Below are 60,948 nucleotides of genomic sequence, written 5' to 3'. Positions count from 1 at the left end.
GATTCTTTGACCAACTGCTCCAAGAAATGAATACTGCTTACAATTTTGTAAACATCTGCTGCCAGCACGTGTTAGTAAACATAGAAATGACTAATGATTTTCATTGTTATTTGGCTTTCTGCCTTTGCTACACAATAGGACATTCCTGTGTGATGCTAAGGCAACAAATCAATCAATCAGGCAGGTAGGATGGTGACAGTGCCTGCGGATACACTAGTCTATTTTTCTGCAAGGCCTACGTCATCAACCTAAGAGGGTTCTGTGCTTCTTCTTCGTGCGGCCTAGATTTTTTTTTTTATTTTTGTCTTTTTAGGGATATGCCATAACCTCTCCACCAGTAGAACCTACAGCCACTCCTGTAGTAACTGCATGAGGAATTACATGGTCCCATCCATCAAATATTTAAATACATTTTTTTTATAAACACACAAACATCTAAATAAACTAAATATATGAATAAGAAGATATATTTATATATACACACACTATATATAGTATATATGTATACAAATAAATGTATCTTCACTTCATACGACTATATAAAATCTATCTATACTTTCTATTCTTGTATTTCGGTTTAAGGAATATAAATATTTGCTTATTTTATGATCTCATTTTAAAAAAGTATTCTCTTTGTTTGAGCCTATCCTTGGTTGCATACTGCTTGCACATTTTATTCTTCTCTGTCCTAGAACACTACTTTATTCCTAAGTATCATATAGTGATCTTTGGCCTGTGTAAAAGCATTACACCTTGCCTCTGTGATACCGTATGTTCTTACTCTCCCATAAAACACCTCTACAGAATTCTTCATAATCTAGTGGACAGCAATCATCATTGCCTAGGAGAACTCCGTGCATGGCTGTCATCCAAATTTAAAAGTAACAATCCTTATCTTCTTATCAGTAAAGCATAGAACTGAGTACAAGCAGATGCAAATTAAAAAGAGAAAAATTGGATACTCCAATTTAAACAATGTAGAAACATGGTGCTATACATTTTGCCCCAACATTTTAAGAAAAACGCTTAGACTGTATGGATTTCTATACTTCCAAACTATTAACAGTAGATACCTTTCATATTTAATCCAGTTTTATTACAAGTAGATGAAACTATTATTGCAATAAGAAAAAGGTTATATAAAAAAATCCAGTGCAAAATGAAAGCACCCTACGAAATCTGCATTTCTGTTCCCATTGAGAGGCGTTTAAGACCTTGCAAGAACAACTGTGATCTCGGTGACTTCAAAGAAGTTACTTAATAACACAAAGATCAGACAGGATTTGCTGAAGTTGTAACCGTTGACTTCAAAGGAAAAAAAAAAAAGGAGACTTGTTGTTTGACAGGTGCAAAAATTAATACAAAATGTATTAACACAATATGAAACAAACTTACATTAAATAGTTTTGTTTCCCGGTACATACTTCAGATTTTCAAATGAATTTTATAAAATTTACATATTTAATGAAATGATTTATCGTTGTGGAAAACACAGTTCTCTATTTCAAGTTTATATTAACTATAAATATCTAAGGACAGGAAAGATGCTCTTCCAGTTGCCCTGCTTCCCCATCATTTATGTCTTCTGCTCTTTGGCTTTCGGAGAGAACATGACCGCATAAGGTTGCCGCCTTTTCGGACGTTGACAGGGAGCAAGATCCTCTTTAATATATCCTTAGAAGAATAAGAACAAAAATGAGGCAATCAATACAATATAGCAACATGCATAGCTTCAGTTTCATTGTTTGTTTACCCTGAAAAAAAGCTGATTATGCCTCCCCCTACCCTCTCTCGTAACTGGTTCTCACTTGAGAGAAAGTCGGAGATCCCAGGGTGCAGTATCATTAATGAAAACACTCAACTGCTTCCTGGTAGATGGCTGCACGGTAATGCAATACCAACAGGTAAAACTGAAGAGAAGAATGGAGGCTACAAACTGTTCATCTAAGTGCAAAACCACATTTTTAATTTTCTTCTGAAAAAGATTTTATATAATGTAAGAGTAACAAGTATATTGGTACTGCAAATTCAGTTGGCAAAAACAAACAAACAAAAAAAAAACACTTAAAAATGTATTCCCTAGTCACAAAGACGAAACTTTAGGCACATGCATTTCGTGGGTCTGAAGGGTACGTGTGTCTGTTTTGAGAGCATTCTTTTTTATTAGACTTGTCAATCTGGAAGAAGCCAAGCAGTAACCTACAGATCAAACACCCTTTGAACAGCTCTCTGATAAGGGAAGCGTATAGGAAATTTCTGTAACATGCTCGACTTCGCTAACACTGACAGTAAGCAGACACTTCATGCAGATCAGTTACAGCATCTGGCTTTTGTCAAGCCCTTACTGTTTATCAGCAATAGCATCCGTTGAAGCGAGAGGAGTAGATTCTGACTTCATAGTTGGAAAATACTTTCTTTACGACCCTCAGTTATTTTAAAAAATCCAATTGGTTCAAGATACCACTAAGAAAAAACACCCTACATCCCCCCCTACTTCTGAGTGACAACTGCAATTGTTCGGTAGCCTCTCTAGTGTCCTCGCTGCACTCTTGTACAACATGTTTTTTACGAAGAAAGGGCAGATGTAAAGTCTGCCTTTAATATGCTGTCGAGGACCATTAACAACTAAACAGCTCTTATCCTAGCAGAACAAGAAGATTGCTCAGAAGCTCATTTTAACAAGCATGCAAGCAGATTCCAAATGGGTAGTAAAAGACAATTTCCCTAACACGGTGCCTCGATTGCCTGATGTTATAAATGGACACGGCTTCGCATTTAGACCAGCTTCCTCACTGGCTGCAACAGGTACAAGGCAACCAAGATCGGAAGGACTACGATTTGTTCATCTTAAAAAACAGTGATCGAGAACCAAAGAAGGCTCTACAATGAAAACTCTATCTCGTTACCTAAGGCAAAAGAGGAATGGACAAGCCACAGCCAAGCCCTACCTAGCAGGACACAGAGGGAGGAGAGAGACAAGGCACAAAGGAAGCGGTGATTCAGCAGTGTTCCTGCTGGACTGATGGATTCACTCTCCCATATGTGATACCAGAAAAAGATTTATGGGCGAGGGGAAGCTTTCCTGAAGCCTAACCAAGCCCAAGGAAACTTAATGGCCTGCCAATTTGGTAACTCTCTTAACCCTTCACATTGGCAACATTTTCCTTCACCTGACCTGAAACTGTTAAGAGAATGGGTGAAGATAAGTGAAGATTAATGTTTTGCAACCAGTATGAATAACAGCTCACAGACAGTTCCTACAGGACTCCGTATCTCAGGCTTCCACCACTTCTGAAGAAACGTACATATAGTACAGTACAAATTCACCATGTTTTAAAGCCATTAGTGAAAACTAATTTTTATACCAAACTCCAGGATTTAAAAAAAAATATTTAGGAAAGAACAATTTCCCTTGAGAAGTTTAAAAAAAAAAAAGTTAAAAAAACACAAAAAACAGCTTTTGAGTTTCAAAATATATAACCAGGATATATGCATCTAATCACATCTGACCCTCAACTTTTCAGTTTTCATTTTGTGCTAAGGAGCTCTCAAGATACAGAGGAAGGAGACCAGTGGTGCTGCCTGTCTCTCCTCACTAAGTTCAGCCTTTGCCTCTGAAAATGTTGACCTTGTTCTTGCTTTGCTTCAAAGACAAGTAGAACTTTAGTTCAAGTTCCATAACAATTCCAATTATTTCTGCCTTCTCTATCTAGGTTCTGAGAAAGTTTCTCTACGTTCCCTTCTTCCTAGTAGTAAAGGTGCTGCTAAACAGGGACAATATTCTTTCAAAATTATGGTTGCTGGTAAGGAAACAGAGCTCAGAAAGACTGGGTGAGAAAGGCTGCTGTATGAGCTAGAGACAAATCCAGAAAACCATTTAAAAAAAAAAAAATCAGCATTAAGAGTGCTTTATAAGCCATTTTTCACACTAACCTCTTTCCACACAAGTTTGGGTGGAAGGAAATCCAACCTCCCAGAAATTTTCAGGTGTGTTTGGAGGAATGTAGCGAAATCTGTGTCTTGAACAGGCAGCTAGTTTCTTCTCTCTCTCTTCTTCTGGAATGTCTGCATAATACTGTGGGTTAGAAAAAGAAAAATCCAAGTTAACACATTTATACATACACAGCAACTGCTTTACATAATGACACTGTCAATCATTGTTCATCAACACAGTTACCTAAAAATAAGGGTGAGGATAGCCAAGAGTAAAGATTTGTTATCCCCATGACAAACATCTGGCCATTATCCTAAAAGTTTACAGAATTTTCAGGTTAAGCATAACCTTACAGTGGCATGTTTGTTAACTTCATTTAACATACCACATATCATTTAACATACCACAGGTACAAGGTTTTGCAGTGTGTATAGTTGCTTATGTCAACAGTTTGACTGATTTTGTGGAGCTGTGACACAGGTGTTGAATTAGATAGGAATTCTCTAATAAAGTTTCAGTTTACAGTTTCAAATAAAACAGAACAATGAAATACAATGCTAAAAATTCACGCTGCAAGATTATTTGCAGTATCGAAACTTACCGAGCTTATAACAAATCAAAATGCTTCCTGCTTTATTATCCTCAAGTTAGGTGTGCATCAAAAGCCAGTTTAATGTACGGTGATGGACCTCTGGGACTCCAGAAGCTACCTGGACATTCTCTAGAGCATGCAGTAAATTGACTAGCTACTTCTCCCCCAAACACCCCATTTCTTTTTTTAAAAAAAACTGTGTCAGCAGAAAAGAGGAAAAAGTATATATGCCACCCTCCAAGTTTCTTTGCTGTGTGTTCCCTTAAGTAGCATCTTGAAAAAACAGATTTTTTTGGTGCAGTTCTTTAGCTTAGGATTTTAGTTTAGTATCTCCTAAAAGAGCAACCTGACACTTAGATACCACAGGGTACCGTGGTATTTTCAAAGCCGAAAGCATTGTTTGGTTCAAGTGGCAAGCCAACACTCAGTCTGGATTGCACAAGAAACCTGGCCCTCATAGAAGTGGTGAAACGATTCCACCAAAGTGATAACGTTATGATTCAAAAAATGCAGAATTAAAACCTCATTCAGTCAGCTGAAAAGTGATCTAGAGTGGGAAACAGGAAAGGAACAGAATTTCTGTCAACAGAGATTACTTCCTGTCTCCACCTACTGGTAGTATTTCAGAAAAACCTATTTGGAATAGGAAAAACAACAGGAATTTATTAGTGTACTTTACTAACAGATAGCAGGTAAAGTAAAAAATATTATTTTGTGGAGGAGAGCTTTTTATTCCTGAGATGTAAATATTGAAGATCATGTAGATAAGAGAGCAACCACAGGTCTGAAAATGCCAGTGACTACTGTACAAACCAGGAAAAGTAGCCTTGGTTCATCTTAGGATTCTATAGTCTGTGGGAATTGCAGCTTTTCCCCCAGTATCAGTTCAGATTTCTTGCCCTTCTACAAGAAGAGTGACAGCAGAACATATTCTGCTCTAATAGCCCTCATTAGTACAGGAAGCTGATCAGGAAACCCACGTGTTACTAGAAGACAGCTTACTAAAAATCTACAGTGTACTGCATTGGGAAGGGGAGGAGTTAAAAGTTTATGATTACAAGGGAATATTTGTGGATCGAACAATGAAAAATACAGCAGAACTTTTGAGGAAAAGAAAATGAGAAAAACACAATCAAGCTAAGTGTGCATTCAAAATAAATTTGAAAGCAATTTTTTTTTTTTTTTTACTTTAGTTTGTATTGGGGTTGGCAAAGAATGAGTTACATATATGTCTGCTCTACAGAAAAGTCTGCTGTTTTCTAGATTGAGATCACTATTCACAGCATCTGCAGTCATCACAGAACATTTAAGATAGGTTTTTCTACATGTGCGAAGTCTCATCCTGCAGTACCTTCACCATGGAAGAGTTCTTTACAGAGCTCCACCTTTATTTGCAGTCTCAAAAAGAGAGCAAATCCTTCAAACGCTAGTCACTGGTTTAGTAGGTATTTACTCATTTGTGTAATCTACATTTATATAAAAACATCTGACTCATTCTCCTGCTTAAAAGTGTAGCTAGACTTAATCACACTTACCAATGTCACTTTTACAAGCAGCAACTCCTCCATACAATTTTTCTCTGATACCATCACAAAGTCATCATAACAAGGCAAGACATCGTACCACATGTTTTACGCTGCGAAGTGAATGAGATGCTTCCACCACATTTTGTGATGAGGATTTAAAGGACTTAAGTAACTCTTTGCCAAGGCACAAAGAGAAGTGAAATCTCTCATATCAGCTCAGAAGGACAGGTAATCCCACCCACTCTCACACTGCTTGTAGCACAAGCAATTAACTGATTTTTACAAGCTGAAACAATTTACTGATTTTTACCCACTCCCTAAACATTTCCTTAGACTTCACACACTTCTCTAAACCTTATCACTAATAAGCCTAGACTTTTAAAGCATCATTTACGCTTTGTCTAACACTCCTTTTTTTCACAGGCATTTAATTCCAAGGTAGTTTTATTATGGAGCAGTGATATAGCCAAGCATTACGCATGTTCTAAGACGTGCATCTTGACTGGCCTAGACTAAAAAAGTATTTTCTGAAGTTTAAAGTAGCAACCTAATATTGTAAAAATCAAAGCTCTTACTGTTTGCAAAGTCACCATTCTAATTAAGATGCCAGGAAGTAACAAGACCTGGATAGACTGATCTATAGCTTACAGAAGCAGGAAATTGAAACAGTTAACAGGTGTCTCTAAGCCCCCAAAATAGGCTAAAGTTGTTATTGTTGTTTTGTGGGTTTTTATTTTTTCCCCATCCCTTCAGCATCCCAGCATCCTGTTTTCTTTCAAACTTTCTAAATTAAACACTTTTTTTTTTTCCTGAAAATGGTATTTATAAGTTGACTGTAAAACTTTATTTTTATTCAAAGAGTTTTACCACAGATATTTTTCAGGAACATATTTTTGTCCAAAATGCACTCCAATAAATTTCTTCAGCTAAGTAAATACAACTGTAAAGTGAACAGCAGGAGAATCTATGAAAAATGTTGGTTCCATACAGGTGTGGAAATTATATGAAAAGACTCCGGGTATAAGTCACACTTGCAGCATGTTTACTTATTACATCATTGCCTAATTAACTCCAGCCTGAAAGTCTACTGTAACCAAATACATTACCAAATAACCTTACTATACATGGAACTGTGTCAATATTTTATCTTTATACAAAGTATCTGAAAGCAGTTCAGTAATTTTAAAGGAAGGGAAAACTTACAAATGGAAAACCCTAAAATCTCACACTTTTTCCCTGCAGAGGCAAATATTTTTTTTTAAACATTTGTATGTATATTTACATTGGCACCTATGCTGGTTTAACTATCTGAAAACACAGACCCCTCAGAAAACAAGGAACAAAACAGAAATCAAGACACGTGTACAACAGGAAACAGAACATACTTATTCCAGTACCTGTGAATTTCAGTAGATTTTGTTGAACTACAGAAGCTTAAAATCATGCTTTGACTAGCTAATGTATCTTTTAGTAACAAAACCTGGTTCAACAGTATGGAACTATACTGTGAGAAGTTTCTAGCTTCATACAGGCATTTAAAAAAAAGTTATATGCAGTTGCTACAGTTAAAAAAAAACAACGAAACAACTTGATAAACAGCTTTGGTGGACAATTTTTTGCTCACCTATGCACTAAAAATGACAACCAGACTCATAATTTCAATAGCACTTCCTAACTTAGATAGCAGAAGAGCTGGAAGACCAAAATTCAGAGCAGTACTTACTATTTCACATTCCTTACAAGTATGGCCAGGCAGTTTTCTTCTTTCTTCTTTCTTACGAATAACCTCAATATGAGGAAAATCTAACATAGTATTCTTTCTGAAAAGCAAAAATATTTTCATAAGATTGTACATTCATTTCCTCTGTACGTCTGAGGAATTCCCCCCCCCCCTTTTTTTTTTTTTTACAGTACAATAATGGATCGTTTCAAGAATGTATAGTTTCAAGAAAAGAAAAAATCACAAAATATCTACAAAACCCAAACTTACTGCACTTCATACATGAATAACATTATTTCCATAAGGAAAACAGACCAAAGGTTTTTAAAATATACTATGATCCTTAACATACCCCCAGATGTGTCTCAGATTTTTATGGCTTTTCATAATATGAAAGTAAGTAACTTGATCTAAATTACTCAAAAAATACATCTGAAGAAGAATACGTATTTTGTCTGGGACAAAGAAGTTCTTACTCTGATTTCTGAAGGAGGAATATATTGTCTGGTTCAAGCACTGAACAGATTTAATTTTTTTTTTTTTTTTTTTTGCCAGTGTGCTCTTTTTCAAAACCAGAACACACTAAACATATCTTCCTCTGCAAAGAAAACATGCTGAGGTGTTAAAAAAAAAGAAAAAGCAAAGCCAATAACTACTTAACTGAAAGCCATAATATCATTATGAAATGAGGATTCAGACTACCAATGATGATTAGGCAGAAAGGCAACAAAGGAAGCACTACGAGGTACAGTTGCTTACAATTCCTCATTTATTGCCTAGAGGAAGGGGAAGAAAATGCCAGAGATAAGGAAGTTTTTATTTGTACAAGCAACCCCTAGCCTCTTTGATGATAAAGTCATGCATGGCTACTTGCCTGTAAGAAACTGCATGGAGTACAAAATGCTTCATTCAACAGGGTTATAAAAAGCAGAAATACTATTCATTTCATTTCAGCAATTAGGATAGAAATGCCTCTCAATGTGTTCAGTCGTATCCCCCCCTTCATCTTTTATCTAATTTACTGTGTTTTACCTGTGCAACTTCAGCTGCTAGTAAGCTACATACAAACAGCTTTGTTTTATGGAAGAACAAGTTCTCTATAGGGAGGAAATGAAGAGCCTTAAAACCCCTGCTTTAAACAACCTACTTTTATTTCTATTTTTATTAGGCAAATTACCTTTCATCACTTTTGAAATATGGCTCCACAAAAGCTTTCTGTTTGGCTTTATCTTGTTTATCCTCATGTTCTGTAAATATATATGAAGAAAAAAAAATTACACATCACATAAGGTTAACAGACTGCCTAGAGAAATGTCTGCAAAATGATAAGCTGGAAATTATTAAGAACTATAAAAATGCCATGAGCACGCTGCTCTGAGGCAGCAGATTCAAAGAAAAAGTAGAAATAATAGAATTGAACCAGTGATCAAAAAGCATTAGTGGAAGAGAAGGAAAAGAGCAATGGACAAGCAAAGAAGATGAGCAGAATAGCAAAGGAAAGGTTGCTTAAAATACAGAATATTGAGAAATCTCAGTGTAGGCAGGGGAACAAAGGAAGCAAGCAATTACAATCATAATTTACAGCCAAAAACTGGTGATTCCTTTAAAAGTCACCTCACCATACAGCTTCTATGTCAACTTCCATTACATCTCCCATATTTGTGTGCATGCAACGTAAACCAACCAACAAAATAATTTTCAGGTTGGTTTGTTATGCCATTACAATTCATGAACTTACAAAAAATGAACTGAGAGTTTAAGTGGCATATTTGTTCCCACAGAACAAAGCCTGACTTCAAATCAACTCTCGCAGTTTGATCAGTCTAACAAAGACAAAAAAAATTATATCCCACTCTTTAGTTTCTTGCTTGCTACTGTTATTCCTTTATCCTGCTCTTCTTCATGAAGAGTTTCTTTTTCATCACATGCAGAAGGACCATCTTCTGGTAAGCATGATTCATATTCTTCATCATTCGTCCGATCAAACATTTCTGTTATGGTATCATTTATTTTTTTTTCTCCTCCTATTATAAAAAAAAAAAAAAAAAAACACAACAACATAATGAACATCCACATCAGTCTCTCAACAATTTAAGAACGCATATTTTGACTGAATGGATATCAAGAATTAGCATCCACTTCCAACTCCAGGAGTGATTAACTTAACAATACTGATACATCTATTCTTTCTGCAACCTTTCCATGAATCTTTTAAATGTGTACAAAACTCAAATTTTTCATGAAGATATCTTGATTCCATTTCTAAACTTTGATTAGTTGCTGAATCTCTTTCATATACCTTTAACCTTAGAAATACATAGATGAGATTGTTGTTGTTGTAATTCCGGCTTAAGCCAAGCAGAAGGAAATATTTTCTTTAGGTAGGAAATAAACTACATAAATGTGATCAAGCTGCAATGGCTTAAAATAGAAACAAACAAAGAAAAAAAAAAGAAAACCCACCCCAAAAAACAACAATCCAAAACACTGTGGCCCCCCCATGAAAAAATCCACAACCACTGTTGAAAGTCACTGCCATGCAGCCATGATTCACCACTTATCATACACTAAATGTGATATAAATACACCTGGACTTATTTTAAATGCACTAGTTCCACTTGTATACTATTAAAAATGAAACTGGTCTTAGAAATTGGTCACAGAAATCCTGATCTGATTCCATGGCAAACTTTCCAAGCTCTTAGTTGTAAGCATGTTCATTACAGGTCAGAACATGGAAAGTATTTAACGTCTTAAACAATATAAAAGCACGGTACTAGCTTTGTCTCAGAACAAACCTTATTTACACAAGGTAAGTTAAAACAAACAGACACCATTGATTCTATTAGGAAACAGACTTATCTTTGTGAACTGAAAAATAAATACGTGTCTTTTACTGTAAACCACTTCCTATAATCTAACCACACATGGGGAAAAATATCCTTTATTCTTTACTGCTTCACAAGAAGTGAACCAAAGAAGAAAAAAAAGTCTTACTTGGACTGCTTTCCTGGTTTTGCTCTTGATTTTTCATTTTTATTAGTACACTGTCACTAACATACGTATAATCCATATCAACTTCTCCTCCAATTCTTGACTGAGAACCATCCTGAATAAAAAAATAAGGAAACAAGATAATTGGACTCAGAAGCAACTGGTATAGTCATTATCATTGTTGTGTATATAAAATCCTTTCATAACCGTTACTGAAAACTTTTGGACACTGTGGTTATTTTTTTTCCTGCAGTAATGTATTTAAGATAAAGATGTAAAATAATAATAAGAGAATAACTTGTTTTGAAGTTGAAATGGGAAGTATACATTGGGTGAATAACATTATTTGATAGACAATGAATTCCTTAAAGTTTTTATGTTAAAATTCTACAAGGAAAAAAATAAGTAGCAATGAAACACTGACAAATTTCAAAATAGTCGATTCGAAACTCTTTGATAGCTCTCAAGCTAGACAAAGCAAACAAAGTTCAGGAAAATTCTTAGTGAACCCATTAATTCTAATAACCAACGTGCCCCCAAATCAAAGAAGGATAGTAGTCGTGATCTGTACATCTTCCATTAGCTTGAAGACATGTCACCAGGAATGCTTTCAATGGAAAAATTATGAGATTTAGAATATTTTTTGTCTTAACATAAACACCTAAATACTCTTCAGACAATCAATTTCGTACTGAATACCACATGGCAAAGTTTATCAAGTACAAGACGGCTGAAATGTTTTAGGATAACTATACTGTACTATGCATAAACAAACGTTTTAGGAGTGCAAACAAATCTCAAAGGAGCAAAGGATTTTTGTTAGCAAGTGGTTTTGGACTGCCCAGAATAAAGCTCATGATATTACAGAATCCCAGAATGGCTGAGGTTGGAAGGGACCCATCTGCAGAGCTGCTTTCCAGCAGGTCAGCCCCAAGCCTGTACAGGACATGGGGTAATTCCTCCCTAGGTGCAGGGCCCTGCACTTGCCTTTGTTGAACTTCATGGGGTTCCTCACTGCCCAACTCTTCAGGTCCCTCTGAATGGCCCCACAGCATCAGCTACTCTTCCCTGTTTTGTGTCATCATTACTTCTAGAGGCTTTTTTTTCCAATATTATGGAACATGCTGACTTGGTGCAAGAGATAGTTTACCTTTGTATCAATCACAGTAACGTCCATTTTGTACTGCGAAAGGTCAGCTCCCGGGTCTATGCTCCACTGAAGGTTTTCTAAGGAAGTTTTATCTTTCAGGTCTGGACACAGAATATGACAAAAAAGACAAATGATTAGAATTAAACTCTGGATACACCATCTGATAGTATCTAAAACACAAGTTGGCTTTCTCTTCATCGATTCATCTTTGGTTTTAGGGACTGATTTTTCTCAAATAATAAACATACTCATTTGGTATAAATAATTTTATCTGAAGATTCGGAAATACATCTTAAGTTTTTTGTCATATTGAGAGAGGACACCATACCTTTGTGTTTATATGTTGTATATAATATTTAACAAATACTCTTGCAGGTAAAATCTCTGTACTGTGCAAATCAAGTGATATTAAAATTGGATAGAGCATTAGATCAGTAGGACCACAGAAATTAAGTCTTAGACCACAAGTGTAGAGAAGTGTCTGGAACAATGGTTCCAGAGCTGGTTCCTCCTGATTTGTGAACCAGAGGTCTAGATTACAAGATATATGACAATACCAACTGCTTAAAGATTTTTAAGCTTATAATGCAAGTATTTCTACATAAAATATGCAGCATAACATTTTAGCTAAGGAGTACTGAGACAATCCCAGTTATAAAAATACAAATTTTAGGACTGGGATCACTTATGGGAAAGAACATAACTTCTAAATAAAACATCTGTCAGAAATCTGTTCATTACTAAAGGCACTAATAGGTCATTGGGAATCTTGAAACGTTTTCAAACATTTTAAACTCAAACTTCCTGAGATTTAATTTCAGTATGTTATTGACATTTCAGTACGTTATTGACATGCTTCAGTAAGATACTGTGTGCAGCAATAACAATACTAAATAACTGAGGAAAAAAAGGTTTCCTAACTTGTTGAGTTTACAGCTGAATCCCAATGATAAATTCATCATACAGGGGAGGAAGAAGAAAAACTTTATGAAGTATAGTAAATTATGATACAGGTTGAAAAGCTGAAGGTGATCTTGAGAAGCGCTGAATAGAATGAGACTAAACTGAGAAAGTTATTAACGTGGGAGGAAAGAAGATACAAAGAACTGTATTCAGCCACAGCATAGGTTGGCGAGGTTAGGGAATAAAAGGAACATTTTCGTTAAGTTACCTTGTTCGTTTTGCAGTGCTTTGTTTTTTGATAGTCTACAAGGGTTTGGTTGAAGCACAGATGCTGGTTCAGACTCTCCATGTCCTGTTCTTGCTTTTTTTCTGTTTGGTACATGGCCACTGGGAACCTAACAACATATTGCAATTTCACTGTTTCCCAAAACTTAAAAACACCATTTCAAAGGAGAAGGAAAAAAAAAAGTCAGAAAAATATACCTTTACATCATCAAAAAGTTGCTCTGTGTCTACAGTACTCGGCAGCGGTGCAATTTTGAAGGGAGGGATTTCTTCTTTCATTTGGATCTGGTTTTTCTTATCTGGAAATGTTTTTCCCAGCATTGCCTCTTGTACGTAGGGTTCCTCTCGTAAGTCTCTGCCAAACGAAGAGCTCTCATTGTTGGCATTCTGAACAGAGGGTGGACCCTCAGGAAGGGGCTTCCTTAGCTGTGAAAAAACATCATGCAGAGTCACCTGTTTCAGTCTGTTTTTACAGGTCTCCTCACTCCCTTGTTTTTTCTCTTGACAACGAACTGCAGAGAAGCGATCAGACAGATCCAAGGGCTTATCAACCGTGTGTTCCCCATTAACATGCTGAATATCTGATTGAAAGGGTACAGAGTTCTCTTTGTTGAAGGATGTTTTTTCACAGCTAAATGCATGCTCGTCTTCAACTTTCTTTCTCTTAGCACACCTGCCTTCTTGCTGCTTCTGGTGTATGAGAAGGAAATCACTCTTGATCACCTCATTTTTAGCTGCACAAGTGTTTCCAACACAAGTTACAGCCTCATTAGTATTCTTTTTCACAACCATTTGCCTGTTGATAGAGGCCTGGCTGATAACTGAGCTGATTTCAGTTCCAAGATTCAGTGGCGCAACAAAAGCAACATCTTCAGATTTTGATCTGCTTTTATGAGATCTAGAACTGGAAGGATTGTTGAAGAGGTTGGTTTTGACATTAGGCTTCAATCCTGAATCTAAAATACAAGGGGTATGACATGTACTTGAGTTGTTCTTCATGTTGCTAGAAGCTCCAAAAACAGGAGAAGCTACCTGAGAATCCCAGTCAACATGTGGTGGAGTATTCTGAGATGCATCTAAAAAACTGAATACAGTGAGACATTAAATAATTTTCTGGTGTACGCAGGGGGTTGGGGGAAGAAAGAGGGACATATAAAAACTATACATTTCCTATCGATGTTCTGCACTAAAGCTGTTAGAGTATTAACTGAAATTATTAACTAGCATTAACTGAAAACAGAAGGAAAAAGAAAAAGGGAAATTTTTGGTCTAGGAAGTAAATATTGTTGCACTTAATGATGTAAAAGGCAAGTAAAAACAGACCTTGTCCTTCATTTTAGCACAGTGAGAAATTCTATTCCACATTCAGCTGAGAACCAAGGACAGAATTAAGTCTACCCAGGAATCTCTCCTGTCAAAAGGCTGCCTACCTTTCAATGCAGTGAAATGGAGGAAAGTGGGAATGGCTGTGAAAGCAGTCTATCTAGGCTCTTGTACAGATCTTATAACCATGACAACAGATTCTCAAAGCTTCTGCAAGTGAAGGAAAAATCTGCAAGGTATTTTTTTTAAATACTCTTTTTTACTTGTGAACAATAAAACAAAAGAAATCATTCAGGGAGCGACTGCGTACATAGAAAGCCTGTATCAGAAGTTTGAGAGCAAAGTCCACAGTTTTGTATTTTATCAGTTCCAAATTACAACTTATTTACTTGAAAGAAACCCATATAATATGAAAATACTTAGTTCTGTGTCTGTAGCTTTAAAGCAAACTGCTGTTTAGAACAATATTATTAATGAGTGGAAACACACCCTAAACTGTTGTCATCATTTCTTGATTCAGAAGCTGGATGTTGTCTTGAGTCTTCAGACTGCATGCTCTCTGGAGCTTGGTTCACAACAGTACTAGTGCGGGGAGAATTCAGTACAGACTGGGACTCCTTGAGAGTGGTGAAGAAAAACGAAGAACAGAAGCACAAGAAGTTATTTGAGTTAAAATTTACAGGTATGCTAGATTTGTATATAAATATTCCTAAGTCCCATTCAAACAGAACTGTTCGAAACTTTGAAAAATTAACAAATGAAAAGATAAAATTTCTTTAAAAGCCACTGGTGAAAATTTTCTGGAAATTCAAAAGTTCACTTATGCAAATGTGCACACAAAGACATTTTGTCTAAGAAAAAAATTGTCTGTATACCATCATCTTCACTGTACTTACCAAGCAAAAATTATTAAATAATCTCACCCAAGTCACCAGTCTTATCACCAAGTAAACTTTTTTAGTGTGTTAGACGTCACTGCTGCACAGAGGCTGGCAGATCCAAGGATTTACTCCACTGTCCTTGTCAAATTTAAAAGATGCGTACATGGCAGGAACCATGAGCCTCCCATTTCCCTAGCTGCCAGACAGGTGAGCACAGTTACATCTGCTCTTGCTACAGAAATTCTTAAGTAAGCCAAAGCAAACTAGAGTGAACTTACTGGAAACTTTGAATACTTTTTGCAGAATTTTAATGCAAAAGAGAAAACAAAGTGTTTTCAAACAACTGGCAATAGAAGTTGATTACATGAGAAATTTGGGAATATTACTTACAGATTCATCCTGAACAGCAAGTCCAATTGTTTCTGCAACAACTGCAGCCAAGTTAAAAGATGGCTTTGGAACAGGATAGCCTCCCATCCTTGATTTACCTTTATAAGTAGAGAGAAGCTCACGTAATGAGTTAAATACAAGTTATACGATCTTATTCCACTTACACAGGCGGTATAAACTCAGAACTAAAAAGATCACAAATTAAAATCTGATCATTATGGAAATAGTTTGACCTGTATTAGATAAAATCGTACCTGGATGCGGTGAGTGGAGCAGAGGGGTAAAAAATAGAATTTATGCCGAGGGCAAACTGCTGCATTTTTAAGGAGAAATATACTTCCTATTTGGGTGTGGTACCCCAAAATTAAAATACAAAAGACAATTTTATGTAGAGGTTACATTTCAAATTCACAGTCCAGGGCAGGAGCAGTATGAGAGTAGCATGTAGAATACTAAAACTGAATATTTATAGTAAAATGACTGTGCAGTGTATTTCCAAGGTGACACTTATTATTATTCTTATTTTCTTAATAAAAACACAAAAGAGATGAATTTCCATTCTTTCAGGGGTTTAACATTATTCAGTTTACTTAACTGGGGTGAAGTAATAATACAATATGAAATTACAGCAATTAGAGTATGACAACCCTGACCTACATGAGCAATTCCAAAACATTGACTCTCTCTGTCATCTATAGTTAAATACTTCACAGGAAAAAAATAAAATAAGATCAGGGATATAGAAAGACTTTATTAAAGACTATATTAAACACTTATACCAATTTACAATTATAGAAAAGGGAGAAATTAACAGAATCACTTCCAAATTTTATATACTTGCTTCAGACTAAGTGCAATTCTCAGAGTATTTTAATCTTATTGTTGAAAAATCCAATATAAGACAATTGGATGAGTTGACCAAAACAAAAGAAATCAGCAGGAAGAGCCACACTGAGCTTCTTTTTATTTCTTGACTCTAAGCCCTAGCGCGATGCCACCAGATCACATATCTAGTGGCATAGAGACAGGATAGGCATCTCAGAAGCAGTTGTAATTAAACATAACTTCCTTTTAATCTCAGTTGTTGATGACCCCTCAGTTTTACAATATTTTCTCCTCATTTTGAATAGAATTAGTACAAGATCTGTTAATATACTTACTTGGTATAGGGGACAGTTGTGGATCACAGGTGTCTGCCACTAGTATCTCTTCTCCATGGTGACTGTTCACTTGTGTGGAATAGAGAGGAATTTTTCCAAACTCTAGGAAAAGTTGTATAAACATTATCACACGGTGAAATTCGATATTCTGTTCTGACAGTTGTGTGTACACACAGACCATGATCCTGATCTTAACAGCACTTAAAAATGAATTTTGGTATGTAAGTAGGTCCATTCATCTAAGCACATCTGCTTATTTTCATTTTAAGGTGACCCATTTGTCATAGCAACACAAATATTTCATATTAAAACTGTCTCACAGATGTGTCCCCAGTCAGTCAGCTATAACAATGCTGACATAATTACATCACTGTCTACACAAGCTGCATAAGCACTAGGTATTTGATCTATAGTTCACCTGTTAACACAGCATCAAACTACTGAAGAGTAAATTGTCCAAGACGATAAATTTTTGCATCAGCTAAGGTAATGAAAAAGTGAAAAACATGAGATTTGAATCATGAACAATCTTGTTTTTGCCATGTCGTCCTTTCCATCCGGACACCAATAGTTCTCCCTAGCTATTCATTAACTGAGAAAGGTACTTACACCATTTCACACACGTTTTAATTTAGTAGCTCAAGTGTTGTTAGTGTTGGTTTGTGTGTGTGTGTTTTGTTTTTTACTCAAAAAGTACAGAAGTAGGTATGTTTAGAAAGGGTAAACTTCACAGCACCAAACTTAGATCCCTAAAATAAAAGGCACTAATAACTAACCCACCCTTTCTACCCCATAGTTGTACTACTTCTATTCTTGTGAAGCTTTTAGTCAAGGCTTATATTTAGATCTAATCACATATTTTAAAAAATACTTTATTATTATTATTTCAGAAGATAAATTAATGCATTAAAAGCACATGGATTGTTTATTGTATTTCCTGTGTATCATTACAATACAAGCCATTCATTAAAATACTTCTTATGGTTAAAACACATTAAAGCTACTTCTATGACATTAGAGAAGCAAGTCCAGAAATTAAATGTGCACAATACTTCTGGACTTAGACACAAAACAAATGCAAACAGCATATCAGTACTAGAAAAAGAAAGACCACGTAGCTACTAGAATTAAATATCTGTCAGTTTCAGTAATATTTAATTGCAGGATAATTGCTGAATGTGCCAAAACATTTATTTCACTCTCCACTAGGTGGTGATGTAGCTTTGTACACACAAATCAAACCCTAAGAGATTTTTGGGTCAGTTTGGAGTTAAATAAGCATTATGGGCTTAAAAAACTCTGTTGTATTTACATGTGGATGTAGAATAATAAGAGGTTAAGACAAGCTCTGAGCATACTGGTGATAAAACAGATGCTGCTAAAGCCGTTCCTCCATTGTCTCATGTTACTGCATAAATGGGAAAAAAAAACAAACAAACCAAAAGACATGCAAAAGAATTACTGAGACTTTTTTTAAAAAAATGTTTTTACCCTTTGCAATCAAGTGTAGGTGTCTTTTTTCCTTAAAAGTAAATTTTTAAGCAATAAAATGTATTAAAAACCCAGTAATACTCTCTTACCACTGTTGCTCTCCTTAAGTTCCAAATCTGGATGCGTATGTTCTGTGTATCGGATATGCCTGTTCTCTTTTTTCCTTCTCATACGATTAACCATAGAAAATGAAGAAGTCAGAACTGGAGAATCTGGAATGACTCCTTCTTCTAATTCCAACGCTTGCTGTTTTTGCTCCCTGGAGTCCAAAGTAGGAGGTCAAACAAAACCCAAGTCAGAAAAATTAAGAGCTTTAGCAAGCAGGACAAGCATTTCATTTAAGAAAGCACAATTTAGAAGATACAGCCATCCCAATAACATCTGTGCATAAGAAGTAATACTAAAAGAGAACTTTTAACAACAAATCCAAAATTGCTCCATCAAAACCAAGAACGGCCTGCAACCCTAGCTCTTCATAGTTGATACTATGTTGCAGATTCAGTACAGAAAAATTAGCTTAACTGTGTATTCTTTTTCCAAAAACTCTATCTAGACAGCAAGAAAGCAAGAAAAAATAATTTCAGTTTTTATATAAACTTTATAAAGAGAGTTTGTTCAGTATTTAATGAGGGCATCACTCCCAGCCATATGGTGGTGGTAGTGGAGAATGGAAGAGGCAGCAAAAGAAGCATGAGGAAATCCGACTCTGCCTGCTTGGTCATCTTTGGCAGCACTTTTCCCAATGATTCTCAAGAGAAAACATGGGCCAAAGATTATAGTTAGGAAATTAAGAGAAGGATGGAAGTGCAGTTGTGCAGTTCTGGGCACCACAGTATAAAAAGGACATGAAACTGTTGGAAAGTGTCCAGAGGAGGGCTACGAAGATGGTGAAAGGCCTGGAGGGGAAGACGTACGAGGAACGGCTGAGGTCACTGGGCCTGTTCAGCCTGGAGAAGAGGAGGCTGAGGGGAGACCTCATCACAGTCTACAACTTCCTCGTAAGGGGGTGTCGAGAGGCAGGAGACCTTTTCTCCATTAACACTAGTGACAGGACCAGTGGGAACGGGGTTAAGCTGAGGCAGGGGAAATTTAGGCTGGACGTCAGGAGGGGGTTCTTCACAGAGAGGGTGGTTGCACACTGGAACAGGCTCCCCAGGGAAGTGGTCACTGCACCGAGCCTGGCTGAATTTAAGAAGAGATTGGACTGTGCACTTAGGCACATGGTCTGAACTTTTGGGTAGACCTGTGCGGTGTCAAGAGTTGGACTTGATGATCCTTAAGGGTCCCTTCCAACTCAGGATATTCTATGATTCTATTCTATGATTCTATGGAAGGTTTTCATCTAAGGGAAGAGGAGGCAATATGGATATTTCTGTTTGCATTAAAATGAACCATGGTATCTTACATAAAATAAGTTAATCATGTCATGGTTAACTGTCAAAAGGTATCTGGCTTGAGACAAGCAGAATTCTTACAAAGTTCAGCCTTTTACTGAGACTAACTGTGAACGTTAGTCAAACAAACATTGATGCATTTATTTGCTTCTCTGACACTTTGATGTATTCCATTGTGCAATTTTGTAATTCCTCTTTTTTAGCACATTTACACAGAAAACTCCATAACTGGAAGCTGTGCCATCTATTGAAAATATCTTCAGGAACCGATCAAAACATGCAGAAAAACAGTGAATTAATCCAGTTACATCACAAATTTAAGTTAGCTGACAGAGTTCTCTTTAAATTTACTGGCACAGCCTGGTATGACATATTAGCCTGCCTAAAATTTTTCCACGTAAGATGAGACAGTTCTTAAATGCCACCAGAAAAAAAAAAAAAAAAAAAAAAAGAACTTGCCATACATACATCATAAATATGCATTAAATCATTTCTGAATTATGGAAGCATTTATTTGAGATTACAGAAAACGTTTTTGTAGAAGTCTTCTTGCTCTTTCCATCCATAGATAATGAAATTCTGATCTGATAAAGGAGCAGATAATGCAATTCTTCTGAAAGTTCACTTTTATACAGGATTCTTAGATTTTCTATTAAAATATTAAGCCTTGGGAACAGAACACACGGGATTGCAAAATCCTGATTTTGTGTCACACACTAGAAACAACCTGCTACCTTGCACCCATTTCATGCTGTTATCTTACTTTACTTAGACTGAACAACTTAGATCAATAGGCCACAACCAAATGCGGTGGCTCTATTACAAACAGCAGAACCATCCTTGTTAAATCAATTAATCCACACAACTCCGTACCCACGTATCCACTGAACATGCTGACCAAATAATTTGGTGTTATGTTGATCATTCTCAGCTTTCCTACAGTGGCCAGTGATTTTTACTGGAAGCTAAATTGCAAGACTAGGGATCAAACTGGTAAACTTGGACGGATCTGTTTGGCATCAATTAATATTTTTAATGCCAGTTCCTAACTGCTTTTAAGCTACTTAGCAGACCCATTATTGAAAAGGAATTATAAAGTGAAAGATATAGGAATTTGGTACTACTTGGTCTTGAAGAGGAATATTTCCAGTGTTATCAAGTATGTTCTGGAAAGATGAAACGCATACAGAAAAAGAATAGGATGATTAAGGTGCAAGAGATGGGAGACAAACAGAGAAATACAAAAGGAATAGAACCACAGGCCTTTCAAACTGTACAAAAAAGTTGTTTTACTCAGACAACAAGGTTACTTTCTAATGAACATAAGAAGAAATTATATGCCGAAAAAACCTTACATATCAAGCCCATACATCCCATCCCACTGCCTCAGCCCACATGTAACTTCTTCACAGATAGCCAAAATTGAGATAAATTTCACGTCAGACCACAGATAGACAAGAAAAGAATACAACCTCTGCCTTACAGAGTGTACAGTACTTGTTTACTAACTACAGCATTATACAGTACATTCTTGGTAGCATACCAGAGTACAATCTGACAGTCAATTATTTGTAGCTCGCTATTTTTATGACTTTCTTTCAAAGTTTTTTCTTCTTTTTAAAATTTTAAGATTATCAGAAGTTCATTTCAAAAATTTATTGAAAGATCCTGGGACTCTGACTACTAGAGAAACTACTTTTCTAAAGCCTTACCCTAAGAGGAAACATCTGTTAAAGGGTCTACAAAAAAAATAAAAGAACGAGAGGTAAGGTTTTCCTATGCACTGCAAACAAGCAGAATCATTTTGAGAAATTAAGTCAAACAGAATTTGTACAACAGATTTATCCATCTCTTTCCATTTACAGAAAACACCTCTTTGCATTTACACAGTTAAAAAGCAAACAATTCTGCAACACAAAGATGCTAGTTTTACATTGTTAATATCAAGTGGCATTAGGCTATCTTTTCCCAGTCAATTAGAAAAGAGCAAAATAAAGTTTTTAAAGACTTGAAAGCTACTATTTATATCCCCAGACATTACTAGCAAGATTAAAAACAAAATAAAACAATTCTCAATACTTACTCCAATTCCTTCTGCAATTGCTGGAACTGTTCAGCTATCTTCTTATTTTCATCCTGCAAGTTGTTCTTTTCATTCACTGCAATTAATGCATAACAAAATCAATTCACACATGGTAACATCGTATCAGATCTCATTTTCTCAGGTCTTCTAAGGAAATAGAATCAGTTCTAAAACCCTAATAGCACATATCTTCTGTGGCTTACCAAACTGAGTTTTCAAGTTCATCACTAAAAATGTTATAAAATGATTGTTAACAATGGCAAAGGCGTCACAGCTACTAGATCCCAACATTAGTTCCACACAATCATTAATTAATTTTGCCCACGTGCATGCAAGTGTTGTAAAGATGAATGAATTGTTCATTCAGCTCTGTAGACAAAAATTGCCACAGGACACAAGCTTGACGCAGGTAACTTTTGTTTGAATTTGCTATTTTGTCATCACCAGTTACTTCTGAAGCCAGGGTTTCCTTAGGAAACCTAGCTATCAGTCATTTTGTGTCTTGACTCCAGGAATAAACAGAAGCAGCCACATTTTAACTCCAGTAACTACCTTACAATGTAAGATTTTCCACTTCAATATTATTTTCAGTATTAGCACTTTAATCTAAGAAGGTGGTTCAAATGACTAGTAATTGATCTGTGTTAAATTATTTTCAAACTGTAGAATTAAGTACCCCCTGACCGAACTTCTTGGTCTTAGAAAAACATACCATGTATAAATTCTATCAAGTTACAGGAATTCATGAAGGATGCGTTCACAAAACATACTGTTTTGTTTTCAGCCTTGTGGACAGAACTTACTAAGCTCAGTGATGAGTTTAAGATTCTGCTGCCGGATATTTTCAAACTCTTGCTGTTTCTTTCTCATATGTTCTTCAGTTACAGCACAACGATCACATAATCCTGCTCTTAACCTACAATAAAATTAAGAGGGAAAAAAAGCTTTATAAAAATACTGCCATGTGCAAAACAGATATCCACGCTTAACTGGTCTTTTGAACAGTGAAAACTAGAAAATTTCTAACAACTCTGCAGAACACCACTTCGTTGTAAGTACTGCAGATTTATGTGGGGACACAGCTGTATCTACACGCACTCTCATTTGCATAAATGGCTGTAGGTACCAGTTACTTCTAAAACAACACGTTTGTGGTACTTTCATGGAGTGGAGCATCCTGCACCTTGCTGCTGAAAGACTGTCAGGTAAGCTAATACAAATTTGGTCAGATATAAATTAACATTCATTATAGGAAAAGTTATTTCAAGCAAATACAAATAAGCAATTGCTTTAGTAACCCTGATTACTCTTTTGCCTAAGAATTATGCACAAGAAGAATATATCAATGCCGTTAAGCAAAGAAATTAAATAAAAAGGACAAATTCACAGTTCAGTCTGTAACAAATGCCAAGTAAACGTGACCTTTATCTAGACACCAATACTTCGAACTGGATCCAAAAGGCTTCATTGAGACATTGCCTCCACTGTCTCTGCTAGTCTAGATCAGTTGTTTAAGGCTCATCTGTGGTCAGAAAAGGACTCGTAATAATCAGTACATCTTACCTGACACATTCATTCATGCTGTGAAACCTGTGTTCAGTTTAAAGATGTTAATTAAACGGTATTTATTTGTGGTACACAGCAAGAAGTAGTAGTATTGTCTAAGTGAAAGCCAGATTATTTGCCTTCTAAGGCAAGACAACAGTTGGTTAAGAGTTCTGCTTTGCTGCTGTTAGCACATGAAACAAGAAATAGCTAAATTTCCAATTATGCAGTTTTATATTGGAAATAAAAGCCATCTTGGTTTATGAGTATTTTAATATTGTGGAATTTGGGAAAAGGTAAAATACTGAGAAGCCTCTTCACGTTAGCTTTTCTGATTGCATAATAAACACACTATCATCATCTCCCTGAAATAAACAATTTTAAATACAATTTTTTTGTTTTCCAGTATGTATTTCCTCTGCTAAGGGATTAGAAAGTTCCATCCACTGCGCAAATGTCTCTACCTGTTCACTGTGAAAGCTTATTACCTGCCTGGCTACAAGTTTATGCCTACTGCCTTTTACAGACAATCAGAGCTAAAAGCAAGTTTTGAGTATCACAGCTCTGATGTTTGTGGTGATGCAGGAACGTGAGAAAATAATTTCATTTGCAATGATCTCCAGTTCCCAGAAAGCTTCTAAGAGCCTAACAAAGGCAAATTTAACACACATTCAAAAACAAGTATCATTTTTTTAAAAGATGAAAAAATGCACTGTGATTTCATGTCAATTGGTTTTGGTTTGCTATACCAGATTAAACAGAAGCAGATAAGGGAAAGGGAGAACAGGTCAAAAGGTGATCAGAATGGCTGAGTCAGTGGCAAGAGACAGAACCAATGATTAAATTTAATATAAAACAGACAAATGGAATAAGACCCCAAAACTGAAAGTTTTCTTAATGAATTATTTCATTTGTTTCAAAATACGTTGTGTAGTTCACCTTTGGGTTTTGTATTATTTCTTGACTGATATCAAATTTATGTCTAAAAAACTGAATGAAAAAGAATGTGTCTGTCTGCCTTCCAGGTTGATCTGCTTAACTTCCATTTGTCTTTACTGAACTAAATGCTAAGCACTTAGAAAATAGCAAAATAATAATTCAGTCAGAAGAATTCAAATTCTACACTTTTCTTTAAAACACACTATTTGGAGTGTATGCGAAATGGACTGGTTTACAAAAACCAAACATTCAAACCTGCAAAGCATACGGAGCTATTCTGAAAGAACAAAACACAACAAATCCCAGAGCTAAAAAACACTGGTTCACCTGTCTTCTAGAACCTTGATAGTGTCATGAAGCGCCTTTTGCTGTTCTCTGAGCTGTTGGTTCTTGGTGTAAAACTCTTCAAGCCTCTCTGCATCCCTAAAATCAAACAGAGAAAAAGCATTACCTCTAACTTTAGGTTACAGCTTCTATTTTTTCCAATAAAGAATTCTTTCTTTCATGCTCTTGGGTAATTCAATTGACCATCAGCAGAAAATAGTAAGTTGAAGAAAAATGAAGCAAATGTTTCTGATGAATAGTAATTTAGAGAAGTCTGAGCTAGAAAAGTAGCAGCTAGTTTCTAATTCTACAGCTAGAGTTGACCTTCTATAAATCTGATCTTTGCTCAGGACAAAAAAAAAATCAGTTGATGATAGTCAAGGCATAAAAGCTAATAGTATTCAAGTAACAATTTCAGGGAATGTAAGCTCAAGTGCTTCTTAAGGCACTGTCCTGCTGAGCTGCTGGGGAGCTAACTGTGGGCTTTTGCAGCCAGGTCATTTTGCTCTTTTTTCAAGCAGTGAGTGCAACCTGTACCACGGCAAACCACAACAGGTTTGTAAAGCTATAATAAATCTCAAGAGCCATTAAAGGTTTAATTCCTCAGGCAGCAATTGCCAGGCTACAGAACATGAATTCCCAGAACACGAATGGGAAGCAAACTCTCTTCCCAAACATCTCAGAAATAGAAGAACTTTGGTATAATTTCTTCTCTACAAGACAGGAATGTTTAATTAATGAAAAACACCTCCTCCTCAGAATAGTTATTATATATATGGAGTGGTAATTCATGTCGAGAAGACAGTTGATATTAATAAAGAAGGAGGAGATGTGGGAGTGTGGCCATGGGGGTCGGCAAGCCCCATCGTTGATAATAACATTAGACTCTTAACGATGATGCCATCAGGAATGTAAAAGAGTTTAGAGGGAGCAAAGAAGGGTGATTCAGGAGACTCCATGCAGTCTCAGGTTTCTTGTTCTCCAGCCGTTAAGGCATGGAAGTTTCTGGGTGTTTGCCGTTGCTGTTATATGCGAAGTTATTTTGAAAAGAACTGCTGTGGGGAGAAGGGTATAAGAGGGGAGCCTGTCCTCAAGATAATAAAAAAAGGCAACACGATATAACGAAGTTACGTCATCAATAAAGAAGCAGGAAAAAGGAATGAATAGGGACCGGTTAGCAGAATGGAGACCAGGACAGGAACAGGCACGTTGATCACCTCATGAAGATGGGTTTGGCCAAACTCAGCAAACTGCTCAGAGAAGCTCGTACAGAAAGTCGCTGGAAATGGGCGCACCAGAGCTGGAAAGAAGCTCCAGCTGAGATAAGTGGACCCACGCACACACAACTGCCCCTCGCTGGTAAGCAGTTGCGCATTATGGGGAATCATACGTCCTTAGGAACAAAGACTGTCCTGGTAACCTTACAGCTTATTCTCCTTATTAACAGACAGTTTATGATCCTGAAATATGGGACCAAATTGAGGTCAAGGTGTGGGACTCTGCAACTAAAGATGACAAGGTTGCAGCGGGATTGCTCGGCACCTGGCGAGCAGTCTCTGAGGCCTTAAAGAGCCATGTGGGGCCACAGTCAGAAACGTGTGGTTTGCCAGACAGTGAGGGAGCTGCGGGCTCCTTTACCGATCCGACTGCTACGCCATCGGCCCCTCTGCTGCTACAGCCATTGAAGGCTTTTGCTGTTCCGCCCCCTGGTGACCTGGACGTGCCTTTTGACCCAGGCCTATTGGCCATGAAAAGGAGATGGATATGCTTTTCTTCAGTCTGGGAAGATTAGGATACATAAGGCCCGAAGACCGAATTGCTTAGTAACTTAAAGTGAGACATATTGTTCCCACGACTAGCCCTGGAACTCCCCAGTGTTTGTAATCAAGAAAAGGAATGGAAAATGGAGACTGTTATAAGTCATGGAAGATATGGGAGCACTTCAACCAGGCCCACTATGCTCCCCCAGTCATGGACATTAATAGTAATAAACTTAAAGGATTGTTTGTTACCTTTTCTGATTGTACATATGCATAGGCATACTTGGGTTTAGTATGTAAAAGCAACGCTCTGTATATTTAGAATGTTTGATGTTCGTGTGTGTGTGTTGGTGGAGCGTAGACTCCCCGCACACCCAGCGCTGTTTACTTGCCTTTTATAAATATTCCTTTTATAAATATTACTAAATTCAGATTGAGTTGAGACTTCATTTATAACACTCCCCTTGACATTTATCATCTGACCACAATATCCCTTCAGGATGCAAACACAGCATAAGCAACAAGCACATGATATTTTTCTACAAATTAACTTTCAGAAGCTCAGCAGCTGAACCTATGTAACATGACAGTATCTAAGTTCTGAGAATTCATTCCTAGCTCTTCTTTTTACCACGAAAACCTTTGTATATTCCAAGAAAGTTCGTGTTTTCATCATGTCTGAGATGAATTATTTCAGAAAACCATGAAATTGGCTGACAAAAGACAGCCAAGGACAAACACAAGTAAAGAAAACACATTTACTAACTTGTTGATACAATTCTTTTACAAAAGATTTACTTTCAAAACAGCACTCCCTTTAAAATATATTAATCAAACATTTGCATATTGCTGGTATTGCATGATTATTATAGCAATACAGAAAAGTAATAATCATGGGCCATAAAGTGAATGGGACAGCTGGGAGGATCTGCAGCATACAATCCAGATGTATTTTATTAATTCTGAAATTTAAAAGTGGGTATTTTTTCTGCACTACCACCCAGTCCACTATTGTCCTTTTCAACTGCCTATAGAACATATAAAATGGTTAAATGTTAACAGCGTGCCGGACCATTTAAGGCTTACACTCTCACATGAGAACAAAGTGTTGAAGTTCTGTTACCTCAGTTCATTAACCATGTAAAGGCAGGCCGCGGCAAAAGGTTAAGTCTGAAAAAAGCAGTCTATATTTTTCTGATGCTTCTGACAAAAAAAAAAAAAACTCATGTTTTTCAGTTTACTAAATTACAGAAGTCCTAATATTCAATACTAATACTCCTACTCAATTTCAAAATCCTTTCTCAAGCTGCCTTTAAGACGTACCTTATTCGGTGGCATTGATTTATTTATTAAAAATACGTAACATACACTAATACTCCATTCCTTCCACTTAAATCCTGTAAAATATCACCAAGATATTAAAATGACAGGAGAAACAAAGCTTTTTTTTTTTTTTTTTTAAAGCCAGTGCAGCCAATAAACCCAACAGACATATTAGACTATGAGGCACTCTTCTTAATGAAGAGTCTCTGACCTAGCATTTACAAGTCACTAGCTCCAGTGCTGAAGTGGGGTACAATATAAGGCGCTCATTGTCAGCTGGTTACAAAGTCTGAAACTTTAAACCTCAGGTATTCAGATGCATCCAGGAGAACAAGACCTACTACATAAAGAGTATTGTATTGACAGTGTGGTAATTGGAGAAAGATTCCAACAAACAATAATTAAAACATTTGCTATGTGTTTGGTCACATCACTGATAACAGTCAGCATCTAGAAAATTAATCAAGTAATTTAAGATTTTTGGGATACAGAAGCACGTCATGACATAGCAGATCAAGTTAACAGTAACAGCAAGAGATCTTTTCACCCTTTCAGATTAGAAATGTAATAACTACATGATTAGAGAATTGTACATTAAAAATAACAAGATGTTAAACTGACCCATTCTCCCTCAACCCCCCCCCAAATACATGTAACCTGTTAGTATAAAAACACAGCACCAAATATTTGCTATCAAAAAGTAACCTAATAACCATGATGGCTCAGCCATCCATCCACAGTAACAGAGATGGATGTCCTGTGATACTGCATTACCAATCTCAATGTTCAGTAAGCTTCTTTAAAATATAGACAGGTATGCTGCTTGGTCTTTAAGGAAGGATCTGACAAGATGCCATGATACATCCTGACATCTTGGTAAAGCCCATATGAATTAATAGTTCCAATTGACTAAAAATTTGCTGACAGACCAAATAAACAGTTGGACTCTACTACTACATTATTTTTTTTTTTAAATCACAGTTAAAGAGCAACTGCAAAGAACATATACTGTAGTAGTAGCAGTCTAGTGCTCGATTGAACAAGCAATACAAAAGTTGACTAACCTTGATCCGTAGGAGCAGGTACATACTGGGGGTAGCTGGGAGTTAGTAATGCTGGTACCCTCAGGATCTGTAAAACCTGCTGTGGTGAATTGCTACAAAAACGTAGAGGATCCTCATGGTACCACAGTAAGATGGATGCTGTTGTGGAAGTGATTAATCAACACTTCCTTTTGTGATCCTGTCCTGAACTGTTCCTTCAGCTGCCACTGCTATCGCCTAGCAGCTTCTCTGCAACATTTAGCCCCAAGAAAGTGCAGAGAAAACATCGTAGCATCTGCTTAAGGCATCAAATGACACCACGTGGACAAGTCAAAACCATAGGCAGGAAACCTACATCCTTCACAGATTAGATCTTTATGAAAGCAGATGAAATGTGAGAAGATGTGACACTTTGCAGACTCAAAGTACTACTGCGGATTACCAAACACCAGCAGGATTGGCATCATTTTACTGAAGTAAGCAAAACACACAAGCCTTGAGGAGGTCCAAACCTAGGGGAGCCTTATTTGTCACTTACACAATTCAAGAAACCAAAAAAAAAAAAAACAACAACAAACAAAACAGAAAACAGACAACTAAGAAACCTAACAGGAATTAATGACACGATAATATAAATGTTACTTACTTCTGTAAAAGCGCAAATTGAACACAGCAAGACAAGCTTGCTGTCTCAAAACTAGGACTGCACGTCTTACTGCTTCAAATAGCAATGCTGGGAATGTCAATATGTAGTATTTTTTGCTTATTTTAAGAAGGGTTACATTTTATTTCTTCAATATATCTAACACAATGATATTGTTTTCCAAATTGGAAAGAGATGAAGCGATTTATTTTTTATTCCTCTCACACAGCACTTTAAATTGCAACTCATCATACAGGACATTAATCTTGCAATACAGATTTTTTTCCCGAAATTGCTTCTAATGAACAGAACAGGATTAGCAGCAAATATTTACTGCAAAAGAAGTCACATTTGCCTTAAAACTATAAGAAGTGACTGAAAATTAGCGAATTTTATTTTTTTTTTAACCAGAATCCTAACTGAATGACTAAAAGCTGGGTTAAGGCACTTCAGCTGATATTAATGGCAAACATCTAATGAGGAGAAATATATTAAAAAGTTATCTGTAAAGAGATGTAAGTGGCAAGACAAGACTTGACCTCAATTTTAAAATGTTTCCCTAATCATCTTTCGTTTTAGAAATGCCAACAGTGTTGATGGGCATCCTAGAAATAGCATATATAGGAAAACTTTACCAGCCATTTGTTGAAGCAAGACAAACCTAGCGTTCAGGTGACACATCCTACAAAGAGTTATCTACATCTTTAGATGACTTTAGGTGAATTACTAAAATGAGCAGAACTTCCTACTGTCTGAAAGGAGACATCCACAAGACTTTAATTGATCTTACAGGAATTCCCACTCATTAATCGTACTTAGACTCTCCTTTAATAAATCAGATCATAAGTATGAGTACTTACAAGCATCTTTCCTTCTTTAACTTAGATATTTTCAGTTGTAAGCCTGAAAGTGGAAAGAAAAAAGATAATTGTTATACAATTTTGATTTAACAAAATCAGTGGACATAAATAAATTCTCCTTTTGCCAATGGTATCTGCAACAGAGAGAGAATAGTCACTAATTTGGAGAGAAAATGGTTCATTCTGGATTTCTTGGGTATGTTCTGCAGTATCCTGGAAACCAGTAAAGCTATTACAATCCTGAGGAAAAAGGTACTTGTTAAACACTCAGAGTTACACTTAGACAGGTATAAAAACACCCTCTTTGTAAAAAGGAAAAAAACAAATAAACAAAAACCCACACATGCTAATACCAAGTACTATCAATATATTTTCATTGACTACGCATATATAGAGCAAAGTAAGTTGTGCACATAAAAGTTGTGTATATATAAATCCATAATACTACACTTAAAATGAAGCATTAATCTAATAATGTATTAGATATGCATAAAGGAAAGTTATTTAAAATATATTTTAAGGCTTTAAGTACAAAAGGACAACGTGTTCTGTTGGAGGTACGCTACCAGAACCTCTCAGCCAAAGCTTTTTTGGAACCTCTTAAGGTAGACTGAGGAGAGATCATTTCATCTGTGGCCCTTCTCCCACTAAGGAATACAAAATCCAAAATGTATGTTCTGTGCATGAGTAAAAAGGTACCCAAATCCAAATGATGCTCTCAGGCACGAGTGGCCAGCTGACAGGCTGATCTAGAGAGCAGCCCAGCCCATCTGCTTGCACTGTTTTGGGTATTGGATGAATGTGCACAGGCGCAGGAATATAAAGGTGCTTCAAGTAGGGCCTGACTTAGGTGGGATGCAGTGAAATTTATGTGATATTAACCATATGCAAGCTGGACATAATACCTATTCTGAAAAAAAATGGTTGGAAATAATCAGAGTCCTACTGTGTAACATTTCGTTAATTACATATGCAACAGGGATTTTAAGAAATAAAAAGGAAGCGATGTAACATTCCCAACACCGTATTTTCTTCAAACGGTGAAAAGTAGTGAGCAACCTGTGTCTGAACACGAGGTGTCTTGTGCGTTTTTCAAAACCATTAGTCCTTTTTGGAGGATATAAACTTATGGCACCAGAACACTTTTAGACAAACTTCTGACAATTTTAAATTTAAACCAAAACGCATATCCAATACATTTTTTAAATAGAAGATGCTGGCTAAGGCAGCTTGTAGACTTCTTTTACCTTCCACCTACCACACTTAACTGGGATCAGCTCAAAGGGCAAACTAGTTGCTTGAGAAGGTTCATTGCTCAGGACACTTAAAATGCAATGGTCAGATCAGCCAGAGAGTCACTGAAACCATGCCACAGATGGCTACGGGGTGCCAGTGAGATAATGAACTAAGAATGCAACAATTGCTTAAAAAAATGAAAGGGTTATTGGGAAATATAGTAAGACTTCTTTCACGTCTAGGTGTTCAACACCTGTGAGATGTTGTGTTCTATAACGCAAATCAGCGCAGAAAGAGGGTTTATTTATTTTTTTTTAAAGTAGTTGCTATTCATCAAGTCAATTAGGCATCTGCAATTAGAACCCCTATAAAGCATGCTTTAATGCTGCTCCACACCCATCGGAAGGAATGAAGCTGCACAACAATGCATCTCCTGTATGAACAGGTAGTCTGTTCAGCGAGGATTCAGGATTGTAACACTGGCAACCTGAGCCACAAATTGCAGAGGCAGCACTCAAAAGGCGCAGCACTGTGCTGCAGGTAACACTATCTCCCCTCTCACCTGAATGCAGGAGGAACCTAACTGGTTACTTACAGGTTGTGTTTTTTCTTAATTCAAATGACTGCAACGAGAAGGCAGGAATCCAGTTTGTTACATTTATCCAAGAGCACTGGATTACTACATTAGGTGTAATCTCTTCCTGTTGCTTTTCCAGAGCATGGGCAGACTTTAACCAAACTAATTAAGACAACTTTTCGTTTTCTTTTAAACAACGAGTTTTCAGATTTCCCCAGTTAAGGGTCTAGTAAACATATAAACATGGGCAACTACACTGTGTACAGTCCCAAGTCAACTTCCTCTCTTACACAATAATTCTGTGAAATAGGCAAGCTACAGAGTACATGAATCTACATTATGTAAAGCTCATAAGTGTTCTAGTAAATGACACTGTCTCTATTAAGATGATGGAGGCTTTCTTTAAACTATCATTAGGCAGATTAAACACACAACACTATCTTAGGAAAATTGCAAGTTGATTAAATTATGTCCTTGTAATATTTCAGTTAATAGATGTGACAATTACTGTGCTGATGATTTTTCAAATGCAGTAATCTTCTGAAAATCCACAGGGTTTGGGAAAACAGCAGAATCACTGAAGTTTTCTAGGAATTGGTTAGACAAGCTTCTGTCAGCAGTGACACAGACGAAATCCTACCTTGAGGGTACAGAAATGGATCGGATGGCCTCCTCACTTCCCTTCCAGCCTTTTTTTTTTTTTTTTTTTTTTTTTTTTTTTTTTTTTTTTTAACTTTTTGAAGAGTTTCCAACCATTTCCTTTCCTACAGCAATAACGAGATTGCTTTCCTCATGGTTTTCCCAGCTTCTAGGACTACAGTCTTTTACCCTATTTCCCCCAATACCATTTTTAGAATCAAGGAATAATTGAAAAGAATTAAAGCTATTTCTTGTATACAAAATTCTCTTCTTGCATTTCTACACTGAAACACTGAAATATGGTTCTTTTTAGTTCTTTAGATGTGAATTCATCCTCAGGAACCACATTGATAAGAAACATGCAGGAAGTATTCACATAATTATTTTGAGCTAGATTTAAATGTTAGCACCTGCAAAAATTAGTGACTTTATAAAACAGCATTATTAAATTCCTTTCTGATCTGCGTGAGCTATGTAAGTGTTTCACACATTTTACACGTAGGAAAGGGAAACAAGTGTATTTTTAATAATCATTAATCTGAGTTGCTAAGCATGCTTGAATTCCATGAAAAGTCAGCCAACATTGACCATGCCCAATCTCTTTGGAAACTGGGTTGTAGATTGTCACGATGAATTTGAGAGAAATGCTAGGCTAGCTATTTTGTCTAAAGAGATCCAAAATTTGGAGATTCAGCATTTTTTTTGCAAACGATCATGTTAAAAGAATAAAAAGCTTTCACTCTCTAATGAGGTCGCAGGACTGGGCATGTTTAGATAACATGGAGAAAAAAAAAAACAACACTCTTTACAATACAGTAATTTAAAAAATCCAATGCAACCCACTTCAAAATGTGTGAGTTTATATATTTACAGAATATAGACTACAGAACACTTCAACTATTATAACTTGTATAATACATCTGATTGTTTCAAGCTTGCTCTTCATAAATTCTGCTTTTCATGGACTTGTAATGATTAGCAAGAATTCCATGATGGTAGCACCCTGCGCATTGTACTTGCAAAAGACTTTCTCTCCAACTACTAACTTTCCCCTAATCCAACTTCCACCATCTTTAAAATAATTTTTTGCTGACATTTAGATTGGAAACTCATGAGTCAATTTTAATTCTTATTTATAGACTTCAGAAACAAGCAAAGTCCAGGCAAGCCTGTGTTTGATGTTTCTAAAATATCTTCCAGTGCCATTTTCTATAAGAGGATCCCCACCTTTTGAAAAAATTAACTATCCTTCAGGCATGTCTTTGATGTTATCACGGAAGACCTAATTTTACCTAACACGGTGCGGGACATACTGACAAAGGGCTAGGCATGAAAAAGTCTGCCTAGTGGCAAAATTATCTGGCCCCACCCAGCACGCGTTCTGAAGAGTATCTTTACATGCATAAAGAAAACCAAAACGTTAAATCACGTGCTGCACATCCCAAGGAACTAGAGAAGGGGTCACTTAACATTACCCTCTACATTAGAGCTTTTTGGTTTTCAAGTTTTTGTTGTTCAGACATGCCACAGGTTGCCAGATCCCATTCTGTCAGTAATTCTGCATGTTATCTGTAGCTGACATCACGCCCACTCTGAAAAGAAATATCAAGATTAAAAAAATAATCCTAATGAAAATCATGAAAATACTTTTTTTTTTTTGTGTGTGTTTTGAACACAATATAAAATTGTGTATTATATGGCTTAATGTTTCATTTTTAAATGTAACAATATCATACTAACTGGTATATCTCTCCTTTCAGCTACCAAACCAATGGAATTTTTTTTTTAAAAGAAAAAAAATAGCTACTAACACAAAGAATCAAGGCTTGGCATTGCTAATTGTTGAGCTAATACTTCTGTGGCTTTTAGCATGAAGTATGAAGCATCCCTACAGCTCTTAACTCACAAAAAAAAAACACCTGCTTTTACTCCACATGAATAAAAATACTTTTTCATGCATAATAATGTGTTTGTTGAAGATGCTGACAAATATTATTCTAATCCATTCAAAAAAGATGGATCATGTGCCTTAAGAAAACAAAGCAGCTTGCATCCAAAGTATTTTAGCAAAACATTTTATGAATACTACTTCTGAAACAGTATTATAAGAACATAAATATGCAGTGCAATAATTCATCTTTGAGTGTTATTAGTTTCCTATACCGCTGAAGAATGGAAAGACACTAACAGCGAACCATAGTAAAATTAGTAACATGCAGATCATAAAGTGTAGCGTAAAAATAAACAACATTATTATAAATTCTGCTGAGAAATTGTTGACCACTAAAAACCGAAGAAATGTTTTTCACTTCAGTAATACGAATCTGCAATGGGATTTGGCATATGTCAGGGGACATAAAGCAAATGCTTGTCCTGGCCTCCGTTTTAATATATCCCAAGTGACTAAACCCAAAGGAAAAAAAATACATTTAATAACTTGATTTGGAAACTTAACCATAACCATTAAAACTAAGCCAACATTTGAATATTTCCTATGCAAACATAGATTCCATATAACATTGTGTTATTCGCCTCTCAAGTGACCTCGCAAATCATTTTATACCTGTTGGTAGTTTAAATCTGATCCTGTTAAGCCAGGCTTAGGTGGTCAGTCTATAAGGCTCACTTGTAATCATTCAGTCCCTCATCTTGGCATAATATAAAACTTTAAACATGTATTTAGTTCCACACAGACGGAGTGGTATTCTGGTTCAAAGTTCTACTGTGGCAAGAGACAGCTTTCTGTGAAATCAGACTTTACCTTGTACTTCTTTATCGTGACATTCTTTCAGTTTGGACCACAGCTCCTTGAAGAAATCTCCAGAAGATTCTGCAGAATTAGGGCTCCCACAAGTTCCTCCAGATGCATTCATCTTGTTTCTTCCGCTCTCGACTTACTTATTTGCAGAACTGGCTCGCTCTCACACTAAGTTTTAAATAACATAGTTATGAAGCTGTTCCTGAAGACAGGTGTATGCCTGCAATGACAGATCGACACCATTTATGTTTGCATTTATCAGAACGTAACTTGCAGCCAGAGATTAAACACAAAGCTCACTCATACTCTTGTCAGGTTGTACTTATTTACTGACAGCCACCCTGACTGTATAGAAGATGGCAAGGATTTTGCTGCAAGTAATAATAAAATAACAGAAATTTGTCCACTTGTACTGTTCCCCCACCCCTTCAACAGCTATTGACTTAAAAATAGATTAAAATACTTGGCAGTCTTTAATATTTCTCCCTGTAAACTACCATTACACAGAACTTGTTTTCTAGAGTAACACGTGCTTCCAAAATTTTGCTATCAGAAAAACTAATTTGTGAGAAGTTTTATCAAAGATAACATTTGTGTACATGCTTTCTTTACCTAGATGTGGATAAAATGAGAGATTCTGCAAAGAGAAGCTCCGATCTCCTTGAAGCCTTCCTGAGTCTACACTGAATTTATTCCTACTCCACGACGCAAAGGAACTAAACCAATTTCAGAATTCCTGAGTCCCCAAAACATCACTATTTTAGGAGAACTCTATCAGAGTCAGACAGCTCTGCCTTAAAAGTCAGACTGCCTATACAATTCAGATGGAACAACCTTACCTGTAATTCCTCTTTCTTTTGAAGGGTTTCTTAGCACAGATGATGCCCTCAGGTGATCTACAGGGGAAGCGTGGTACTCAGATCTGGGTCTGAGCCAAGGTGATTCAACTCTAATTGGTGTGTCCAATATGGAAATGCTCACGTAATCTCTGCCCTTTGGTTCCCTGGGTATGCAGCTACTGGTTTAACTGGTCACCACAATAAACCGTTTAGGCCACTGGTCAACGACCTTGTCTAGGATCTGGAGGCCTTGGTTCCTGTCTCCTTTCTCAAATCTGTGTATAGTCTTAAGCAAGTCACTTTTATTTCAGAATGCCCATCTTTAAAATGTAATAAGGAAGAGTGAATTAAGCATTATTTTCAACAACACAGGAATACTCAAACTGTATGTTTTTTACTCTATAAAAACAATGTTTTTTACTCTATAAGAGTAAAAATATAAGAGATTTTTTACTCTATAAGAGTAAAAAACATTGGTAATCATTAGGTACCTCCAATTTTGCTTTACTATGCTACGTCTCTAGAAAATTCAGTGCCCATGTCAGCACCTGATTTCAACCTAGCTTATATCCTTATTTCGAGAATAGTCCTGAACAGAAAATTAATTTACCTTTTCAAACTGGAATGCCTACAGTTCTTCAGCTGAAGTTGAATGGCACTCTGCTTGCATCTTCAGGGCTGAAATGCTTCGCTTTGTGTGCTGTCACATTAAGCCATCTTACAACACTTCTTTGTGGAACCGATTGCCTAGTGACATTAGGAAGGTCTTTTAAACTCTTATTTTTCTACCTTCAACCACAGGCAGCTACCTCAGAAAACATCTTTTTCTCCGTTGAGCGCTAGGGTGGTGAAATCAATAAACTTGCTTGTGCTCATTGTCTCAGGTTTGAGTATCTCCAATCAATCATTCTTAAGGAAAGTGCACCTGACTCCAGAATAAGGTGTTCAACCTGTCTTCAAAGAGAGGGCCCCCAACAAGTGTTCAGAGACCCCCTGACACTACTAACCCACTAACCCATGTCCCCAAGCACCACACCCAACCTCCCCTTGAACACCCTCAGGGACGGTGCCTCCACCACCTCCCTGGGCAACCCGTCCCCGTGTCTGGCTGCTCTTTCTGAGGAGAAATGTTGCCTCATTTCCACCCTGAACCTCCCCTGGCACAACCAGCGAGCCATGAGGTCTCCCTGCACCTCCTCCTCCCCAGCCCAAACCCCCCCCAGCTCCCCCATCCTCCCCTCACAGGGTTGTGCCCCAGACCCCTCCCCAGCCCCACAGCCGTTCCCCGGACAGGCTCCAGCCCCAGAGCCCAGCCCCAGGGCTCGATCCCCTCTCCCCGTGCCCTGCCGGCCGCCACACCACCCACCCCTGACAGGACCCAGGCAGCCGTTGGCTCCAACGGCCCCCGCTCCATCTCGCCTCAGCCCCGGGGAGCTGAGGGGGGGGGGGGGGGAGGGGGCGGGGCGCCGTTACCTGATTGGCTCCCGCCGGCTCCGCGCCAAACGGCGGGAAAAGGCAGCGCCGCCGGCCGCGGCCCCGGCGGCAGCGATCGCGGCAAATCTCGCGAGAGCGGCGGCCTGAGGCGACGGGAGCCGCCCCCTCCCTGTCCCCGGCTGGTGTGGGGCCGTTATGGCGCCCGGTGAGGGCAGCGTGAGGGGGCAGAGGAGCGAGCAAAGCGTTCAACGTTAAACATTAAACATTAAACCTTAAACCTGTCAGGCACGGAGCGACACGGAACAGCCAGCGTTACCGTGCTGCCTCGGCTGCTGGAGCCTGCTGTTTGTGTCACTTGGGATTTTTGCCAATGCGATTTTTAACACCCCCCCCCCCCCAAATTACAGATCAACGTTATTTAGTGCTTTGGGACCAACCCTGCTGTCTGCCATGAAGGAAAAACTCTTCACCTTTAGTTTCTAGCTTGCCTTAGTTATGAAGTAGAAACAAAACACTGCTTTCCAGAAATATTATTCTGCCTCCACATGGTTCCACTTTACCATTAAAACACATATGCAGCTTAGTGGCATCCTGAGAGGACACACTGGTGTCCTCTGGCAAGGGCATACACTTTCTACTCTATTAATTGTGGTATTTAAAAGATAAGGTGTTCTGGTATTTAATAGATGTTAGTGGCTTCTTCATCTTATTCTTGTCACGTTACTCATACCACTCAAATCCCCATAAAGTATCATTAATACGGAGCTACAGAATAAATGCAATTGGATCTGAAATAGAATTGTAATATTTCTAAAAAAAAATGAAATTCTGTCAGAAAGGAGTCAGAAATGACCCATGATTAAGCAGGCTTTACATCTGTTGTTCAGCTTTGTCAAAAATACTCTGAGTTTCCCATCAACTGTATACCTTGGATTTTGAAATGTTTCAGGAATCTTTGTTGTGGAAGAAGTTAACTTTTCCACTAATTCCTTACCATTGCTTAACCACTATTTTCCAACTGAAATAAAATAAATCCACTGTTGAGTAGCTCTCAGCAGCATATTACTTGCACTGATAGTTTGGCATACCGTAGTATCAGTATACATTCAGTAGAACTAAAAGTAGATGTCTCCTCTTATGAAGGAGACTGTCATCATAGGTTGCAATAGACACTCCACTATTCTTAACTAACCACTGCAAGAACTGTCTCATTGACAGCTTTTTATTCTACTTTTGAAGGTTCTGTAATCTAAAATGTAGGAAACTAATTATTTCCTTGGGGTTAAGAGAAACAGATGTTTTAAATATGTGCATAGACCTGATAAGTAGCAATAAAATAGCCTTCTTCTTTATTGTTCAGGTGTTTACCACAAGCCAGGCTTTTCTTTCTGCTTATAGGAAGCACTCTAGATAATAAGAATGTCACCAATTTTATTTGCCAGTAAACTGCATGAGCAGCTTAATCTTGTATTTGCTCATGCTGAACTTTACAGCAATGTAATTCCACTGAGTTCTGCAGTGCTATCCTTATCTGCTTAACAGTGAGTGATAATGGATTAAGACCAGCAGTGGGACTTTGCCTTTATCTCCTTCCCAGATTTATTTGACTTTTTTTTTTTTGTTTTTTTTTTTTTTTGTATCCCATAATCACATATTTGAGCACCAATTACTGCATTGATCCTTGGCTCATTAAACATACTAGAAAACTACCAAAAAGTCTTGTATTCCACATCCACTTAATATGTCTTAAGCTGACTAGTCTAACTGGAACTCATCTCATTCATCTCTTACGAGTAAATGCCACACCTAGACAATAAAACTGTGGGAAAAAACAAACACCTCACCACTGTTCCGTTTGAACAGAGGCAATGCTTTTTGTAGAGTCATGGCTCATGTCCAGTTTTCAAAGTAGCCCTTAATATGATATATTAAGCTAGGTGACAGATTACTTACTTAGCCATGAACAACTCTGAAGAAAGAAATCTTATTTAGTCCCAGCCCATTTTAGACCTGGCTGGTCTGAAATGTTTATCTTTACTAATAATATGTGAAGCTCTTGATTTTCAACCACTGTTTAGTGGTAATGCCTTCTTGTTGACTGGCCAATTCACCAGCATATCAACTAATGACTGAATTTCTATTTTAAGAGTACTACAGAGTTGCAACACAGATAAAACAAAAATTAAGAAAAGCCTTTATGCCTCACCCACTTCTGTTTTTGGTGATAGAGACTGCATCAGTGTTTCTAACCATTCAGATAACAGTAGGTGACCTAGCCCACTGCATATGCATACAAAATAAGATTAAGAGAGATTAGCAGATAGTTTACTTTTTTTTTTTTTTTTTTCTCCCATTACTTCAAATTTAGATACAAAGATTAGAACCAGCTTTGAATTACACTGGGAACTCTAATTTAAATATTTTAATTGCTTTAGACACAATGATAAATATATCACTCTCTTCCTGTGTATATAAATATATATACAATAGTTAAATCCCTATTTATTTATGTGAGATTTAGTAGATTGCACATATACACACAAGGCCAGTGTGCTCACAGCCTCCCCGACTGGCAAATCTGCACTGAGGGATAAATATATTGCTCAATTTCTAGGCATGTGCATTTCCTGCACTTTATGTTGCAGATGCCACTAAGGGCATCAAAGGCATGCAGCTGCAGATGCAGCAAACAGGCGCATGTGGCAGCTCAGCTGCTGCCTCAATGGGCTTTAAACCTTGCAGGAACTGGCAGTCCTCCGACTGGTAGGTTTCTTACATCTGGGAATGCACACAGAGCATACCATTGCTGTCTGGCACTGGTATTTGCTTTTTCTGCCACTCCATCACCCCCCACTAGTTGAATTTCATTCTTCTCGAGCTGCTTGCGTAGCCACTTTTGAAACCCAGCCAAGATCAAATTCCCTGATGCCAGCAACAATGTTCACTTTAAGAGACCCTCTTCTTTGAAGTGCTTTCACTGCTCCTCATCTGTAGTCAGAAAAAGCCAGGATTTGTTCAACTGAAACTCTCAGGTCTCTTAGAGATCCTTGATGGAGGAAAAAAAAAAAAAAAAAAAGAAACCTGAGGGATGCTGTTTCAGGACTCCAGTGCAGTGTTGCTGGTCCTCAGACTAAGGTGCAGTACCTGTGTGTGTTATCTGCATGCAGGAATGTTTTGCTCTTACTGATGTTTCTTGGGTTGACATGAATAGTCTTGAGTACTTTTGCATATATATATATATCAGCCTTGGAAGGTTATTTCAGCTTGGAAGGCTGAAGTAAATGTTTACATGTCTGCGCACAAAATCATGCCACCTACCTTTTGGTGTAGCGAATGACAAGAATTCAGGACAGGAAAACAAGTGAAAGAGAAATAACAAACGGGAAACAGTATTTTACTTACCTTTTGAGGAAAAAATTCCCCAAACGATAGCCCCTGCCTGCCACCTCCCCCCAAAACAAACAAACAAACAAACAAACAAACAGCAAAGGAAAACCCAAATAGAACAACAAATTACAGAAGCAGAAGATGGCAAGCAGTATTTTGAAATGCTAATTTATTTGCTTCAAATTTTATCTTTTTTAAAATGTGCCATGTTTGCATCTGTAGCTTTACAAATCAAAGCTCCCTTGTAGCATTTTATAGGTTCTACACAGTCTCTGCTCAAACCACACAATTCAGCCAGTTACAATTTTGGCTTTTGAGAATTGCTTATTTCTTAGCAATTTGTCATTCTGTATTTGATGGGGAAACCAACTGCAATGATAAATTCTATTTTTTTTTTTTTTCTGATGAACACTTGCAACTTCTGTGGGAGTGCTAGACTTTCCCTATGTCATTTTCTGTGTATACCCCACACCTTAAAGAACAATTTTAACACAGAGATGCAATGCTGCTAATGAGAAGGTCTGTTCAATTTTCTGTTCATTGATTTTTTTTAGCTGCTCAGGAGGCCTTTTTATTGGCGCTCTACAAGAGGATAATGTTCATTTTCACATCAACCTGGAAATAGCAAGCAGTAAACACTTCCTTAACTCAACCTTCCTGTTATGTGACTACCATAAACTCTTGCCTAATCCCATATAAATCTTTTTGTATCTAGTGGTTTATGTCCACTGGGGACACTGATTTATTTATTTATTTTTAACATCATGAAAGAGAACTTGTAATTGTTTCGCTTCAAGACAGACTAAATTAAGATTTCCAGGGAGATGGAAGAACCTATGCGAGGGTTTTCAAAAATGTAGTTACACGGATGGTGAGAAGATTCTCATTTACTTAAGTTAAAGAGTTATTTTGTCCTAACAGGCATGACAAAACCTGTCTTCATTCCTTTCTATTCAGCTCAGCAAGTACTTCTGTGCTCCGGTAGTTAATCAGTTACCAGATTCCACAGCTTTTGTTTTCACACTGTTTAATTTTTCTTGTTTGACACCATACCTGTGAATGGATTCAGTTGCAGATACGGGCGCAACCTTCAGGTCTGCCTGCTCTTTATGACTAGGACTGCTTTTCGTTACCACTGCCACCACCGTTACTCATTATTTTCTAAAGAGGAATGTTTCTAAGAAGTATGCAGAAAGAAAGCAGTAAGAATGACAAGAACATTTCCTATCTTACCAAGAAGCCAGTTCCGAGCATGTAAATCTAGGTTTAACTAACTCACTTCATAAAACTGAATAATTACAAAAAGCCTAGGAAGAATTAGTAACCAGACATCTTACTGGAGTGGCACTCTGCCTTGTCACAAGTGTTAGTGTCAGGCAGGGATTACAGAAACGCTGTATAAAAGAGAAGACCAAGAGGCAGCACTTCGGTGACATGCTCAATACGCTAAGTCATTGGCAGGGAAGCTTCTCTCACTCCTGCGCTTAGCTCCTTAGCTGTCTCTCCAGTCAATGCTCCTGCAGCCAGATGCTGAGCTGCACACAGCGGGGTCGCAAAGCCGCTCTCACGAAAATGCTGGCAGCGAGCACCGCAGAGACTGGCGGTACCCGGGCACGTTAAGGAGATAGCCATTATACCACTTCAAGCACAAGATACATTTTTGCTTAAGGTTATCTTAAACGAATTTTAAAGAAAGACTTTCAAAACTCACCCTTCTGTTTGAATTGTGAAAAGCTCAGTTCTTGATCGGGGTGATAAATATTTACTATTGACTCCCCCTCCGGCTATAAACCTCAAGTGTAAGTGAGATGCGGAAGCCACCGTGGACCACACTAGAGAGTGCCGAGCGGAGAGCTGCCGCGCCTGAGATATATACAATGTGCAATGGATAACCTAATCTGCCTCTCATTTAACTGGCCGGGCAGGTTCCTGCATCCTGGGGAGCGTGGAATCATACCAGAATTTGTTGGCACAACAGGCCCGTCCGACCGGTTCACGGGGCGCTGGGAACCCGTGCAACCAGTTCGCATCAAAGGCCGGGCCCAACATGCTGCGGCTCAGCTCGCCGCCTCGCCTCGCCTCGCCTCGCCTCGCCTCCACCACGGGGAGGGAGGCTGCGTGTGCACCACACGGGGAATTATTCACGCCTCTGTCAGCTCCCCGCTCCGGGAGAATGATGTAGCCTGCAGCAAAATAATTCACTGCGGGGCGGGGGAGTGATCCGTCCTCAGTACATGGAGCGAGATCGTATTGTTAGACGGCTTCTTTCGTTTTAGGTGCTGATGCACTGGGCTAGAGGTCTTGCTCAGCATAAGTGCAGAGGGAAAAGGGAAAGAAAATACCATTTTTAGAGTACTAACCTTGCAAACTTCTTATAATCAAATAACACCAAATCTCGAGTGTGACCAGCAAAGAAAACAACAGCAACAAGCACACAAACCAACAAAAGTCAGGCTCTAATTTCACCTAATTTCCAGTCCTGCTCTAAGTGTCTGAGTATACCTACTGCATGTGTAGGACTCAGCACGGCTTTGTTACGTGCGGGCGAAGGGAGCCGGGGAGCTTGGCGCGTGGAATGTGCACCTCGTGCCTTCGGTGGAGCTCTGGGTCAGTGGAAGCTCGCCCTGAATTACCGCACATGATATTTCAAGGTGAAACAGGTCAGAGAACATGAAGTGTCTGGGACATGCTTCCATAACCATGAGGAACTACTTGTGAGGCAACACCCTTCTCTGAAGGATACAGCAGCTGCCCTGTTACAATAGCACTCGGGCTGTAAGCAGCAGCTGCGCTGCTTCGTATTCATGGCTGGGGGGCAAGAATACTTGCACCGCAGTCCTGCATATAGCATATTTATTCAAGCTGTAGGCAGGATATGCCCCAACAGAACCCTGCATCTGTGCAAACTTATTACTTTCTTTCAAATACAAATATAGACCATAATTTTCAGATCTCCTGCTGTGATTGTCGGAGATGTTGACTAAAATCAGTAGGAGCCGTAGAAGGTTAGCACTTTTTTGGAAATGTGATCATACAACCAGTCTGCTAAACCTATGCTTGGGTGGATTCCTTAATCTTTTATTCAGGCACTTAAATTTAAAAGCTCTATCCTGACACATTTGTCTCTATTTAATGTTGTCAGAGACTCTAAGTGACTTTTGAAACCTGTGTTTGTTCCTAAAATGATCCCACAGTGGTATAATTTATCCTCTTTTAGGTCTTCATTTCTTACTTACCCATTTCAATAAAAGTAACCAGACAACTAGTAAGTAGTCACAACAGGAAGTTACCATCAAATTCTACCGGTGTTGTGCAACATGGGGAGCTCTTTCATCATTGACCAGAATAGGTAAAAGAAAAAATGCTGATATTTATATACGCTCTACTCAGATTATTGCGCTACTATTGCACTATAGTTACCCTTCTTCTAAGTCTGCATTTTCTGACAGCCTTGAAAAGGCTTAATTCTGAAGAAAGCAACTGGATTACTAACAGAGCTGAAATGACAGATGTACCCTGTTTGTGCTTGCAGTCACACCACCTTAGGGTATGATTTCATACAACTGAGCAGGGCTGGGCTTGGTCAGTATTGGAGAAGTGATTTACAGGAGAGTCCTTTGCAGGAAGTGGTTTTGGTGATTCAGTGGGCTATACTGAATGATTGGGCATTGGTGCCAGCTGTGATGGAGATACTGGTTTCTAGATATGCGATACTTTTTGTGCCATGTGAAACTGAAGTTATTAAAGACTCCAAGCCCTTTTCACAGCCACTACATTTGGAACTGCAAATTCACATCCAGTATGGAAATACTATGTCTGGAAACACTGCCTTCAATTTGTTTTAATGGGTGTCATGTAATTGGATAAACTGCCCAACTGATTAACATAGGTAAATTACAACCCCAAATAGCTGTTAGACTATACAATGTGGAAAAGGTTCTGCTTGCCCAGTAGACTAAAGAAAAGCTGTTGTGCTTCAAAGTTGGTCTACTCCTTCCAGCTGTATCAGCTGGCTTCATAAAAGATGCCATCTGAAATTTTTCCTCTTGCATCCTGAGTTCATCACGCCAATAGCAGGACTGAGGGGAGAACATTTGGACCAATTTTAAGTGGATATAATAAATGGATAATAGTGGATATAATAAGTGCCAGCTTTCTCAATACCTTTTCTCTAGATTAAACCTGGTGCCTTACAACAGATCCCATACCAGGCCTTTAAAACACATTGGGCCTGTGATTTGACTGCTTATTGGAGCCTGAAGGGTACAGGGACAAAAGAGATCTTTATTATTTGATTTGATTACTTGATCTGGTACCTTAAAAAAGAGTTAGAACACCTTTTCTCATTTCCAAACCTAAACCACCATGTACACACTTTACACAGTCAGTGGGGTCTTCTCATGTATGGTTGCTAGCAGGGCTGAGGCCCTAAATTATGCTTTTATGGCCTCACTTCCATGAGTTGCAGATTATTTTTTTTTTTTCAGAATTAAAAATCAAAGGTATTAGAGACAAAGGTAATTGTATGTATCAGTATAGCTTTGGATAAGCATCACTTGACCATTGTCCTCAGCCTTGTAACTCATGACAGTTCTAAAAATACATATAACACTGAGATAAATATTGTACTATCAGATTTGCTCAGAGTTGTCTGTGAAAGAGATTTCTTTTCCTCCTAAAGAAGTAAAGAAATTGCAATCCTTTCTTATTTCTAATATAATTTACCATAAGGGGATCTTTTTCAAATCAAACCTATTATTAAATGCTTTTACAATTGAGAATAAATTATATATTTTTTTCTCACCTGCAACTTCAGCTGAGAAAAGTCACATAATGCTTGTCTGTAAATTCTTCCAACTTATACAATGATCACATAAAATCTTCTTTGGGAGAAGAGACTCAGAGAGATGCAATTCTGAAAAGTAAGACAATCTAAATGGTGCAGGCTTGAACTTGTTCTTATAGTAAAGGTATGCACAAACATTCATGTCTACAAGTATTCATTACAGAGAGTTTACAACATACCTCCCTGTAGCTATCAAAAGCTGCTCAGTGCTTTCACAAACAAATTCAGATAACGCATATGCCCCCACACCCTATCAGAGTTAGGTAATATCTCTCTTCTTGACTGGTTGTGTAGCAGTGCAAGGACAGTGAGACCTTTGGTTCATAAACAGCAACCTGAAAAACAGACCACGTCCTATCTTGGATGGAGCAGGCAGGCAGGTAGGTAGCAGCCAACTGTCTCTAAGTGGGCTGAAGGATGCAAATAAAAGTATTTTCTGATGCTTTTCTGAGCAAGAACAATTTTAAAAGTTGTTACTACTGATTTCCTAATGACATGTTTGTTATAATGTCAAGAGTTATAAAGCATGAAACAGAAGTGGCATTGCTGTATTTTTTTTTTTTTGTCTAATTAATAAATACTTTTCTGTTATTTTTCTTCTTTTTCAGATGATACTGTCTTAAGCAACAGGTTTCCTACGTGGAAGCGTGGGATATCAGGGACCTCAGAGTAAGCCTGTGAACCATAAATGCGCTTGGATCAGTTCAGCGCATCGCCCAAGAGATCACTAACCAGCTGTCACCATCTACTCTGGTGAATTTGGTTCTGTGGGAGAGGTGTAGCTGCTGTTGCAATAAGCAGGAAAGCACACTGCATTGTAATGCCTTGTGCTCAGAGAAGCCTGTTAAGCGGCAGACTCCCCAGCTGCATCACAGGGTTTCTCCATTGTGCCTCTTGCCTGCCAGGTAACACCATGTGTCAGACGTGTCCTTTTGCCTTGACAAGCGTTGAGGTACTGTGCTGCATGTCAGAAAAGAGGAATCATAAGAACATTTTTAAGGAAATGTACTTCATCATATTTAGTGGTTTTGCTTCTATACTGGCTGCTCTTCTAAGGTTAAATGACAGTAATTTGTTGAGAGCTATGACTGTATATATAGAATATACAGAATAAGACCAGTCTTCCTTCACCAGTCTGTCTCCAAAGTAGCTAATCTGCTTTTTCATCCTCTTCACAAGCTACAACATAGTTAAGTTAAAAGGCACCGCAAAAAGGGATGCTGAATCTGGTTATCTGCTTTTGTTTCAAAAGTAGTCACTCTCAGATCAAATGAGTAACCTATAGAAAACCGATAAAAACTGGTGTGTATGTAGCTCATGTGTCTGATTCATTAACAATGTCCTCTGTTTCCCATGGATATCCATAATAAAAAACAAATGTGTTATGTTCTCATGTTCTCATCTTTTTTTTTTTTTTTTTTTTTTTTTTTAATTTAATTTGTTCTTTATATAAAGAGGAAAGAACCTGTGCCTTGTGACAACCTTTCTTTGGTCCTATTTGTCATTGTTTCTTATATTAAGTTCAATACCTCTAACAGGTATCCACTGTCCCCAGGTGTCTGAGCAGTTCCTTAAGTCTTGGCTTAATCACACTGAACTAAATTAATTTGTGTTAAAGTTAATGGATCCCACAGGGAGATGAATTGGGTCTACTTGTTTCATCCAATCTCCTCTCTTCCATTTGTCGTTCCTCAGCTTCTGTCATATGTGGTCAGTTGTATCTATTCTGCACCTACGAGAGAGTCATGTCACAGAATCAGAAGATAGCTGCAGTGCTGGCAAACCTGGGCAGGGCAGGCAAAAGTGATGGGCCCACTGTTAAACAAAGTCTATGCTTCATTTTAAATCAAAACCATCAGTGGTAGTGTGTCTGAGGGGCAAATGCTCAGCCCTTTTCAATACATAAAAAGGATCAAAATTCTGGAACCTGGCACATACCTAAAACCTTATTCCTGTAACACTAATGTTGTTCAAGTCTTAATTTCATGGAGAAACTCTATACTGACTTACAGCTACCATGCTAGTGCATTGCTGGACTAACTCTGGAAATGATACAATACATTTTCTTCATTCCTGAACTGTTTATTGCTGAAGAGGTGGGATCAACTAAACAAACAAACAAGCATAGAAAATGTAATTGTGATTTAACAATGTCTTCTGTGTTAGATTTTCCTCCCTCGGGAGAGCAGTATGGCTAAAACACAAACTCTTCACCTGCACAGGAAAGATTTTTGCTTTGAAGTGATTCTTCGTTACACGATGCCGGTCAAGTTTCTTTTTTTGCACTGTGGTTACGGTGCTGTGCATAACACCACTGTATTTTCTATGCTCTAGTGATCAAAAAAAAAAAAAAAAAGTCAAGTACAATACAGACACAATGCAAGTATTGTTGCTACCCTAAGTACTTTGAGCTTCTGAAAATTCCAGAGGAAGTGGGAATTTACCTTAAAGAAAGCATATTTTTTTCTGGGTCTACCATGAGCTCCTGCAAGAAGACAGTTGTGTCAGGACTGGCTGCTCAGATAGCCTTTGTCCAAGTCTCCACCTGAAGCAAAACCAGGATCTGGCCTGTAGTTCTTCAGGACTCTGAGTTGTGCTATCTGAGAAAAAAGATGCCACTGTATTTCATTGTAGAACAGCTTTTGGAATGCTTCAGTTAAGCTAAACTAATTTCATCTGCAGCCACTTGTGTTGATTTCCATTGGTAGTCAGCTCAGCTAAGCTGGGAAGTCTAGTCTGAATGCAAACTTCAGTGATCAGACAGCTTTTTGGGTTTGTTCAGGGCTATCAGTTTAAAATCTCATCTTCAACAGTTTGTCTGACAGGAAAATTGGAGGGAAGTAAGCTAAGGTGTGAATTTACAGCTCCTTAGCTACTTTGCCCTAGTTCCTTCTGAACTAACACTTGTAATAAGCATAGTTTGTCCTACTTTCAACATGGACTGACTAGTGATCCTCGTGGCATTCCCTGGTCCACTCTGCAGGAATTGCCTTGTATAGCTGAGACCTGAGTTACCTACTGAAACTTGCTCATATCCCATGTGTGAGATTCGTTTGTATTCTTCCTGGGTTAGCACTAAGCGGGCAGAAATGTCATCAAGGCTGACCTGGAGCACCTCCTCTAGTATTGGTTCTTATAAAGCGTGTGAATTAGGTGCCATCTAATTCAGTTATCTAAAACGGACTTTCCTACCATGCCTTGTGCAAGTTCTCCCAGTATTTTCATCTTAAGGACCTAAATCATATTTTAACAAATGTTTTATAGAAAGTAAAATGGGTGGAATTTGATCAGGAGTTATAGAAATGGACCCACCTGTACGGTTTGCAGCCGTGTGGTTTTCTTCTTATGTAAGCATCTAGAAATGCAAAATCCAAACATGCTGGTAAAGCCATTCTTTGTTTGGCCCAACGCTGCAAAAAATAATTTTGATGCGCCCTCTAGAATTAACATAACCACATCTATGAGGGGAAAAAACACCACCCTGACAATCTATTTCTAGCCAAAACTAACTGGGTAACCATCCCTCTCCTGAGCTGGCCCAAACACAGGTTCTCCACCTACCTTCTTATAACTGGGCTGACTCATACACAGGCAGGACTAGGCAGTATGCTGCATAAAATGGTGGCAAATAGGAACCTAAAAGACAGCGAAGAATATTGCCTAACAAACTATTGAGCTAAGTAAACGAAAATGGGTAAGCTAAAAAAAAATCAGAGAGAATACCTTCCCCCACCCCAGGCAATTCAAAATGCACACAGAATAGTGAACAAACAGTGTGTAGGTACTGCCTGTCATATTTTCTTCTGACACTCATGTTCAAGCAAATACAGAAATATGATTAATTCTAAGAATAAATATCAGAGACTACATATTTCAGTTAAGCTTTATATGACACAGGAGAAAAAGCATAAGGTATTAAACCACATCTGAGGTAGGATATAGGCTCTGTTACCTCTTAAGCAGACTTTCTTTGTATATATTAAGGTGTAAAATATTCAACTAATGAAATGCATGTATTTATTTTTCTAGACTAAGGTGGATGATCTCAGTGTACGTATGGGAAGTATTTGTCCTGTTGTGCTTTCTGCTTTTGTTGATCTGTTGCTCTTTAGGTTTTATGTTATAGGATTCCTCAGAAAATTGTCTCAAACTATTTCATGGTGGCAGACAGAACTGAGGGATGAAACAGGTTGCCCTCTTTCATAAACTGGACTGGCGAGGGGCCTGCTAAGTTCCTACACTGGAAGAAACTGGAAGTGCTTGTTGCCCAAGAAGAAAATTTCTGTATCCCCTGTGCAGCCAGTTATCTAGCTGTTTCATCAGCAAAAAGGCCAAGGAAATAGATGGATGGTGGCTATTCTGGGGAGAAAGCTTCCCTCCTTGCGGGGGCAAACACTGCTTCCACTTTCTTCACTGCAGCAGCAGGGGTTAAACCATCAGCCACTGATTGTTGTCGGCACAGGTGAGATACTGTGTCCTCCTTTTTAGGGTGCCAAGATCCGATCTTGCCTACATGCTGAGAAGCCCTGGGACAGCCCAGTGTCATCAATGCTGGTTTCTAAGAATTCGGCGCACTTATGTACTTACTGCTCGGATGATATCTTTGTTGTTTTTCCAATTGTGTCGGCCTCTTGTATTTTAATCAGAAGGCGGTACAAGGATTAATGTTAGTGGAATGTGCATATTGGAACATGGCCTATTTGTTACAGGAAACTATTGTCATGCGTTGCTGACAACCTGACATAGACTCGATTGTCTGAATTGCAGTGTAAAAAGGGAAACTTACATCTGAGGAAAAATAAACCATTTATCAATGGCTAATCTCCAGGTTGTTTTCTTACTGTTAGTGGGAAACAATAATGCAGTGACAGAGAGAAGCTGTTTTTTTTTTGTCATAGGTACTCTGCTTGGGTCACCAATAATACCAGGTGAATTTTCTTCAGAAAATAGTTTTTTTTTATCATTATTACTTGTTTGTTTGTTTGTTTGTTTTTCATCAGTCATAGCTATTTACAATGCTAGATAAGAGGAATAGCACCAACAACCAACAAAAGGCATTCTGGTCTCGGTGAATCTCATGGCACAACGGTGTTGATTTCAGCTCGTACTATAGTTGGTTTAAAAAACAAAAGCAGTCACTTCAGTTTCCCCTTTCATCTCTTTTTGGAAATTTCTAGGCTGTGTTTGGCCCATTTATGTTGTCTGAAAGAAAACAAAATCTCAGTTTTGCCCTGGCACCCTGCTACCTTTTTTGCTTAAAAATAAGGCAGGATCTGGCCCAGTCTCTGCCATTCACATTGAGATGCCCTCTTAAACATAAAAATAAGTTTATTTGGGGCACAGAAGTTACCACACTGGATTGCCTCACAAAGTTTCTTTTAAGGAACACCAGAATTACTGAGAATTCAAGTTATATTTATCTTTGGCAAAACCCTGAGTGTTTCTGGCTGCCATGGGCATGACAAAATGGTCAAACCGAGGCCCTGGGAGCAAGGGATATCAGGAGTGATCAGGTACAGAAAAGGTGGACAAGGCACTACGTCTCATATACTGCTTCAAGGCTCATAGCAGTTCTATTGCACCTCTTCTTGGAGGGCTGACATCCTCTCTTCTTTGGTTGGCCTTAAGAAATAGTCCACCTTTCCTTTTGGGGTGCATAGGGATGTGTTGTAGGAACACAGGGAGCACAGTCAGTGCTGAAAATCTCACTGGGGATGAGAGAGCACACTCCAAAAACACTTGCCTGTACCACTGTGTGCTGTGGTTTTTGGCAAGCGTCGTCAAGGCCAGGGTTGGAGAAGGGAGCAGCTGACACGGGTAGTAAGCATTTAGGGTGTGAATAGGAAGGAGTTCATGTGAACAGCAGGGATGCTGTCCTCCAAGAAATCAGACAATTCCAGCACCTGGAAAACAGTAACAAGAATGCTTCCAGTCACCATCATTTACAGCAGGATCAATCCAGCAGCATGCTAAGAAATCAGGAAAACATCTTTATCCAAGCAACTTTTTCTCATTTCAGTTCAAGAGTTAAACCAGGCTGAATATGGCCCTTTTGTTTGTGGTATCTGTACTTTTTGTACTCTAAAGCCCAGGGTGACACCTGATATTGTACTTAGTCAAAGCCTTTCAAGCAGTTCTCTCTGTATCAGATTAATGATGCTCTGAGTTACACAGGCAGCAAATCAACCAAATCAATACACATACAATAGTTCAGGTGGCTTTTTGTCAGAAGAATGAAGGACTTGCTGTGACAACAACACCGGAAAGATAGAAATATGTGGGCAGATGGCAGTAGGGCCTCGTTAGGACAAGTGAACAGACTGAACCGGTGTCATCTCACCTGGCATGTGACCTGAATTTGGCTCTGAGTTCTTTCCTCCCTTTTGCTTGGCCCTTTGTTCATTGTCTCCCAGCAGTGACTGATGTTTGAAATCCATACGTTACTGCTGCTTACAGAGCCCTAGCACCAGAGGACAGCAACCTGAGCTTTAGGTACACTTCAAAAGCAAAAGGACATAATATCTATCTTGGGACAGCCACTTAGACTTTTTTTTTTTTTTTTTAATTAAAGGTCTGTTCCTGTTAACATGACAGTTGGCTAATTTTGAGCAACCATAACCTTCCCTTTATTTTGAGGAATTGCTTGCCTCAGCTGGGATCTTTGCACTTCCATTAGTGCACTTCCATTAAGCAGGCTAGCCATCTCAATACCTCAGGAAGTAAAAACTGAGGTGCAAAATACTTTTAAAGATATCCTGATGCAAGGAGGAAAAAAAAGAGAGATGAAACTTCCATTACATTTTTTTATTTAAATGTTTGGGTCAGAACAAGAGGAAGGACCCTGTCCTGTGCTGACAGCTTGAGGAGTTTGTCTGTCTCTGCAGGGACAGAGCACAAGCCTTTCAGAGAAATTTGGAGGAGGTCGTTGTCACAAATGCTAAATTGTGTTTTTTGTTTCTTTTCTTTATTAGTTTTTGTTTGTTTGTTTGTTTGTTTGTTTTTAATGTAGAAAGATTTAAAGGCATAAAGCACCATGAAAAAAAACTAGGAAAAGGTGCAAGTGCAGAGAACCTGTTAAAAGTCTACCAGGTGACTGACCTCAGGCTTCTGGCTGGGTCTGGGATTCCAGGGCTAGATCACAGAATCATAGAACCACAGAATGGTTTGAGTTGGAAGGGATCTTAAAGATCACCTGGTTATAACTCTCCTGCCATGGGCAGGGACACCTCCCACCAGACCAGGTTGCCCAAAGCCCCATCCAGCCTGGCCTTGAGCACCTCCAGGGCTGGAGCATCCACAGCTTCTCTGGGCAACCTGTGCCAGTGCCTCACCACCCTCACAGTGAAGGTGAGGGAAACCTCCTAACCTTTAATCTAAATCTACCCTTTTGTAGTTTAAAGCCGTTTCCCCTCATCCTGTCACTCCACTCCCTGACAAAGAGCTTCTCCCCAGCTTTCCTGTAGCTTCCCTGTTTAGGCACTGGAATGCCACTATAAGGTCTGCCCAGAGCCTTCTCTTCTCCAGGCTGAACAACCCCAACTCCCTCCGCTTGTCCTCACAGGAGATCAAGAGAATTACTTGAACTGGCCTCTTAGGAACAGCAGACAGACAACAAGTGGATTGTTGTTTCTGTGCTTATTGTCCTTGCACAACATATTAGAGACAGCTAACAGCATGGATGCTGTTTCCTCAGATGGAGCATGCGTGAGGACAGAAGCTGGCTTCCTCTCTGCAGTACTTTCCCTGATGAGCTGCACAGCGTGACAAATAGAGGAACACTTCCATGACTTTCATGCTTTATAATACATAAATACAGGCTAACATTAGAATCAAGGCCAAGTGCCAAGACAGTTAATTAATCCCACTTTCCTGAATTGCACATCAGGTTTAGGTTATGTATGCCAATCATCTCCTTCATACTGTTAGGGGCGCAGAAAGTGGCTCTCGCCTGCCGCCTCCCTACCTCACCAGAGCTGCACTGTGGACAGTCTGGAAGCAAACCCTTCTGTGTGTGCCAGTATGAGCACGGACAGGACTGTCTTGCTCGTGTGGTGGCACCGCCATGCTGTGTTGTCCCGCTGTGCTGGGTGGTCTGTGTGGGGGCAGCTACCAGTACCTCCCTTCCTGTGCATTTGCCCTTCCAGGAGATGAGGAGGAGGAGGGTAAGATGCTGGTGTACCACCATCCTGGCCAGTGTACAGAGGAAGAGCAAGGAGAGAGCGAGATGAAGTGGCCCTGGGTCACCATGAAGAGCTGGGCTTGCTGCAAGGAACTGGATCCCCCATTTAACCCACGTCTCCATCCCCGGAGCTACCCACAGAGCTCTGGGTTAAATCACACAAATCTTGCGGTGGGCCCAGACTTCTTTTACAGTCTAATTTCCTCATGCTGCTAAAACAATGCCAGTCCCTGGCCATGCTTGCTTTATGTAACTTCAAGGGCTCCAGCAACTTAAGCAAACAAGGAAAACCACAATCAAAGGGCAAAACATGCTACTCCTTGCTTGGGCTTCTAGTCTTTTTTCTTTCTGCTGAAGGTGCGTGGTTGCTTTTTAATTATCTTAATGGGATTAGCCTTTGCTGGACCTGACGTATGATAATGAACTGGAACTTGAACCTAAGAGCCTGAGGCTGCTGTGTGACTGTGTAGGGGGGTAGCACCTTCAAGTCTCCTTGCAGGACACATCAGAGAGCCTCTGTGCCAAAGCTAGTGGACTTCAGTGGTTCTGATATTTCATGACAACAGATACCAGATATCCTGCAGTGTGTCCCACAGCCCTGACAGCTTGCTAAGCCATGTGTGCTGGCTTCACCACATAGGGCCAATGTACTTGTGAGACTCCTTTGGGCTGCCTGGTTTGCTTCAGTGGTTTATTCCTGGGTTCCTTGGCAGACTTCAAGGTACAGCCAGCTCTCCGTCAGCTTACAAGATAAAGATAATGTATCAGGGCCATCTGTAATACCTAGACCATCATCCATCCCAGCAATTCAGAATAAGTGGACAAACCCAGAGGAGAGTGTACAAGCAGGTGACGAATTTGAGCTCCTCAGGGCCAGGCAGCAAGGGGCAGGTATTCTCACAGGATCACAGACTGGCTGAGGTTGGAAGGGACCTCTGGAGGTCTCCTGGCCCAACACCATGCTCAGGCAGGACCACCTGGAGCCAGATGCTCAGGACCATATCCAGGTGGCTTTTGAAGGTCTCCAAGGAGGCAGACTCCAAATTCTCCAGACCACAGCTTTCCCTGCTGGTTAGGACATACATGGCAAGGTGGAGCGGTAGAAATCCAGCTCAAAGCATTTAAAGCTGGGGTCGCTGGAGAGGGATGTAGCTATAAAAATGCATGCCCTAAGCCTACTAGGAAAATAAAATAGTTAATGGTGAAAAATTAGGGTGTTTTTACAATTGTATTTAAAACCCTAGGGGAGCCTATAATGGTCTAAATGGACTACTTAAGAGAAAAGCCTCATGTTTTCCTCTTTTTTGTGTGTGTTTTAATTTACTGTGTGTAGCTGCCATTATCCATAAACCAAAACTTACGACTCTGTTACAACAGGAGAAAAGAACACTTTATTGTCTGCTGTTGGCAGATCACCCAAAGTCCCCTCCCAACTTAACAAGCGTTAAGCTTCAATAAGACACAAGACACTTCAGAAAAAAAACATCGCCACAAGGCTAATGATGACAACAGCTGCCAGCAAACTTTCCATTGCAAGCAAGTAAAGACTTGAAACAAATTTTCGCTCAAGTTTTGTTTTAGTAGCATCAGTGACATGTCTGTGCCGGCAAAGGCTCAAATTGCATTCCTTAACACTAGGACTGTAGACCTATCTCCTGGAGTCATTACATTGCAACAGCCTGGTAGTCATGGGTAGAGTTGTGAAGCCTTTAACAAATCTGACCTTCCGTCTTTTAAGAAAAGGTATTTATACTCCAAAAGACCAGTGAGGCAAGTCACTGGATCATATAGATGAGAATTTCTGCATGCCAAAGAAAGTTCAGGTGCCATTTATGTTTGGAGGAGGGCAAAAGGAAGAGGTTGTGGGTCTCAGCAAAGCTGGGGAATCAAGAACTTTGTAATTCTGTTTTCTATTCTGATATTATTTTTCTTTCTAGCAAGACATTTAAAACCCATTCTGCTTTGGAGGCTACATGAATAAGAGACCTGTACAGCATGCATGGGAGAAATCTGACCTCTAATTTTCCTCTTCATTTTTCTAATCCATAGTGCAGTGCCAATTTTATTTGTACACCTCTCCCAAGTGACAGGACCATGAGGTTGCTCTCAACAGAAACCCAGGAAGATATTGATGGAAACAACAACCCCAACCCTTGGTAAAAGTAAAATGTCTGAGCAATATAACTGCAAGATGGTACAACACACATAGTATTGTACCAACTGTTTAGTTGGAAGAAGAGTTCACACTGTCTGTTGTTGGTGCAGTCTCCCTTCTCAGAACAAGTGTTGCCATTTTGTTCAGCATCTTCAAGAACTGTGAAGAAATAATCAACAGCAGACTGGAAAGCTCTTCTGACATCCTGGCTATCTTTTCCATCCTAGGAAAAACATGATCTTAAAATGGGAAGTGTCTTGCAGAGGTGGAGTTAACCATTGGGTAAAAATGGCACATATTTCACAAATCTGCTCCCTGTGCCACAATCATGAATTTTTACATATAATTTTTCTGACTGAAGTACATTTTTGGTGTGTATAAACGAATACAGAAGTAGAGTTTGCTTTTGGTCTAAGAAGAATCAAGAAAATCTGGGCCAGGTAGGCTGCATCTCCCTTACTTGGTGGTAAACCAGAAAGCACAAGCCAGAAAACTGCCTGAAACTAAACACACTTTGTGTGTCTGCCCTAAAGTATGGTTCTGGCCCTAAAGTATGGTTCAGCAGCCTCCATAACCTATAGTGTCTTGCTGCAGACACCAGCTTATTTAGCAGGCTCTTGGTCTGACTTGTTTGTGTTAAGATTGACAACATGTAATGTTGCTGTGAGCAGCAAACTTGTGCTGAGTTTACATAGGCATGTGCTTGAATCTGGGTTAAGGGATAGAATGACTTCAAACCTCTGCTTGTCTGAAGCTCCTGCAGTTTGGGTGTTAATATTCAGAAATATGAAACAAATTGGAGTTCAAGCATGTGTTGGGACCTACGCTTGAAATGCAGTCTGGAAGTAGCCATGGTGGTCATACCCATGCCAACTACGTTATTGAAGCTGCACAGGGGCATCAAGATCTGATCTTATGCTTTTTGTTTATTTATGTCACCTGTAAACTACCAAGGTAATATAGCTTGGCCTTTATGCCCTATACCAAATTTGTACCATGTGAGGTTAGAAAAATAGTTTTTAAAGAAAATTTACACTAGAATATTAAGTCACTAAGTGATCATAAACGCCAAGCCCCATGTTACTACTGTTAGAGTAATTTTTCAGACCAGAAATGTACTATAGAGATCAAGTTTGCATCTGGCCAACAAACAGAACAGTATTTGAGAAATTAGCATATCTACCATGTAGAACATTTCTCCTACCAAAAATACAGTCCTTCTAAGGGGCTTCTACAGACCTTCTAAGGGGCGTCTACAATGATAATTTATATTTATGGTCCTATCAACAGCATGCAAAGAATGGTGCAGGAAAAAGGAGTGTGTTGTAGAGGGGCTTACACTGACTAAAGTAAAAAAAAATGCTGACTTTAGAAAGTAAAGAAAAATATTGGATTTGAGATTTTCTGAGTGTTGTATATAGAAATCTGTATATTAAATCTGCACAGAATTCTCCTCTGTATTTCAGGGATGTAGTCCTGGTTACTTATATACAAAACATTTGTCTGTCTTGATTATTTAGGATATATTTCTTAAATTAATTTATTTTAGAACAGAACAAGACCAAATTCCTATGCTTTTTCTTCAAGGCAAAACTCCCACATTTGGCCTAAATGAAACAGACTTGGCTTGATTTAGCTTTTATTTATTTTCTATGGGACATGTTGTGGTATTAATTTAGGCGGGACACTCCTTATTGTTTTCATTGGGGAGTTCTGCTTAAAACATGGCTCCACATTGCACCATTCTAATGATGAACTTGGAGTGAGTAATCAGGTCTGAAAGAAGAGACAACCTGATTTTGGAAATCTGTTACTTTTTATGCACGCTCAACATAAAAAATAAAAAAAAAAGGGGGGGAAATAAAGAAGAAAGAGAAAAAGTTTGGTTTGAATTCTGCCACACAAAAGGCTCAGTCCTTCCTATTTTCTGAGAAGGGAGGTTCATGTGGAAAAAAAAAAGGGGGGAAAGAAAAAAGAAGAAGAAGAAGAAGAAAAAAAAAACGAATTGCATCCTCCCACAAGGACATTTAATTTAATAAAGCAGCCTCCTTGGGATTGCTCCACTGTTGCTCAGGCGCCTCGGGGGGAGGATTCTTCCTCATGAGGGGGAGGATCTTGGCCAGGCATGAGGGAGACGCTGAGGCTGGGTGTTAGGGAGTGGATTTGTCCCTGAGGGCAACGTTCCCCTTTCCAAACAGCTGTATGGATTTCTGATGCAAATTCTGCCTTCATTATGCGCGCGAGGTGATTCAGTTTTTAGGTAGATCAACAGTTTCACGCTCGGTTCTGAATTTCCCTGGTGAGTGTACTCGGCCTGGCGGTTTGCAGAGCTGCCCACCCCACGTCCCGGTGCCTACCCGCTACCCACCTCCAGCCGTGACCCCAGGCAGCGGTGTGGCCGATGATAATAACGTGAAGGAATTGTTGGCAAGATACCAAGGGTCATCAAAACTCTGGTGTGCCACTGAGGGTAATCCCAGGGGGGATAATTTAGTCTTTCCTTCTTTCAGCATGAGTGGAGGTCCCAGCTCTATCCATAGCTGGCGTCTGGAGTGGTTTTGCTGGCTGCTGCCCCATCACCAGCCACCCACCCACCAGCTCTGGGGGCCAGAGCTGCTCCTCCTTGTCACATCACTATGGCCAGCACCTATTTCACCATCTGTTAACGTTCTCAGAAGCAAAAGTCATCCCTAGAGAAGTTAAAGCCCATTGAGACTGACAGCTTGTGTGTCAGCCTCAGCACGAACAAGACTCAGACGAACCCGATGAACCCCCCCAGTCTTCCCAGTTGTGTGAAAGCCTTTCAAAATGTGCAATGGATGCCTGCTTTTGAGAAGACTGCTGCTTACCTCGTACACAGTGCCTATAACCCTGAAAGGGCAGCTGTTCAGGAAATGGCAAAGCATTATCTTTAGTTTTACATACACAAATAATGCCCTTTTCTATCTAGGGGGACTATGCTATGGAAGTAAAATAAGACATTATTTGTTAGTGAAACATTCAGACCAAACAAACCGAGAATGGAATCTGGAAGGAGGACGCTTGCAAACAAATTACATGGACGAAAAACCTTGCTAGGTTGTCTGTGTTCTTGTGCAGCATCTTAAACATTTTCCTGACTTTGGGGAATAATATGGAGGACAACTCTTTTGCTATTTTTTTTTCCTTTTGCTTTGTCTTGTTTTTGTTTTGGTGGTGTGGGAGAATATATGGGTGTGTGATTTGGATTATTTGATCTTCTCTGTGACTCCCATCTTCTTCTCCAGTCACTTTTCTGTGACTCTCTCTGGTTTGTCCTACTTGATTCAGGTTCCAGAAGGCAGCACAAATACAAAGCCAAATTGCTGTGGAGAAAAGGACAGAAAATCTCTCTCACATCCAGCAATAGGATTCATTTAGCATTATGTGCGTGCCTTTATCTAAGCCAAATTTTCTCCGCTTAAATATTTTTGGCCCCAAGTCAGAATTGATAAAGACATTGAGTATTGAACTCTTTTCAAAAAGTGTAATGAGAAAGGAGGGAGAATACTATTTAGATTAGAAAATCTCAATGGCATTTTAATATGCAACTGCATATTGTAGTTATCTGTACTTATTCAAAAGTGGGATTGCTGTTGAGTGTCAGGGTCACATAAGACTCCGACAGAAAAAAGCAGCTAATACCGCCAGATGGCGCCGAAAGCACTAAATAACAGCAAACCCCCCCAAAACTCAGTCCTTCCAGTGCCACCTAGTGCCCTCAGGCAGGCTCCTCCTGGAGCCAGGCGCATCCTGACCCGAGGGCTGAGTTTTGGAGGAGCACTTTATGCTGCATCTGCTGAGATGGGGAGTGCGCCTGGAGGAAGGATTACCTTGCGGTAATGTTCTGCTATGTTGTATATCTGTAATATTCTGAAATGTTAATGTTCTGGTATATTATATATCCATAATATTCTGTCTCTGTTCTTGCCCTCCTCTTAAAGCATCCCACTTGCATGGACAGGATGCTGCTCTTGTGGCCCTTTTGTATAAAAGGAAAAAGTATAAGTGCAGAGAGGTGGGCTGCGAGAAAATAAATCTCTTCATTATCCTTTTCAGAGTGATACATTGTATCCTTATAAGCCTCCAATAAAAGTTTTACAAATCTTAATGAGTTTTTGTTATAGCTGTAGCCATCACATTGTTTACTTCCCCTCACCCTGTACCAGTGAAGCAAGGGAATGACTGTGGGCAGTAATTTTTGAGGATTCGTTTCAAGTAGCAAATCCCCAGTTCCTCCTGCCTTGCTGCTGAGCTTGCAAATACTGGCAATCTCCGTTGTTCATCACAGGGGGAAAATTTTAAAGCAAATGAACATCAAAGAAGTAGTGAGAGGAGAAGGGTTGGCAGTTTCCACATTAGACTATCCTGTGTTAAAAAAAAAAAAAAAAGAAAAAAAAAAGTTGTTTTATCTCTGAATGGATGGGACTTACTCATCTCTCCCCAGCTGCCTACTTTACACAGTCCTCCAGCTTGCCTGAGCATGCATGTTCTGAGTGGGAAACGTCCTGTCCTGTCAGCTCCTTTTCTCCTGAAAAAGGAGAGCTAACACTAACACTCTTCTCTTTCAGACCTATGGTTTTCTGGGCTATGATTTTCCGCCTTTAGTGGCTTTAT

General features: G+C 38.7%; 1 protein-coding gene across 1 annotated transcript; it reads right to left on the bottom strand.

The window, feature by feature from the left end:
- Nucleotides 1-1,419: 1,419 nt before the first annotated feature.
- On the bottom strand, nucleotides 1,420-37,691 carry RBBP8 (RB binding protein 8, endonuclease). The gene is made up of 20 exons (XM_084283121.1): nucleotides 37,679-37,691; nucleotides 36,923-37,059; nucleotides 35,477-35,693; nucleotides 30,264-30,306; nucleotides 24,638-24,733; nucleotides 22,630-22,742; nucleotides 21,827-21,902; nucleotides 18,439-18,608; nucleotides 16,859-16,960; nucleotides 15,699-15,796; nucleotides 14,917-15,044; nucleotides 13,303-14,188; nucleotides 13,088-13,214; nucleotides 11,917-12,017; nucleotides 10,770-10,881; nucleotides 9,626-9,796; nucleotides 8,950-9,019; nucleotides 7,776-7,872; nucleotides 3,934-4,075; nucleotides 1,420-1,674 (listed from the first exon to the last, which is right to left on the bottom strand). Exons 3-20 carry the CDS (start codon nucleotides 35,586-35,588, stop codon nucleotides 1,577-1,579), a joined length of 2,742 nt encoding a protein of 913 aa, XP_084139247.1. The 5' UTR covers nucleotides 35,589-35,693; nucleotides 36,923-37,059; nucleotides 37,679-37,691; the 3' UTR covers nucleotides 1,420-1,576.
- Nucleotides 37,692-60,948: the final 23,257 nt, after the last annotated feature.

Source organism: Netta rufina (genome assembly GCF_964035555.1).
Source record: "Netta rufina genome assembly, chromosome: 2".
NCBI classification, from domain to species: domain Eukaryota; kingdom Metazoa; phylum Chordata; class Aves; order Anseriformes; family Anatidae; genus Netta; species Netta rufina.
This window is presented reverse-complemented; position numbering and strand designations above follow the sequence as displayed.

Bases quoted from the DNA above. Each gene is read 5' to 3' on its own strand.
- RBBP8 (XM_084283121.1), bottom strand. From the start codon at position 35,588: ATGAATGCATCTGGAGGAACTTGTGGGAGCCCTAATTCTGCAGAATCT. The intron at 15,797-16,858 runs GTAAGTATATTA...CTACTTATAAAG, and splicing joins ACAACTGTCCCCTATACCAA to GTAAATCAAGGATGGGAGGC. The intron at 1,675-3,933 runs GTTAGTGTGAAA...TATTCTTCTAAG, and splicing joins CCAAACTTGTGTGGAAAGAG to GATATATTAAAGAGGATCTT.